Source organism: Hypanus sabinus (genome assembly GCF_030144855.1).
Source record: "Hypanus sabinus isolate sHypSab1 chromosome X2 unlocalized genomic scaffold, sHypSab1.hap1 SUPER_X2_unloc_22, whole genome shotgun sequence".
NCBI classification, from domain to species: Eukaryota; Metazoa; Chordata; class Chondrichthyes; order Myliobatiformes; family Dasyatidae; genus Hypanus; species Hypanus sabinus.
The window spans coordinates 261,802-333,743 of NW_026778993.1; the positions used below are offsets into that span (position 1 = coordinate 261,802).

At 46.4% G+C, this 71,942-nt stretch overlaps 3 protein-coding genes across 6 annotated transcripts in view; 2 read left to right on the forward strand and 1 right to left on the reverse strand.

Annotated features, from left to right (window-relative positions):
* Positions 1-373: 373 nt before the first annotated feature.
* LOC132385799 (zinc finger protein 850-like) lies at positions 374-52,231 on the forward strand. 3 transcript variants are annotated; one of them, XR_009509292.1, is made up of 3 exons: positions 374-4,361; positions 13,886-13,984; positions 14,762-19,829. XR_009509292.1 is itself a non-coding variant. In XM_059958021.1 (3 exons), the coding sequence occupies exons 2-3, from the start codon at positions 7,869-7,871 to the stop codon at positions 48,072-48,074; spliced, it is 2,574 nt and encodes an 857-aa protein (XP_059814004.1). In that variant the 5' UTR covers positions 390-4,361; positions 7,476-7,868; the 3' UTR covers positions 48,075-52,231. The 3 variants fall into 3 exon arrangements, 1 of the variants encoding a protein (XP_059814004.1); XM_059958021.1 differs by lacking the exons at positions 13,886-13,984; positions 14,762-19,829 and adding exons at positions 7,476-9,029; positions 46,662-52,231 and having other exon boundaries at positions 390-4,361; XR_009509293.1 differs by lacking the exon at positions 13,886-13,984.
* On the reverse strand, positions 27,052-29,854 carry LOC132385798 (gastrula zinc finger protein XlCGF8.2DB-like). Its single transcript, XM_059958020.1, has one exon. The coding sequence runs from the start codon at positions 29,843-29,845 to the stop codon at positions 28,784-28,786; it is 1,062 nt and encodes a 353-aa protein (XP_059814003.1). The 5' UTR covers positions 29,846-29,854; the 3' UTR covers positions 27,052-28,783.
* Positions 52,232-70,245: 18,014 nt separating the features above from the next.
* The window catches only part of LOC132385791 (zinc-binding protein A33-like), a 14,294-nt gene continuing 12,597 nt past the window's right edge, over positions 70,246-71,942 (forward strand). For both annotated transcript variants that reach the window (XR_009509284.1, XM_059958015.1), the window contains exons 1-2: positions 70,246-70,780; positions 71,471-71,566. Coding sequence is in view for 1 of the 2 variants with exons in the window: in XM_059958015.1 (XP_059813998.1) it covers positions 70,370-70,780; positions 71,471-71,566 (507 nt within the window). In the remaining variant the exon portion in view is untranslated. The remainder of the gene's footprint in view (positions 70,781-71,470; positions 71,567-71,942) is intronic.

The following is a 71,942-nucleotide window of genomic DNA, read 5'->3' on the forward strand; positions in this document are numbered from 1 at the left end:
CTTGGCTGACACTGTATTCCATCTCCCACTTCTTCGCCCATTCTCCTCATCTGTTGAAGACCTTCCATAGTCTCTCTATTTCCTCAAAACGACATAACCCTCAACCATCTTCATAGCACCTGTAAACTTTGCAGCAAGGTTATCAATTTCATCATGCACATCACCGACATTTAACAGAAAGAGTATCAGTCCCAACACAGATGACTGTGGAACCCACTCATCAAGAGGCTCCGTTTATACCCATTCTTTGCTTCCTCGGCCACGGCTTTGTCCATGCTGGAATCTTTCCGGTAATACCATGGGCTCGTGGGTTGTTAAAGCAGCCTCATGTGTGGCATCCGCTCAGAAGCCATCTGAAAATCCAGGTAAACACCATCAATCGATTCTCCTTTGTCTGTCCTGCTTGTTATTTCTTAAAATAATTTCTACAGGTTGGTCAGGCAAGGTTTTCCCTTCAGGAAACCATGCTGACTGTGGTCTATTTTATCTTGTGACACGGTACTCTCAGAGCTCATCATTAATAATCGACTCCAACATCTTCCCAATCACTGCGGACAGACTAACTGGCCTATAGTTTCCTTTCTTCTGCCTCTCTCCCTTCTTGAAAAGTGGTGTGACATTGGCAATATTACATTCTTGAGGAACCATTCCGGAACATTGTGATTCCTGAATGTTCATTACTAATGGGGCCACAATCTTTTTAGCCACCTCTTTCAGAAAGCCGGGGTGTACACCATCTGGGTCACGTGACTTATCTAACTTGGCCTTCCAGTTCCTCAAGAACCTTCACTCTGGTTCTGGTAACTTTGTACACTTCTGACTCCTGACACCCGGAAGTCCCACCATTATGCTGGTGTCTTCCTCTGTGAAGACAGACACAACATACTTATTCAGTCTGTCTACCATTTCTTTGTCTCCTGTCACTGCCTCTGCAGCATCGTTGTCCAGCCACCCTAGACTTTTTATTCGATAAAAAGTGGGGTGCAAGTGCTTTAATTGGGCAAGAATGTTGCACCAACACACCAGACAAAACTGAAAATGTAACTCACCTGATGGATTATATTTGAGAGGCAGCAGATAGAATGAGAGAAGTGGGAGAGCAGTTCCACAATGATAACCCCTCAGTAAGTCAGTGGCCATGTGGGACTCTGGGACGATGGTGGGATACTGGTTTACATTGTACATTTCCGCAATGATAACCCCTCAGGAAGCCGTTGGCCATTTGGGACTCTGGGACGATGGTGGGATACTGGTTTACATTGTACAGTTCCACAATGATAACCCGTCAGGAAGCCGGTGGCCATTTGGGACTCTGGGAGGATGGAGGGATACTGGTTTACATTGTAGAGTTTATCAATCATAACCCCTTAGGAAGCTGGTGGCCATTTGGGATTCTGGGAGGATGGAGGGATACTGGTTTGCATGATGGAATAACCATTGGAGCAATAATAATACAAACAATCTGATTATGATTCTCGTGCTCAGTCGGGAGTCTGAAAAGGAGGAGATATCAGGGTTCTGGCTCCTCATGGGGAATGGACGGGGAAAAGAAAGCCCTGAGATCTGAAGTATTTTCACTTTAAAGACATCATTCACTTCGTAAGTTCTGATGATATTGGATGTCTGTTGTCATGGGACAACAAAGAGGAGGGAATGGGGAAATATGTACTGAACTTTAGATTTTATTGTAAGTATCTGATGAGACAAAATGGAGCTGTACAAACCCCGGAGTGCTGAGCTAGTATATGCGATATATGTAGGTGGGAACAGTAACCTCGTCTCGTTCTTATGTACGGAAGGAATATTTTGTAAACGCTGTGTTTGAGGTCCCCTCCCATCCCTGGTGAGAATGGAGGTGAACTTACCCCCTGCAGGTAATAAAGAATAAAGCTGCTTGATGAAGAAACACTCAGTGTTGGGATTGTGTTCTGTGAGTCTCAGCAGAGAGATACTTGACAGGGGGTTAAGGGTGAAAGGTGGGGAGTTTATGGGGCACATGAGGGGATACCTCTTCACTCAGAGGGTCACACACCCACAAAACGTCTCCCCCCGAATGAGGCGGAGCCCAAATGTCGGGTCCCTCAAATGAGCTGCTGCCAACCGGAGACCGGGGTCTTCGGGCTGGTTTGTTGCCGCCAGAGAACATGATGTGTGCCCCTGGTGATGGACACACTGACGGTAGGTGTCGGCGATTGAAAGCCCGTGTTTCCCTGCACCCCACCCCCCCCCCCGGATCCAGCCAGTCTCGTTCCCCCGGGAGATGAAAGAGAAAGTAAATTCATCCGCTTACAACTGGACAATGATGTGTGTTAATTATTTGGACAATGCAGTTCAAACAATTAGTGAGGTTGTGGATGTCACCAAAACCGGTGTGTGGAGAAAGTGAGGGTTGTCTAAGGTTCCAGTGGGATCGAGACCAGTTGGGAAAGTGGGCCGAGGAATTGCAGGTGGATCTTAGCTGTCACTCAGAAACAGTTCTTCAGGGGGTCATAGACGACTGAGACACGAAAGAGAGCTTTTCTTGGGCTCTGGATTCAAACGGACAAGACTCATCTCGTTTGAAGGTACCACGGCAGAATAAAAGTTGTTGCTCCGCCACCCTGAGGGTGCAGTCATCAATTAGGAGCAACTTCGCACCATCCTCCACAAGTCTGACTTACCAGTCAGCACGCATTTTAATTCTTCATTCCCAGTCCTGTTCCGCCGTGTCGATCCATGGACTCCTCTTGTGCCAAGATGAGCTCCCATCCCCCCACCCCAGGGTGGTGGAGCAACACATTATATTCCGTCTGGGTACCCTCCAACCTGACGGCATGAACATCGATTTCCCCTCCTGTGAATAAATTACCGTCACCCTCCTCTATGCCCCACTCTGACCTTGTACTTCTCACCTTCCTACATTCCTCCCGGGACCCTCCTCCTGCCCTCTCTCTGGTCCACTCTCCCCTCCTATCAGATTCTTTATTCTCCAGCCCACCCTTTCTTGACCTTCCCCACCCACCCGGCATCAAATTCCAGCTCGCCTCTTCCCCTCCCCCACCATATTTCTATTCTGGCACCTTCCCCTGTGCTTCTCTGCCCTGCAGAAGGCTTTCTGCCAAAAAACGCCGTCTGTTCATAATTTTCTATAGATGCTGCCTGAGGTGCTGAGTTCCTGCAGCGTTTTGTGTGAGTCGCCTTGAATTTCCAGCATTTGCAGACTTTCTCCTGTTAGTTCCAGAAATCGCCGTCCGTGACCAGACGATCACATGCGCATGCGTAAGGTCGCGGTGAGTTTCGCGCGTGCGCACGGTGGACAAAAAGCTCGGAGACTCGCTGCAGGTAGGAGCGGGGATCCGGGCGGATTATCATCGGTACCGGCGTCCGAACCGCGACCGGCCACACCTTTCTTCCCCACCCCGGGTTAGTCCAAGTCCTTACCCCTCTCTCTACGGGGGCTCCGGGGAATTTGCTGCTGAGGAGCGGAGACGCTGGAGCCGTGGCGGATAGATGGGTCTCTTCTTCGTGTAGGTTTCTGGGTAATGAGGCAGCCATTGATGACAGGGCCAGCGTTTTCCCCGTTAGTCCGTAGGCCGTATTTGGAATCGCAGGGGGAGGGAAGGGGAGTAGATGGATCACTCGGGCACCACCGAGCACTGAGGAGCTGACCTTCCAGTCAATGAAAATGTCAATTTTTACTGTATGAAAAGAAGGAAACAAAATCCTTACATCAGCTTTAGTCCTTGTGGAAATCACCTTTGTTCCATCTTGATCTGGACCTTTCTACCTGTGAGAACTTGTTTAGTACCATTCGCTTTGGGTACATAATAATACCAATTACCTTTGGCCTGGTTAACAAGTGACCTGTAGCGTTCTCATCACAAATATGCCACTCTCCAATGAGAACAAGGACTGCCCTCCCCATCATGTTCATTGGCATTGCCGCTGACGGGCTCTCCACCGTCAATCACCTGTGCGGAGGGGCAGAGTAATTTGAAACTCTCCAGGGTTTGCTATGTAACATCACATGCTCTTTGTAGTGCTGCCGTACACGATCAGAACTTGAAATAATACCTATGTTTTCTCTAATTTATTTTTCTCAGAACGTATGGACCGACCATTTGTCTGAAAGTTAAATGTTTAAACAGCCTGAAAACAGCACGGCATCAACAAAACACCAGCTGTGCAGCAGCAAAGGCTGTCTGTGTGGGAACATTTCAGTTACTGCGCAGCTCGGAATAATATGGGACAGAGAATAATACTAATGGAAGGAATTAGACTGAGCTAAGTCACAGATTGAAATTCCCATTCTCACACAGACAGGAAATCTGTTGGGGAATTAGATGGACAGACCAGTTGCCGGCGTCATGAGCAGTTAGAAGGTGAGTTTTTCCCCCAACTTGGGTTGATCCTCGCTGTAACAGTGTGATGTCAGAGTTCAGAAAGGAGATTAAAATTATCTCACAATATATCGGCTGTGAAAATTAATCAGATACAGGAGCCGAATGAGGTTGTTTGGCCCATCGAGTCTGCTCATATAACCATATAACCATATAACAATATAACCATATAACCATATAACAATCACAGCATGGAAACAGGCCATCTTGGCCCTCCTAGTCCGTGCCGAACCCTTAATCTCACCTAGTCCCACCTACCCGCACTCAGCCCATAACCCTCCACTCCTTTCCTATCCATATGCCTATCCAATTTTACCTTAAATGACACAACTGAACTGGCCTCTACTACTTCTACAGGAAGCTCATTCCACACAGCTATCACTCTTTGAGTAAAGAAATACCCCCTCGTATTTTCCTTAAACTTCTGCCCCCTAACTCTCAAATCATGTCCTCTAGTTTGAATCTCCCCTACTCTCAATGGAAACAGCCTGTTCACGTCAACTCTATCTATCCCTCTCAAAATTTTAAATACCTCGATCAAATCCCCCCTCAACCTTCTACGCTCCAATGAATAGAGACCTAACTTGTTCAACCTATCTCTGTAACTTAATTGTTGAAACCCTGGTAACATCCTAGTAAATCGCCTCTGCACTCTCTCTAATTTATTGATATCTTTCCTATAATTCGATGACCAGAACTGCACACAATATTCCAAATTTGGCCTTACCAATGCCTTGTACAACTTTAGCATTACATCCCAACTTCTGTACTCAATGCTTTGATTTATAAAGGCCAGCGTTCCAAAAGCCCTCTTCACCACCCTATCTACATGAGACTCCACTTTCAGGGAACTATGCACAGATATTCCTAGATCTCTCTGTTCCTCTGCATTCCTCAATGCCCTACCATTTACTCTGTATGTTCTATTTGGATTATTCCTGCCAAAATGTAGAACCTCACACTTCTCAGCATTAAACTCCATCTGCCAACGTTCAGCCCATTCTTCTAACTGGCATAAATCTCCCTGCAAGCTTTGAAAATCCACCTCATTATCCAAAACACCTCCTACCTTAGTATCATCGGCATACTTACTAATCCAATTTACCTCCCCATCATCCAGATCATTTATGTATATTACAAACAACATTGGGCCCAAAACAGATCCCTGAGGTACCCCGCTAGTCACCGGCCTCCATCCCGATAAACAATTATCCACCACTACTCTCTGGCTTCTCCCATCTAGCCACTGTTGAATCCATTTTATTACTCCAGCATTAATTCCTAACGACTGAACCTTCTTAACTAATCTTCCATGTGGAACTTTGTCAAAGGCTTTGCTGAAGTCCATGTAGACTACAGCCACGTAGACTACATCCACTGCTTTACCCTCGTCAACATTCCTCGTTACTTCTTCAAAAAATTCAATAAGATTTGTCACACATGACCTTCCACGCACAAATCCATGCTGGCTACTTCTAATCAAATCCCGTCTATCCAGATAATTATAAATACTATCTCTAAGAATACTTTCCATTAATTTACCCACCACTGATGTCAAACTGACAGGTGTATAATTGCTAGGCTTCCTTCTAGAACCCTTTTTAAACAATGGAACCACATGAGCAATACGCCAATCCTCCGGCACAATCCCCGTTTCCAATGACATATTAAAGATCTCCGTCAGAGCTCCTGCTATTTCTACACAAACTTCCCTCAAGGTCCTGGGGAATATCCTGTCAGGTCCCAGAGATTTATCCACTTTTAAATTTCTCAAAAGCGCCAGTACCTCCACCTCTTTAATTGTCATTGGTTCCATAACTTCCTTACTTGTTTCCCACACCTTAGACAATTCAATATCCTTCTCCTTAGTGAATACCGAAGAGAAGAAATCATTCAAAATCTCTCCCATCTCCTTCGGTTCCACACATAGCTGACCACTCTGATTCTCTAAGGGACCAATTTTATCCCTCACTATCCTCTTGCTTTTAATATAACTGTAGAAACATTTCGGATTTACTTTCACCCTATTTGCCAAACCAACCTCGTATCTTCTTTTAGCTTTTCTAATCTCTTAAGATTCCTTTTACACTCTTTATATTCATCGAGCAATTCCTTTACTCCATGCTGCCTATATCTATTGTAGACATCCCTCTTTTTCTGAACCAAATTTCTAATATCCTTTGAAAACCATGGTGCTCTCAAACCTTTAACCTTTCCTTTCACCCTAACAGGAACATAAAGATTCTGTACCCTCATAATTTCACCCTTAAATGACCTCCATTTCTCTATTACATCCTTCCCATAAAACAACTTGACTCAATCCACTCTCTCTAAATCCCTTTGCATCCCCTCAAAGTTAGCCTTTCTCCAATCAAAAATCTCAACTCTAGGTCCAGTCCTGTCTTTCTCCATAATTATATTGAAGCTAATCCATTTCCATCTCAGCCGCACTCTCCTGCCTTCTCCCCATATCCCTTCCTGCCCTGACTAATCAAGAATCCATCACCCTCTTCCCGAAAATAGACCCAATTACTTGGACTCCAGAGCAACTCATAGCAGCAAATCCCCCAGAGTCACCACGCTCCGGTTAAAGAAATTCCTCCTCACCTCCATTCTGAAAGAACAAAGCTCGATTTTGATGCTGTGTCCTCTGGTTTTGGACTCCCCCACTCTTGTCAACATACTCTCCATATCCACTCTATCGAGATTTTTCAATGTTCGATAGATTTCAATGAGGGCCCCTTCATTTTTCTGAACTCCAGTGAGTAGAGGCCCTGAGCCATCAAATGTTCTTCATCTGACAAACCTTATAAGTCCTGAAATATTTTTGTAAATTTCCTTTGAACGCTCTGCAATGTAAGTACATCTGTTCTACTTAAGGGGCCTGAATCTGCTCTCAACAGTCCAAGTGAGGCCACATTTTATAAATACTCAACAATACATCCTTGCTTTTATATTCTCCTACTCTTCAACATTATTTCCTCTCTATTGAGAAAACAGTCTGCACTCTCATTGCCTCTAACAAAGTGGATGACCATACACTTCTCTGAATGATGATTTTCATTCATTGATGTCTTTTGTAAATCTTTTTTACAGGTTAGAAATGACAAAAATTGTGTACGGGAATTTTAAACAGAACAACATGTCAGTTTGCTGTCTCTGCCCAGATATTTAAGGAGTTACTAGATATTTAACAATGTATCACTGTTGATCCTTGGAGATGAAGAATTTTGTCATCACAGCTGGAAAAGTGCTTTGTGTCTGAAATTAAGTTTTCTGTTGTAACTCACTGAAATCCACTGGAACCGGGGAACTGAGAACACACCAGCATTTGTTCACTGGAGATCAGTTCTTCAACTACTTTGATTGTGCAAGGGGTTTACTACATCTGATATTTGACTTATGAATTGACAAAGAACTGTGGGAAGGGATTCACTCTTCACTCACTCATCTCACCTGCATGCACAACAGCGAGTTCACACTGATAAGATGTCTTTCACCTGCGCTGATTGTGGGAAGGGATTCACTCGGTCATCCTGCCTACTGACACACCAGCGAGTTCACACTGGTGAGAAGCCATTCACCTGCTCAGACTGTGGGAAGGGATTCACTCAGTCATCGCAACTGCGGAGACACCAGTCACTTCACACTGGGGAGAAGCCATTCGCCTGCTCAGACTGTGGGAAGGGATTCACTTGGTCATCTGAACTGAAGATACATCAGCGAACTCACACTGGAGAGAGGCCATTCACCTGTTCAGACTGTGGGAAAGGGTTTATTCGGTCATCTCAACTGAAGGTACATCAGCGAACTCACACTGGGGAGAGACCGTTCACCTGCTCAGTCTGTGGGAAAGGATTCACTCAGTCTTCTGTACTGAAGGAACATCAGCGAATTCACACCGCAGAGAGGCCATTCACCTGCTCAGACTGTGGGAAAGGATTCACTCATTCATCTGTACTGAAGGTGCATCAGAGAATTCACACTGGGGAGAGGCCGTTCACCTGCTCAGACTGTGGGAAGAAATTCACTGACTCATCCAGGCTACAGGCTCACCAGCGAGTTCATACTGGAGAGAGGCCGTTCACCTGTTCAGACTGTGGGAAGGCATTTACTCGGTCATCTCAAGTGATGGTACATCAGCGGATTCACACTGGGGAGAGGCCATTTTCCTGCTCTGAATGTGGGAAGAGATTTATTCATTTATCTGACCTGCAGGTGCACCAGCGAGTCCACACTGGAGAGAGGCCGTTCACCTGCTCAGACTGTGGGAAGGCATTTACTCGGTCAGTTGAACTGAAGACACATCAGCGAATTCACACTGGGGAGAGGCTGTTCATCTGCTCAGACTGTGGGAAAGGGTTTATTCGGTCATATCAACTGAAGGTGCATCAACGAGTCCACACTGGGGAGAGACCATTCACCTGCTCAGACTGTGGAAGGGGATTTATCCAGTCATCTCAACTGATGATACATCAGCGTATTCACACTGGGGAGAGACCGTACGCCTGTTCTGATTGTGGAAAGAGATTCAGTCAGTCATCCGACTTACAGACACACCGACGAGTCCACACTGGGGAGAGGCCATTCTCCTGCTCCCAATGTGGGAAGAGATTCTCTCAGTCATCCCACCTGGTAACGCACTACCGAGTTCACACTGGGGAAACTGTTTAAACAGGCGACAGGCTACAGGCTGGATATTTCACCATCACAGTTGCTGAATCAAGTTCAAAAGTGACTGTTGGTGCCGAACTCGGCAATTACTGCTGCTGTTTATCAAACCCAGTTCCGCACTCTGGTCACTGGGCGTGGGAGTTATTCCTCAGCGAATGTTCACGTTTAATGGGACTGGAATTTAATGGTTTGGATCTGTGACGCAGAAATCAGTTCTAATTTAAATCCTGTCCACACCTACAGAATCTCCTTTCTCTCCCCAGAATATCATCTCTTATAACTGCCACAAGGGCTAAATTTACACTTCCCTGTTAAGCTTCAGAGTGGACAGTGCTGCTGGCCTTTCTGTTGCTTCCATGCCCCAATGGAACAACTCCCCACCCACTGAGCAGTATCCAACAAGGTGTTCTGCTGTGGAGAATGCCCACAGGACAGCCCTGCACTGTCTTCCTAATGACCCTTACCTCTGCTGGTGGTCACGCTTCTCCTGTCCGAAGCTTGTACTCTGGGTGTGGCCACCTCTTCAGATGTTTCATTGACAGTATCTTCAGGCTCCCGAATGATCCTGAGTACATCCAACTCCCTGAACCAGTCAGTCCGGCGCTGTGATTGGGTGCACTTCCTGCAAATAGTCATCGGCAAACTGTCGGATGTCCAGAGTTCCCACATCTGACTGGAGGAGCATCCCATCCTGACTGCTCTGCACCAAAATACACCACTGTCTGAATGAATTAACATACGCAAGAAAACATCGAACGGGAATGGGGCAATGACAGTGGAAGTAGAGTGTTCAATTACCTGTGTTTTTGCCATGAGGTCGAAGGAATAGAGGCTGCCATTTTGTGAAGCTGTTCTGTCACCCCCATTTTGTGCACTGATTGCTGTGGGATAACCTGATCAGATCAACTGAACACAAGAAGTTACTGGTATTCCCATTGTAAGCCTGAAATCACTCTCACATAATCTGTGTATTACGTACACTGTCAGGTTTGCAGAAGTAATCTCGTTATCTCTGAACCTGAAGTCTCTCTGAGATAAGGTGTGTATTACGTACAGTGGCAGTTCTGCAGAAGGAATCTCGATATTTCTGCTGAGAGTCTGAGCGACACAGTTTGTCTGTTTGGAACCATAGTGGAGGAGAACAAAAGAAATTACCTTTGACATGATGTTGTGTAGCCCTTGGACTACATCCAATGGAAATCTGTTAGTCATCAGCCTGATGGACCTCAGCCAACAAGAATGAGATGCGTCCTCTGAACTGATAAGAGTTGTGTCAAATGTTTCAAATCATGCTTGTTTCAAAACAAGTAAAGAGTTTCAAATGCAAAGGTGTGATAACTCCGGAGACTAACTATCACAAGGAAGAACCCCCATGGAAGGGATAGGAGAAGAAATGATCGATCATTTGGATACAGTGGGATCCCCTGTTTCAGTGTTGTGAATTTGAGAAGTGGTCAGGGTGTTTATTAATACAGAGGCAGCAGTGGAATTCATGTTTCAGTTGTTAGCCTGGGGTTTTCATTGTTACTTTGTTGTTTGTGCAGGAAAATTAAAGAGAGAGCTGTAACAATTACGAGTTTCCTGATGAGGTTCCAAACTGATCTCAGTTGATGAACGGTGAACATATTTTCGCGCCCTGGGTGCACTCGAAAAGAAGGAAAAGTGGTCTGGGACCCTGGTGTCGAGTTGACCCACACAGTAGATTAGGATATTAAACTGTGAAAGGGAAAGGACAGGAGGAAGAAACCAGGGATTCAGAGGATTTCAGAGATTACTTTCATCGTTAATTATTAAGGAAATGGTCAAATTATGAGGCGTGGTTAGAAAAGTTTGACAGCCAAGGTTCCGGGACTGTGGAGGAAGAATTGTGGAAAATAGTTCGTGAAAATAAGTTAAAGAAATTACCAGGGATTAAAAATGTTGTAATGTGATGTTTGTTGGATGATCTAATTGAAGTGAAGAGAGAAAAAACTGAAATTGGCAGAGAAATTGTGTAAGTGTAGGGAAGAGTTAGAAATTGTGACGGAGCAGGATCAGGTGAATTTGATCCACATGAGTCAGTTTCAGGCTCAGTGTGAAAGCGTTAACAAGAGAAAATGAGAAAACAGAAGAGGAGGATAAACAGGCGGATACAGAATTAGAGAAAGGAAAAGTCAGGGTCGGGATTTACGGCTGTTACGAATGTCATGAAGAAATTGGCAGCTGAGAAGAAAGGCTGCGCTGATCACAAGTGTTTAAAACAGATGGAAAATCTGCAAAGTGAACTCTCAGCTCGGAGAGGAGTGATATGTGCGAGGACGGACGATGATGGTGATGCAGATTGGGGTGATTTAACGTATGAAGAGACGCTTGTATCACACACCGGTCACCAGTCACCTGATGAGGTAATCGTAGCCTTTGTCCGGGGTCAGATATGGTCAGGTCGTGTCCAAATTTCATAGAGTGTTTCAACCGTTAACCACTACTCTTTCCAGTTGGTGGATCAGGAGTGAGGGCCAAGTCACTGCCCAACTGTTCCTGACCTCGAGCTCAACCCCTCTCTCCAGCTCCATACCCAGTAAGGGGCTCTTTCTGCTCCCTCCCCCATCCTGCCAGCTGCTTGCTTCTTGCTCTTTTCATCAAGGCCCAGCACAGACAGCTACCTCCATGCTGGCCGTGCCGGGAACCCACTACAGTCGATCTCCATGAGGAACAGCCACGTCTGCCATCCTTTGTCCCTGCACTCCGGGACTAACAGTGTCAGAGCCAGGATTATTGGGGAAGTGGCCCGCCTCCCAGCAGGTTTTTCCGAGAGTGGGTGGAAGCTTCAACACCCAGTGCCCCAGTGGCGCCTGTAGTAATGGAGGGACTGCAGGACACACCAGAGTCGGGGGTGTAGGGCGTTTGTGACATGTTATTCTGTCCCCTTTGACGTGGCCCAATTGAGTGCTTGAGCTGTGAATGAGAGATGATTCTCGGAAATTTTCCCGGTGCATTCAGCAGATAGGATAACTCACGGTCTATATGAAACGGAGGAGGGGAAGCTAACCCTTCACTGTCTAACTTCAGCTTTCCCTTTAGCCCTGCCTGAGGAACAGGCACCCTCCCAGGGGACACGGGGTGATTTTCAGAAGGCACCATTAGAAGCTGCTGGACTAATAGAGGTGACAGTGGAGGTTTTGCATAACTGCAGACAGTGGAAAGGGAGGAACCTTCTTTATTTGTTACGAGGTTGTGGCCGGTTTTCTCGAGTATTTTGGGTCCTACTTTGGATACGCAGAATTTGACTCCGTGACAGAGTAGGAACTGGCCGAGGAACTTGGTATCGCACAGTACCGAGGAGAGCAGAAGGGTGTGTGAAATGATTGCTCCATTCAAACCCCACACATGCTGAAGCATGGGCTCTCAGAAGGATGATGCGAATGAGGGAAAGGGAGTGAGGGAGAAAGGTACTGAGGAGGATAAGGGGAAACAGGGTTCTAAAACGACCCTATCACAGAACAAAGTTTGCAGTGGCAGAATGAAGGGAGACGGGGGTGGGTGCGGCCGATCAGTACAAACTCCACAACGCCACCTAATGGCTGGGTAGTCAACGACGTGGTTGGAATATCTATGTTCCCCCTGTTATGAATACTGGATCCACAAAGTAATGATGCAATACTGGATACGAAGTTTATTTTGGCATTGATTGCCCACAACCCAGGTGGGTTGGGACTTGTCAGCATGTAACGATGGCCTATTGCCCCAAGAAGGTCAACTGTGTTACCTATAATATAATGCCCATGGTGCTGATGATAAGCCACGACTTGAATCCAGAGTTACCCAGGGGGTCTCCAAGATACATGTGCGTTCACCACATGGTCGGATGGTGCAGCTGGACCCCTTGTTGAAACTAAAGTAGGAATCCGCCCCATAAAATTTCTTGCAGATGATACTAAGGTAGATGGCGTTGTGGAAAGCTTGTTTCAAAGTTTACAGAAAGTTAGAAGAGTGGGCTGAGTTTAATGCTGATAAGTGTGAGGTCCTACATTCTGGTAGGAATAATCCAAATAGGACATAAATGATAAATGGCAGGACATTGAGGAATGCAGTAGAACCAAGGAATAATGGTGCAGAGTTCGCTGAAGGTGGAGTCTCAAGTGGATAGGGTGGTGAAGAAATCTTTTGGTATGCTAGCCTTTATAAATCAGAGCATTGAGTAATGTTAAAATTGTGCAATGCATTAGTAAGGCCGAATTTGGAGTATTGTGTACAGTTCTGCTCACCGAATTATAGGAAAGATATCAACAAAATAGGCAGAGAACAGAGAATATTTACTAGAATGTTACCTGGGTTTCGGCACCTAATTTACACGGAAAGGTTGAACAAATTACGTCTTTATTCTTTGGAGCATAAAGGTTTGAGTCGGGACTTGATAGAGGTATTTAAAATTATGAGGGGGATAGATAGAGTTGACGAGGATAGGCTTTTTCCACTTAGAGTAGGGGAGATTAAAACAAGAGAACATGATTTGAGAGTTAGGGGACAAAAGTTTAAGGGTAACACTAGGGGGTATTTCTTTACTCAGAGAGTGGTAACTGTGTGGAATGAGCTTCCAGTAGAAGTAGAAATAGTAGTGTATATATATATATATATATAAATATATATATATATATAAATATATATATGGTTCATAATGCGGGAGAGTCTCGAACCACCCTAAACATGGCTACATTCAATGCAACACATTGGGAAACAGAAGATGCAGTTATTATGAATGAATTTACGTGACACTCACGTGTGGGAGTACCGTTGATATACATTCGAAACTTGGAGATTTTTTAATGTATTTAATCTTGTAATGTGCTCAATAGACCCTACATTATCCCAGATTGCTTTGCTGTATGCTAACTAAGGACGTGGAAGGAGGCGTGTGACTTTGGCTTCGAAGGACAAAAAATAAGATGATCAAAGTAAATATGTTATTATGACCTGAATTCACTTTTGTGTTGAAAATGCATTTTTGTGTCAGTGTCCCACGCAGCTGTATCCACCCCCACCCCCACGTTTCTTTGTAATGTGTGAAAGTGCACTGTTTATTTTAAGTTTTGCAATTATTCTGTGGAACGAAACAGCTGTGGGATTGGGGACAATGTTTCTGTTGCGTTTTTATTTGTTTTTCTGCATTTCGTGCGGAAGAGGAGTTGGTGATGTTTTTTTCTTGGTTTCGAGGCTATATGGTGAAGAAGAATCACAGGATTGTGTACTGCATACATATTCTGATAATAAATATAATGAAATGAAGGAATGAAAGAATGATACAAACATTGATTTTTGTACTGTCTTGTGTGTGTGTGTGTGTGTGTGTGTGAGAGAGAGAGAGAGAGAGAGAGAGAGAGTGTGTGTGTGTGTGTGTGTGTGTGTGAGAGAGAGAGAGAGAGTGTGTGTGTGTGTGTGTGTGTGTGTGTGTGCGTGTGCGTGTGCGTGTTTCGTTGTGTTTCCTTATTTGTTTTCCATGTAATTGATATTAAGGTCACCCGAATTCCACACTGGCAATGTGAAATCCTGGTTGAGCAGATGGAAATCCGTGCATCTGTATTCGGATATAGCTGCCTACATTTCAGGAGAATATTACTCATTGGTGTACCGTTAAGTTTGGGAATTTGAAATTAACAATTTTGTTAAGACTGGAATAATTTGAGAGCAGTCCTAAAAATTGCTTAACTAACCAGATATTTTTTCTTTTATAGAACAGAAAAGATTTTCAAGACTTTTGACAACTTGGTTAGAGTCCCCCAAACACAAACTAATCCAAGAGTTCATACTCTCGAGGAGAATGATAACAGTAGGTGATGCAATACAATTTTACAGGCTACAATGACATAATTTACTTCAGTATTATGTTTCTCAAATGGCTCCATTGAAGTACATACTTAGAGTGGGAGAATATTGAATTGATAAGAAACCACTGAAGGTTCAGTCACCTTTGTTGGGACAAACTAATTCACATAAACAGTCCACACATTGCACTCGTTCATTATTTAATCGCAATCTGTCACCACGGGGATTGCATCTGCCTGACGTAATTGGTTTGTAAATAATTTTAAAACAGCTATTTTTAAATCTGTTAAAATGTGTCCCTCTGGAGTCGCTAAATGGTATTAAAAACCGTAGGCTTGGGCTGCCTTTACATTTCATTCCAAGAGATCGCCTGTAGCACAGTGGGGACAGATCACTGGACAGAGAAAATGCCTGCATTGTTCAATAGGTACAGAAGTGTGGAGAAAATACTGTACGTGTTCATCGCCGTCATTGGAGTTCCTGGTAAGTGAGCAGAGCAATTCTTGTTTGGTATTTCTGTGTGTTAACCATGTGAATCTGTTTATGATCATTTGACGAGCTTCTAACTTGATGATCATTGTAGAAATATCCGTCAGAGATATTGATCCTGTCAGTTCAACACTCTGAATTTTCATATTTAATGACAAGCGGAGCTAAACTCCTGTCTCTCATCAAACTCACGTGATCGACTCGAACGTTGTTCTTGCCTTCAATGACACCTTGTCCGGAGTTGTCCCAGTGTGGGGACAGGCAGCTCTCCCGCAAGGTGTGACTGGAATGGGTTTACATTGTAAAGTTCACTGTTTCTGAGTTATCGATCAGAGAGAACCCCTGGTCCTGTGTTTCATGTCTCCCTGTGGAGTCTGTCACAGTCGGATCCCACTGCCTGTCGGTCAATAATTGGGTCTGATCATCTGAACCAGTGTCAACGGATCTGCTGACGAGAGTTATCGAATTGAACTGCGCTGTGGAATTAATCCATTAACGGAGCCGCTCAGCCTCAGGTTGCTCAGTTGTTCCTGCTTTCCCTCTGAGACGCGTCGTAAATTTTCTCCAGGACAACTCTTCGTCCTGGAGAAAAGTCTCGGCCCAATACCAAAGTTTGTTCAATTCCATGTACAGAATGTTGCCTGACCTGCTGAGTCCCTCCAGTGTTTTGTGTGTGTTCCTCTCCTCTGCATGCCTTATCGGCCCCATCATTTACGAGTTTCCAGGGGCCAGGTCAGTCACGATTAAATCAGTGAAACCGGCCAGGTCAGGGACAGGAATCGTGATCAGCACCGACCTATGTTGTTCATGCAGATCGCTTTTATCGCCGACGATTGTCCACAATTGTCTTATCTCCACACTGAAGAAGGCAGGTCAGAGACAGTGTGACCAGTGTCCCATGTTAGGTTAGCAGCCGTGCACTGACTCCACAACTCCTGGTCTTCAGCTGAAACCCGATCCCTTGAGGAATGCGTTCAGTAATGGCCTCTGTCTGTTATCTCTCTCTCCCTCACTCTCTCTGCTCCCTCGCCCTCCCACCTCCCCTCTCCCTGTCTCCCTCCCCCTCTCCCTCCTCTTCTCCCCCTTTCCCACACGCAGTGAATGTAGTGGCGATTGTGATCCTGTCTCGGGAAAGTGCGGCCTCTCTACCTGCACCACTCGCTACCTGGTTGCCATGGCAGCGGCTGATCTACTGACCATTGTCACCGCGGTCATTTTGTGGCGAATCAAATCCTATTACTTCCCGTGGAGTTTTCTGGACATCACCCCTGTGTGCAGTGTTATCGATGTACTGAGATGCACAGCCACAAACTGTTCTGTCTGGTTCACCGTCGCTTTCACCTTTGACCGGTTTGTCGCCATTTGCTGCCAGAAGCTGAAAACAAAATATTGCACCGGGAAAACTGCAGCTGTGGTTCTAACAACAATCGGCGCACTATTCTGTCTGAAAAATGTTCCCCGATACACACGGCAACCCAGGGTGATCATCGACAATGTACCGTGGTTCTGTAAAGTGATGGACAGTTATTTCACTGACCCCGGGTGGGGAGGGTATGACTGGTTCGATACGGTTTTAACTCCGTTCCTCCCTTTCGCTGGGATCCTGCTGCTCAACGCTCTGACAGACACATTTTAGTGGCCAGTCGGGTCCGAAAGGGGCTGAAGGGACAGGGCAAGGGGGAGAACCGCAGTGACCCGGAGATGGAGAGCAGGAGGAGGTCTGTGATTTTACTTTTCACCCCCTCCGGCAGCTTCATCCTCCTGTGGATGACACTGGTTGTAAATTTCATATATTATCAGGTCTCAGGGAAAGGATTCAGTTTCAATGATTCTGAACTGATCTTTATCTACGTCGGGGTTTTGCTGAGTGATTTCAGCTGCTGCACCAACACGTTTATTTACGCGGTGACTCAGTCAAAATTCAGGGAACAGATAATTAGGTCGGTGAAATATTCTGTCCCCTCGGTGGTTCATTACATTAATAAAGCTGCGTCCTGAGCACAAGCCGGACGCAGCCACAATTTCTCCAGTCCGGAGGCCAACTCCTCACATTCACCGCCTGATCTCGCAGTTGTTATTCCGGGGCCGACTGTCCCATTGACCAGTAGGTCTGGGACATTAGGATAGTGTGTTTCTGGGGAGGGGCAAAGCACTGTCCTGGACTCGCCAGATGTCAGTCAACGAACTACTCTGAAATGCCAGCCATCCATTGGTCTGGGAATATGTCCATCTACTCCTATTCCCAGCCACCAACCTCACAGACCGACTTTCCCACAAGACAGCTGGTGTTCTAGTCTGATGCTGGTAGGATAATCAAATGTCAAGCACACCAGTTTCCGCCTTCCGCTTGAATGATTGGCTAACGTGCATATAAATAGGGCGGGTTTTGGATACATGGTGGTTGGTACTCCAAATTAATGCACGTTCCCGCCACTAACTGGACTGGAATATGGTGTAGAGGATTGGGAAATAAAACCCTTGCTGCTTCTTTGTTCTAATGAAAACTGAATTACACTCCAAAAATCCTACAGATTGTACCCACGTGAAGCCCAATAGAGAGAATCAAATTAAACTCATTCCCACGACTGAAATGAAAGATATCCGCCCCCAACGATTGTAATGAAATCTGTATTTCATTTCTGTCTACCTGATCACCTTCACCCTGAAATAGTGTGTGTTCAAGTGCTTCATAATGACAAGAACTACATGACCCAGTATGGAGTTTTCCAACACGACATAAGGAATAATTCGTTATAGTCGGGCTAATTCAGGTCGTATCAATATAATTCCTTCCCTTCTTGTTTTTACCCGGTTCTCCCATGAAGGTGAAGGTGCCTCCCCTTGTGCCCAGTATCCCACTAGATTTACCATAAGCCCCTAATTCTTAACCCTGCAAACTCTGAACCAGCTTCTGATTTGCAAAGTGGAAGGTCTTTATCTACAGTTGAATCTTCAACAGCTTTTGCAGCGAAATAGTCAACCCGTTCATTCACACCCAATTCTGAATGGACGCCCAATCCAAGTGAACCACAATATTCGACAAATGAACCACAATTGCTCACATCCGCAAATCGGTGTGTACCCCGTATATGGCAAATTACATCAGCAAATTACTGTGCATCCCATATTGGCCGACGCATTCCGTAATCCGTGTACACCCCAAATCCATGTTCAACCCCAAATCTGTGTGCCCCTCCAAATCCGCAAGCAACCCGCAAATCAGTGTGAACACCCAAATCCGTGTGCACCCACAAATCTGCGCACATTCTGAAACAGGAGCGCACTCCATAATCATTTTGCACACCAACCAGGTGAAAGCTCCACATGCAGTTCGTCTAATCCCAAAGCATCATTTTCAAACAGTACACAAAACGGCTGACTCGATATTAAGCACTCGCACGCAACCCACAATTCTTGTGTAAATCCAAATCCAAATCCGTTGGCATATTCGACAACACAGAAATAAGAGCACACCACAAAATCTATGTGCACCCGTTGAAAGGACAAAGTACAGGGGTTATAGAAGTATCGGAAATTAAAACCCGTCACAACTCCAAATCCGCAGTCTCCAAAAAATCTGTGAGAACACCGAACTCAGTAAACATCGCCAGAAAGCCCGAAAGCAATGAAAATCTGTGCCAGCTCCAAATCAGTGCGCACCCCAAACACCTCACATGCATAATAGCTTGTCTCAGAGCAAGAATCATTTCAAACAGTTTAGAAAATGGCTGTATCAACATAAAAAAAAGTCCCCAGCCAACCAGTTGTTTGTTTGGACCTCCCGATCGGCCGAAACCCCAAATCTGGATGCAACCTTAAATCTGTGTGCAGTCCTACCTCCGACAGCACAATCCTAAATCTGCGTGCACCCCCAAATCCAAATCACCCCACCCAAAGCCGTGTGCCCTCCATAGTTGCCGACAAACCGCCAAATCTGGTCCCCAGGTAAGTGCGCCCCCACATGTTCGGGAATACAGCCATGAATTCGTGCGCAACCCTAAACGCATGCACACCACCAAGGACCACGATTGTCGTTCCAAATCAGTCCCCACAACAGACCTGCTGACAACGCCATATGTGCATGAGATTATCTCAGAACAATAAATGAGTCGTATTGAAAATCTGCCTCGACGTAAAAACTCCGAACCCAGTCCAAAATCCGTGTGGAAATCTTGAAGTGCAAGACCATCACGTGCTGCCATGTATGCACCCCGATATTTGAAAGCGGACATCACTAAATCCGCGTGTGTTCCCATGTTCGACAACGCACACTAAATCTGCGAACATTTGGGTGCGCACCCTCAAATATGTGCACATCACCAAATAACAAACCCCCTAAAAATCTGACACGCACATTAGAATGGTTTCAAGCAGTTCTCAGAATAGCTTCCACCACCTTCAAAAAGCTGTGTACATTCATTATCAACGTACAGGAAACAACCTTTATATTTGTTACTCAACCAAATCTACCGACACCCCGAAATTCATTTACATGCACATCCTGAACTGGGGCTCTGTCAGCGAGATGTTTCCTGAGACGCCCGGGCAGAAAGGGGGCGCTTCACGCAAAAATTAGAGTTTCTAACATTGAGATAGTCTGTGAAGCCGATCTATTGACTTACATCCTGACCTTGGCAAAGTTGGATGCCAAAGTTCATCGTTGGTTCGTCGCGTTGTCTGCCTATGATTTCAGCCTGAAGTACCGGCCGGGCGGCCGGAACATTGATCCAGTTGTTTTCTCCCATGTGCGCATGAAGGTCTTGAAATGGACTGAGAGTTGAAGAGCGTTCCCGAGCCTGGATCTAAAGCAATGTGCCTGTTTTCCATCACGGGGCAGGTTTGAGCGGTGGATCATTTGGGAAGTTCAGGTTGCGCCATTACACAAGCCTGACCACTCTGGATGCAAAGCAGTTCTCTGAGCTGCTTCCAGAGGGAGTGACCTCCGCTCAGCGAGATGACCCTTGTGTAATCACCGTTTGGTCGGCTGCTGCGGAAGCGGATATGGCCCAAGCTGAAATGATGAAACACCCTGCCGTATCTCTACTGCGGAGAGACTGGCCGAAACGGCAGTTGAGGAACCAGATTCTGTGCCTGGTCACGTCTGCTCCAGAAAGATCTCCGCGTTCCCAGTTGATTCTGTCTGAGAAGTATCGGGGATTGTGTTGAAGTCATTTGATGATAATTCAGGTTATTTGGGGGTTGAAAAGATCTAGGGATTAGATCGTTTCTACTGACCCCGAATGAAAACTATGGTCGAAGAGAAATGTAAACCGTGACTGCGTAAAGACTGTGTAACCCGCGCATTCGATGTGTTCGGAGGAAGACGCTGCCTACAAGGCTCATTCCGTTATCTCATTTGCAGAGAGTGGGGCCACTTGTTCTGGTGTGTATGGATTTCCTAACAATAGAGTCTGGTTCCAGCAACACGGCGAGTTTGGTTATTACTGAACACCACACCGGGTGTGCTCAAACCTTCCATACAAAGGATCAGAGGGCATTGACCGTGGTCAGTGTTATGCTCATTCTGGCCGCCCCAGACGGATACATAGCGATCAGGCCCAATTAAGGAGGTAGTAGCAAGATGGGGAATTACCCGAAGGAACAATGACAGTACCCTTCCCCTCAACGGAAGCCTCCAGGCAAGATCCTCCATGATTGTCCTGATGGTCGCGGTGGAAGTGTTGGATGAGGGAAGTGTCCAGGATAAAGGAACTGGAAACCTAGGAACACTGGGCACAGTCGACCCCTGTCCCGACGTTTCACATCTAGTAGCCGCCGGATGGTTGGAAATGATCCGGGATCGTGTAGGGGTTTCAGTCGGAGGACACAAGGGGCTGACGGAAAGTGGATTTAACTGGGAAACGTGCATAGATCTTGGTAGTTTAAGTAGGACCGCTGTGAGGTTGATGATACTTTAGACTCCTAAAGGTTCCAGGAAGCGAGGGGCGAGTTTCTTAGCCTCGTTTTTGAGAGGGATGTCTTTGGATGAAAGCCACACCATCTGCCCAGGTCGATACTCAGGCGCAGGAGTCCGGTATCGATCGACACTCCTCCTCTTGCGATCGGCTGATCTGAGCAGGGTCGTGCGTGTGTCCTCCCAAAGTCGCGGCACCTATAGATATGGGCCTGAACAGACGGCACCACGATCTGCTCTTCTTGCTCGGGGAACAGCGGGGGTTGGTGCCCAAGGGAGCACGCGAAGGGAGATCTTCCGAAGGCAGCATTAACCAGAGAGTTGTGGGCGTACTCAACCCACGCGAGGTGGTCACTCCTGGTAGATGGGTTGTTCGTTTTTATACAACGTAGCGTCGCCTCCAAGTTTGACATGACCATGGTTCCTGCCTTGGACCAGCTTGTCTTTGCACTCTTTCCTCCCACTTTGCCCAGAAACGACCCAAGGCTTGAGCTTCAACACTCCGGCCTTCGGGATCTGCTCCACATTTGCCGTCATGGATTTTAGCTGGCCAAGGTTGTTGTGGGATGTGAGAATGTCATTGACATATCTGTCGTGTTGGAGCACCTGCCGCTCCTCTCTGAGGTGGGTGAAAGGAGGGAGGTTAGCAGTTTCGCGCATTGCTAGATGCGCAATGCCCCCTGCTGGTTTGTCTCAGATGTTCACTCTTGTGTTTGCATATTCTCCCAGCTCCTCGTCCTCGGAGTCTCGGCAGAGGGATCTATTCAGGTGCACTCCCCGGTCTTCCAACCAAACCGAATTGTACATCTTTTTAATTTCACCCAGAGCAGTGTATATTCCTACTCCTAAATCCGAGTCGGACAGATCGAATCTGGTTGAGGACATCTGGACCTTTCATTAGCAGGTCGTTCAAGCTCACGCCTCTGAACGTTTGGCTGCTGTTCCACACGAGTCTCACTGGGGTCGTGACAGAGGGCGGGATCGGAGCAATAAGGTGACTGGAACTGGTCCGTTCCAGTTGAACACTGTGTCCTCGGACAATTTCATTTCAACCCTTCGATCAACCATGTCGCGCACCTGAGCAGTGCACGCAGGTTTCCACTCGGTTCTTTGGCTCGTTGCTTTTCCGTCCGGAGAAACGTAGCTTCGACTGTTCTTTTATTGTTTGGCAAGGAAGCTGGATCTTCTAACCAAGGATACCTGGCGTGGCAATGTGGTTCCTAGCTGTGGCGGTCACTTGTGACGTAGGTGAGGCCTCTTCTTACAACTCCAGGTTCCCTCTCTTCATCCAGAGTCATTCTTTCCTTTGCCGCCCGGCTGGCGGTTTCCGCAGCGACAACACCGGCATTTTGGCTCGCATGCTGCGTCAATACTATCCCACTTCCTCCACTCCAGGAAGTCCCGGTTGGTGGTTGAAGTACCTGACTCCTGGAGCTTGATGCCATCCTGTCTGTTTGGTGGAAGTTGCTCTGAGACTCTGCTGGTGAGCTCCTCGTACTGGACAGCAGCCGCTCTCATTGACCTTGCAAACCGTGACTTGGACATGGGGACCGACACAGACAGCTCCTCAAAGAGGTCAGGACGTGCTCCTCTGGCCATTTTCCCCAGGGGTCCGTCCCACAGCACGAGGTCCCCAACAGCTCTGACTCTCTGAGACGCCAGCTGACCTTCTCTACGGCTTATGAGTAAATCTATTTCTCTGGGTCGCACAAGTTCATCAGGCGGTATGTCTGGGAAGAATTTCTGCAGTTGCTTCGGTGTCACAAGTTTGTGGAGATTTGTGGAGTCTAGACAATAACAAACCGATTGCTGTGATTTGAGAGTGACCTTGGGAGTGACGTTTAGAAGGTACCGCTTTGTCTCCACCTGAATCTTCATCCCCGCGACCCCATGGACGACGAGAGTGATTTCCTCACTCCTGAGGTTCAGTCTACTTGCAGCCTTCTGGGTTGTATAATTGCTGTCTGAAGCCGTCAATTAACGTCCCGATTTTTTGTCCAGCATTAGCTGTGACTTCGAGAAGCGTCATATTCACCGGCATCTCTTACAATCCACTTTCCACCGGAAGGCCCGGCTTATCTTTCACAGTGCTGAAGGCTCTGGATGCAGTGTTTGAAAATACATCGCAACACTGTTTGGCCAATTCCGGTGAAAGTTTACTGAAGAACTCCTCTTGATCCTCTCAATATTTCTTCCTGCCTTTATCTTCCTCTGGACCGAATCTGCTCTTTTTATGACCTGCGCTGCTTTTCTTTATTTCAGCATTGGGGCACAGATAGTAATGATGCTCGGGAGTACGCTCATCCTTGCAGTCTTAGTCTTTACACAGACAGGCGTTTGCAGTATGAACAGTCATCATGAACCTCGAAACACCTCTTGCATGCCGCCACCTTTCTTACTGCAGCCTTTTTCTCTCGTAGCTTTGGAGCTCGAAACCGTTTGCAAAAGTGGAGCTTCCTTTTGTGCTTTCCATCACCGCAGACGACACACCCTGCATGGTCGTCGCCTGACTTGGTAGACCTGGCTCTGGCATGTCTTGGCTCAGCCCTGGTTCCTCTTCTACTCGGCTCTTCAACCCTCAGTTGCTCCAGCTGCTCATATACGCTCTCTTGCTCTTTGAGGAATTCCAAGAGACTGTCAAACCGATTATCTGGTGCCAAAGCATTTCCCCTGACAGCGACATAGACCAGCCATTCCTTTTTGAGAGTTTCTGTAAGTTTACTTTCAATTGAACTTGTCACCAGTGGATTTTTGATAGCACCCGAGTCTCCAAGGCCACTCAAGTCTTGAAGTGCCTTCTCCACAGTTTGAATTAATTCCAATATTTTCCGTGGCTGACGATTTCTGGCATTTTCTGTAACTCTTCCACTATTTCAACAGCAATGCACGTTCGATTCCAATAGCGGTTTTCGAGAACACGGAAGATGACATCAGCAGTGTGATAAGTAGTGAGGCGAAGGTCTTTTCTGACTTTGTGGTCAAGACTGTCCGGTACTTAAATCTCTATCACCTCCTTTGAACAGGTCGGCTCTCCCTGCCTCTGGAGTGCTTCCCAGTCCATTCTCCATCTGTGAAAATCACGTTTTCTGCCAGTAAACTTGGGAAGGGCCGTCGGTTTCAGTCTGATGGCTGGCGTGGGAAAATTGGAGGAAAAGCCCAACGCCGTTGGGGTTAGTCTTTCCACATCCTCATTTCTCCTTTCTTTCTTGGAAACCAACTTGGGGATGTGGAGTTCGAGACCCTTTAGCCGACTCAGAAGGTGCTTCCGATCACCTGGCGGGATGTATCTTTTCCATCGACCATGCACCTCCTTCGCTGTCTGTACCAGTCCTTGTAGGACTGTCATGAAGTCAAACCCCACCTGGTGGCCATCGGGTTGTACAGCAGCGACGTTTTGACATTCATCCTCTGCTGCTTGTAGTGCTGTGAACAGTTCAACATTTCCAAAGTTATTCCAAAGAGACTCTTGGATTACGTTTCTGATCTCCTTCAGTTTCAACTCAGACTCATTTGCCGTCTTTGCCAGGTCGGCTTTTTGCTGTTCAGTTAACACGGCTACTTTCTCTGCGTTCAGCTCCGCCTCCCGTTCCACAATGAATCCGGCCTCCACATCATCATTGGCTTCCATGACTTTCTCGGCTTCTGTTGTGAGTTTATTGAAACTGACTCTGAGATCCTCTTCAGACATGTTTTGATGGGCCCTGGTAATACTGTTGGCCAGACGAGAAAATACTCATTTTGCTGTCGTTCGCATTACCTTGAGTTGCTCAACTGATTTCCCAATAGCCTGATCAGCCATGTTTGATTCCGCCTGCAGGCTGTTCACAGGTGAAAGGGCAAGTACAACTTTTTAATGGCGCTTTGATGTTGTTTTATCTCAACTTGATTTTCTTCCTTTTTAAGGATTCCAAGTTATTGCTCCTACTGCTCCAGCTTAAGGCTCCCAGATTTCTGTTTCCTGGTCCTCCAGCTTCCCGGTCAAAAAGTTTTATTTTCCCCCACTGACAAGCAGCATTCTCACTGTAAAGCAGTGTTTTCACTGTCAACACACACAAAACGCTGGTGGAACGCAGCAGGCCTGGCAGCAACTATAAGGAGAAGCGCTGTGTGTGTTGCTTGAATTTCCAGCATCTGCAGATTTCCTCGTGTTTGCCTTTTCACTGTCAACCAGTTTTTCACTGTCAAGTCGGAGTTCTTGTTCTGTTGTTTGAACATGTGCAGCCTCCCCACTTGAAAGAGATTGAATGCGCCTACCTAAAGGTTTTTAACTCGATTCCACTCAATGACCAAACAACGTTTCCTTGTATTTTTCGCAACTGCGGCAGTTTTAAAGTTCCGTTAGTTCTTAGTCATAAGTCATAAAAAATGTCATAAGTAATCAGTCATAAGTTTTCATTAGGTTAAGGTTAAGGTGAAGGTGAAAAACTGGCTGCCTCTCGGATTTTGTAGACGAATTCGGACCTGCACCTCCGTTTCTCTACTGAACCGTTATGGCCTCCGACCGGGCGAACTCTCTCGAAGGTTCGCGAGCTCTTAAGCCCCACGTCATCTCCAAGAAGCGCCTGCGCGCGATGGGCCCCGTGTCGGAGTTAACTCAAACGCAGTGACAGCGGTGCTCTTTTCCATGAAACGGTCTCCAGTTATTTAAAGTTCGGCATCTTACCGCAGATTCCAACGCTGCTCTCGGACTGCCGGCGTGATGATGCAGGGTCCGCCAAACTGTTTCAGGCAGTGGGTTCTGTCTGGTCTATCAGTAAATTCTTGTTCTTGCTTTTAACCATATAAATATTATTTTCTTTTGCCTCTAGGTCCCAATGCTTTCTAGAAACTCAAGTTTGACTTGACACTCACCTTACTCCCCACCGCTCCACCATCTCACCACAATACCACAAGTCATAGGAACTGAAATACTCATTCCGTCCATTGAGTCTTCTCCACCATTCGATCACGACTGTTGGATTATCCCTCTAAACCCCATTCTGCTGCCTTTGCCCCGTCACCTTTGACACTCTTATTAATTAACAACCCACCATTTATTTACTTAAAGCCTATTACTCCGCTGGGTTTAGGACAGCAATGAAGAGGTTCACCAGGATGTTGTCTGGATTAGAGACATGAGCTGCTGTGTAAGGAGAGTTCGGACAAACTTGGGCTGTTTTCTCTGGTGTGGAGGCGGCTCAGGGTGAGCTGAGAGAGCTTGATCAGATTACCAGAGGTATAGACAGAGTAGAGAGCTGCCACTTTTAACCTTCTGCGTCAAGATGTCCAATAGCAGAGATCAAGCATTTAGAGAGTTTGCAGAAGAGGTTCACCAGGATGTTGTCTGGATTAGAGGCATGAGCTACTGTGTAAGGAGAGTTCGGACAAACTTGGGCTGCTTCTCTGACGTGGAGGAGGCTTAGGGTGCCCTGACACGGCTTGATAAGATTAAAAGAGATATAGATAGAGTAGATAGCTGCCATTTTAAATCTTCGGGTCAAAATACCTAATACCAGACAGCATGCATTTAGGTAGATGAGGGGCCTGTGGAATTTATTGCCACTGACGGCACAGTTGCCAAGTGATTATTTAAAGCAGAGGTTGATCAGTGCTTGATCAGTAAAGGCATCAAAGGTCATGGGGAGAGGGCAGGGAATGGGGTTGAGAAGGGAAATAAAAGACACACGGGCAGACTCATTTAGGGGCTCTTGTCTGGCACGGAGCAGTGGGGCTGAACACCGGTTCGTTTTCCACTCTCGGTCCTTCACTGAGACCATTTCCCATCAGTACATGTTTTACCAACAGTACATTTCAATGTTCAAGTTCAATGTAAATTTATTATCAAAATGTGTTAAGCAGATGTTATCGAACAATTCCTTTTCTTGTTGGCAAGGTGACTCAATGCTCACCCCCAATCTTGGGGAGGGAATGGGACCAATTCCAGAGGGGAGGGTTGGGTGAGTGTGGGACTTTGTGAAGGAGTCCGAACTCCATCCTCCTCATTCCCCTTCCCCTTCTCACTCCCCTCCCTCCCCACTCCACTGATGTGTTTGTGAGAGAGACAGAGAGACCTGTGTGCCCAGTCACATTCCGTTAGTGATGTGCTGTCCCTACCTACACACTCTCACTCCTCTGTACACAGCAATCCTCACAAGCTCAAATGATCCAAAAATCTTATCCCCTCCCTCCTGCACCAACTCTTTAGCCACATGTTAAACTGTATAATCTTCTGATCCCTGCCACATCACACGGACAGCAGTCCTGAGATCACAGGCCTGGAGGAGCTGTCCTTTCAATTAGCACCTCACTCCCTGAACTCCCTTAACTTAACCTTGTTACTCTACCAGCCCATATCATTGTTACCCACATGGACCACGACCTTCACTGTTCACCCTCCTGAGGAATGCTCAACACTCACCTACAGAACATCCTGTCAGTTCCCTGAGCTAACAAGCCACGTATCAACACAGCTCGCCTCTTCTCCTCCCTTCCCTTCTCAGTCTCAGAGCCATGCTCAGTGCCAGAGACCCTATTGCTGTGACTTTTCTTTGCCAGGTCATCCCACCATCCCCGACTGTACCTAAAGTGATACCTGTGTTGTTCAAAGGGATGGGCACAGGGGGAAACAGAGAGTGCAGTTTCTTCCTCACTGTCACCCAGTTTCCTGTGCCGTGCACCTTGGGTGCAAATACCTCTCAAATGTCCTACCTATCACCCCTTCAGCCTCCTGAATGATCTGGAGTTCATCCAGTTCCAGCTGCAACTCCATAATGTGGATTGTTCGGAGCTGAAGCTGGATGCCTTTCTCACAGGTGTAGTTATCAGGGACACAGCAGGGTCCTCTGCCTTCCCACATCCCAGAAAGCAGCTTTCCACCACCCCGCCTGTCATCTCCACTGTTTCAACTGAGAAAATGTAAAGAAGGGGCAAAAAAAATTCTACATCCATCATGATTTTGCCTTCTCTGACTGACTGCTCTCCCCACTGAAACCTCAAAAAATTAAAGCCTCAAAGTCTCCGCTCCAACTCTGTCCACTCCAACAGTGACAGCTCCATTTGCTCCTGCTAATAAAGGTTTTCTTGATAATCCATCCTGACTGTGGAGTGGCCACCGCTGAAAGCTCAAAAATAACCTGCCCTGAACCACTGCCTTTAATACTCCATTGGTGAACCTGAGTGAATTACGTCCTCTGAAGCTTATGATCTCTCAGATTCACGTTGGGTCAAAGCTTGATACGGTGACACAAGGATGAATGACTGATTGAAACCCATCCCAGTCAGAACAGGTGACCACCCTCACCACAGTGTGAACCCACCACTGTCTCTGCAGTGTGGACCAGTGTGTGAATGCCTTCCCACGGTCTGAGCAGGTGATCACACTCACCCCAGTGTGAACCCACCACTGTCTCTGCAGTGTGGATCAGTGTGTGAATGCCTTCCCACAGTCTGAGCAGGTGACCACCCTCCCCACAGTGTGAACCCTCCACTGTCTCTGCAGTGTGGATCAGTGTGTGAATGCCTTCCCACAGTCTGAGCAGTTGATGTTCAGTCAGTTGAGATATCTGAGCGAATTCATTCCCACAATCAGAACAGGTGACTGGCATCGCCCAGTGTGAACTCGCTGATGGACTTTCAAGCCTGATGACCGAGTGAATCCCTTTCCACAATCTGAGCAGGTGAACGGTTTCTCCCCAGTGTGAATTCGGCTGTGCCTCACCAGGTTGGATGATGCAGTGAACCCCTTCCCACATTCACAGCACGTGAACGGCTTCTCCCCAGTGTGAATTCGGCAGTGCTTCACAAGGTGGGATGAGTCAGTGAATCCCTTCCCACATTCACAGCATGTGAATGGCTTCTCCCCAGTGTGAATTCGGCAGTGCTTCACAAGGTGGGATGAGTCAGTGAATCCCTTCCCACATTCACAGCATGTGAATGGCTTCTCCCCAGTGTGAATTCGGATGTGCTTCACAAGGGAGTATGAATCAGCGAATCCCTTCCTACATTCAGAGCAGCTGAACGGTTTCTCCCCAGTGTGAATTCGCTGATGTACATTCAGATGAGACGACTGAGTGAATCCCTTCCCACATTCAGAGCATGTGAATGGCTTCTCCCCAGTGTGAATTCGGCAGTGCTTCACAAGGTGGGATGAGTCAGTGAATCCCTTCCCACATTCAGAGCATGTGAATGGCTTCTCCCCAGTGTGAATTCGGCAGTGCTTCACAAGGTGGGATGAGTCAGTGAATCCCTTCCCACATTCACAGCATGTGAATGGCTTCTCCCCAGTGTGAATTCGCTGATGTACTTTCAGATGAGATGACTGGGTGAACCCCTTGCCACATTGAAAGCAGCTGAACGGTTTCTCCCCAGTGTGAACTCGCTGATGTTCAGTCAGTTGAGATGACCGAGCAAATCCTTTCCCACATTCAGAGCAAGTGACCGGCCTCTCCCCAGTGTGAACTCGGTAGTGTCTCACAAGTTTGGATGAGTCACTGAATCCCTTCCCACATTCAGAGCAAGTGAATGGCCTCTCCCCGGTGTGAACTCGCTGGTGTCTCTGTAGTGTGGATGAACGAGTGAATCCCTTCCCACAGTCTAAGCAGGTGAACGACATCTTTTCAGTGTGAACTCACTGGTGTTCATTCAGTTGAGATGATTCAGTGAATCCTTTCGCACACAGAGCAGGTGATTGGCCTCTCCCCGTTATGAACTTGCTGGTGTCACTGTGGCATGGTTGAGTGTGTGAATGCCTTCTCACCATGTAAACAGGTTACTGTCTTCTCACTGGGGAATTTTCAGATGTATATTTAGCACCGACGACAGAATGAATTGCTTCCTGCTGTCAGAACAGGTGGAGCATCTCACTGTGGTGTGAACTTGCTGATGTATCTTCAGGCTGGATGACTGAGTAGTTCCCCTCCCTCACACAGAGCAGGTGAATGGCCTCTCCCCACTGTGAACTCACTGGCGTGTGTGTGGGTAGGCTGTGAGTGAATCCCCTCCCTCACACAGAGCAGGTGAATGGCCTCTCCCCACTGTGAACTCACTGGCGTGTCTGTGGGTGGGCTGTGAGTGAATCCCCTCCCACACTGAGAGAAGGAGAATGATATCTCACTGCGATCAATCATCTGGCAATTCAGACAGTCAGATGTTTGAATCCCTTCTACAATCAATGCAGTTGAAGAACTGATCTCCAGTGAGCAAATGCTGGTGTGTTCTCAGCTCCCGGTTCCAGTGGATAACACTGAGTTACAACAGAAAACTTCATTTCAGACACAAAACACATTTCCAGCTGGGATGAGATAATTCTTCATCTCCAAGGATTGACAATAGATGTGTTGGTCTTGCAAAGAAAATATTTGGCCAATCCTTATATATCCGTAAATAGACAGCCCATGCACAAGTGTTCTGCCATTTCAAACCTGTAAAAATATTTGAAAGGACATCAATAGGTGAAGGACAGTTTTTCAGGTGAGATTTTAGTCTGTGGTGAGAACATAAGAAAAAGGAGCAGGAGAACATCATCTGGCCCGTCTCCACCAACCTGCCTTTTCCCCATCGCCCTTCATTCCCCTTCTTTGCAAACATCTATCCAACCTCGTCTCAAATGCATTTACTGAGGTAGCCTCCACTGCTTCATTGGGCAGAGAAATCTATAGATTCCCAACTCTTGGGGGAAATCTTCATCTCCATCCCAAATGCCCCGAAAGTTAAAGTGATGTCCTCTAGTTCTACTCTCAACTACCAGTGGAAACAACTTTTCTACCTCTACCTTAACTATCTGAATCATAATTTTGCATGTTTCTATAAGATCATCTCTCAATGTGAGCTCTGGCATCACAATATCACCCAGTTCATCTCATGTTGAGATATACCACAGGTGACTGTGGGAAGCAGATGGAGTTCAACCTGGTGGTTCATTTCGGTAGGTCCAATTTGAAGACAGAATACAATATTAATGATAGGACTCTTGGCAGTTTGGAGGAGCAGCGAGATCGTGGGATCTGTGTCAATAGTTCATGCAAAGCTGCTACGCAGCTGGACAATGTTTTTAAGAAGGCCTTCATCAGCCATGGGACTGAATTCAAAAGTGGTGAGGTACTACTACAGATATAAAAGGCCTTCGTTAGGCCCTACTTTTAGCACTGTGTTCAATTCTGATTACCTCACTACAGGAAAAAACACTCTAAATAGGGTGCAGAGGAGTTTGACAAGGATGTTGCTTGGATTGGACAGCATGCCTTACAGGAGTAGGCTGAGTAAACTTTGGAGTGATGGAAGATGAGAGGTGACCTGAGAGAGTTGTATAAGATGATGAGAGGCATTGATCGTGTGGATAGCCAGAGGTTTCCCCCCAGGGCTGAACGAGCCAACATGAGGGGGCATAGTTTTAAGGTGCTTGGAAGTAGGTACAAGGGGGATACCAGAGGTAAGCTTTTTTTTCACTCTCTTTTCACACAGAGAGTGGCAGGTACATGGAATGCACTGCCAGCGACGGTGGAAAAGGTGGATACAATAAGGGTCTTTTCAGACACTGTTCAGTAGGTACGTGGAGCTGGGAATAATAGAGGGATATTTGGTAGTGAAACTCTAGGCAGATTCTAGAGTTGGTTATATGGTCGGCATGAGGTTGTCATCCGAAGGGCCTGTAATGAATTGCAGACTTATGTTTCTGTGTTTATATGTGAACTCCCCATCTTCTAACAAGGCATGGATCAAGTATCCTGACTGACCAACAAAATCTCTGACTGTATTCCTGTCTGTATGAGAAAGGGCTCTACTTCTGCCTTCAATCAACCTATGACTTGGCTCAGTCTGTCTCTGTCCTTTGGTATTATTTCAAGTTCATGTTCCACAACACGACAAAGTGAACTTGTTACTACATGTCTGATCCTGGAGATTTTCTAATTACTGGGATCCCCTCCCCCCAGCTGAGTGACAGTGATGAACCCATCGATGGCAATGCCAATGACTATGAAGGTGTGGGCAGTAGTTACTCTCATTGGAGTGTGGCAATTTTGTGATGTGAAAGCGACAAGTCACCTGTCATCGAGGACAAAGGTGTTTCATATCGTTATTTACCCAGAGAGAACTAAAGCTGACCGGTGGATTTTTTATGCTATACAATAGTAATTGACATTCTCACTGACTGGGAGGTAGACTCTTTAGAGAGTAACTGGACACTAAATTTTTGTTCCGAGGTTCTGATCCTCGGATTTGCATGGCTGGAAGTCGCTGCGTTAGGGACAATCTCTATGGGGACAACGCTGGCCTGTCAACCATGGCTGCCTCCTTACCCAGAAGACACCACGGCGGAGAAACCTGTCCATCAGCCATCGAAGGACCCAGCGATGCGCATGCGCCGGAGAAATGGCGGCGCCGCCAGCTCTCAACCGCCGTAAACTCCCCGTGGCTGGGGTAAATCGTGGGGCTGAGAGAGACGGAAAGGACTGGGACTGTCCTGAGGTGCGGGACCAGTGTGGACGGAGCTCATGGTAATTTTTCTTCAATCGCGGTTCAGACGCCGGTGATTAAGTTCCCACCCGCGGCCCCGCTCCTACCTGCGTCCGATCCCCGAGAGCCTCTCGTCTGCTCAGCGCATGCGCAACGTTCATGACGGACTGTGCCGCCCACGCATGCGCATTTGTTTAAACCGGATAAAAAATCTGCAGACGCGGAAATCCAAAGCAACACCTGGAGGAACTCAGGGGGGCAGAAAGCAACTATGGAGAGGAGAGAACAGTCGGCGTTTCAGACCCACACCCTTCTTCAGGACTGGAAAGGAAGGGAGGGAGTCAGAATGTGGGGGGAGATGAAGTGATCGGGTAAACCGGGAGACGGGGAGAGTAAAGAGCTGAGAAGTTAATGAGTGAGAGAGATAAAGGGCTGGAAAATAATAATATTTTATTGACCCTGAGTGGGAAATTCATTCCGTTACAGCAGCAACATTTAGAAATACACTTAACAGTGAGCAGGCTTTACTAATAAGAAAGTAGAGAATAGTAATATATACAGTAATACTGTACCAATGTGCAATAATATTGCATAAAATAATAATGCAGGGATTATTGAACTAAGATGTGTGTTCACCTATCGCAGAAAGATGAACTCTTGCATTTGGTAAGAAACAATTTCTCTAACTATGCTTGAGAGGGCGGGAATGAGTGAGTCTGTTGGAAAGAGGGATGGGGACTCTGCTGCCTGTCGGGTAAGTCAAGGAGAGGATATGACCGATTGTCCATAATCGGTAAGTTTATCAAAGAATGGATCCAGGTCTCCTGATGAGTTTATTTTGTCTTTTTGCACCGATGCTGCTCCCCCAACATAAAGCAGCAAAGAAGACTGCACTCGCTACAACAGACTTGTAAACGATCTGCACCAACCTGCCTCACACATTCAAGCATCTCGGCTTCATAGAAGACAAAGTCTACTCATCCCCTTCTTGAAAACAACCTTTCTGTTGGTTTTTCAGTCATGTCTTTACCCGAGGTGAACACCCAACTAATTGTCCTCCACCACAGTGACCTCTTCTCCCAGAATGTGTACAGGACTCATCACTGTCCTCTTCCCCCTAAAATCAATCACCATTTCCCTGGTTTCGGCCACATTCAGGAGCAGATGATTCCTCCCTCACTATTCCACAATCCTGTCCACCAGTCCTCTGTATCCCGACTCCTGCCCATCTCTAATGAACCCAACTACCGCAGAGTCATCAAAGAACTTCTGCAACTGGCCAGACTCAGAGTTGGACTGAAAGTCTGAGGAGTACAGTGTGTACAGAAACGGAGACAGGACAGTCCCTTGTGGGGCTCCAGTGACACTCACCTCCACCTCAGGCACAGAACCACCCGGCGGTACAAACTGGTCTCTATCAGTCAGGAAGGCGGTGATCCAGGAGAGAGTGGATTTGTCTGCACCCATTCTTTGCAATTTCTTGCTCAGAAGACTGGATGGATTACACTGAAGGCACTAGAGCGATTTAAAATTATGATTCTCACAATGCCACCAGCATCATTCCGGTAGGGGTAAGCTCGCAGCAACAGGTGGATGATAGATCACAGAAGCAAAGAGAATCTGCAGCACAACACAGGCCCTCCGGCCCACAAAGCTGAGCCCAACATGTCCTAGGCTTGCCCATAGCTCCATGTACCGGTCCAGGAGTCTCTGAAAAGACCCTACCGTTTCCACCTCCACCACGGTCGCCGGCAGCCCATTCCACGCACTCACCACTCTCTGCGTAAAAACACACAGGTCCCTGACATCTCCTCTGTATCTACTTCCAAGCACCTTCAGAATACCTCCATTCGTGCTCGCCAGTTCAGCCCTGGGAAAAAGCCTCTGACTATCCACATGATCAATGCCTCTCATTATCTTGTACACCTCCATCAGGTCACCTCTCATCCTCCGTCGCTCCAAGGAGAAAAGCCAGGTTCACTCAACCGATTCTCATAAGGCATGCTCCCCAATCCAGGCAACATCCTTGTAAATCTCCTCTGCACCCTTTCTATGGTTTTCACATCCTTCCTGTAGTGAGGCGACCAGAAATGAGCAGAGTAATCAGAGTGAGGTCTGACCAGGGTCATATATAGGTGCAACATTACCTCTCAGCTCTTAAACCCATGCACCGCGTGCCTTCTTTACCACAAATACAACCTGTGTAGCAGCTTTGAGTGTCCTGTGAACCCGGACCCCAAGATCCCTCTGATCCTCCACACTACCTAGAGTCTTACCATTGATACTACGTTCTGCCATCATGTTTGACCTACCAGATGAACTACCTCACACTTCTCTGGGTTGAACTTCATCTGCCTCTTCTCAGCCCAGTTTTGCATCCGATCAATGTCCCATTGTAAGCTGTGACATTCCTGGGCGATCTCTACTCTCTTTCTTGGAAAAGGGAACAGCATCTGCATCCCTCCAATCGTCTGAAACGTCTCCCGTCCTCATTGATGATGTAAAGATCATCGCCAGAGGCTCAGCAATCTGCTCCCTCACTTCCCACAGTGTCCTGGGGTACATCCCATTGGGTGCCGGTGGCTTGTCCAACAGATGCTTTCCAAAAGCTCCAGCACATGGGATTGTCCACTCCTGACACACAGTAATCCAGAATGACACACAGAACACAGAAAAAAACGGCGAAACGTAGGAGCTGCAGCAACAAGCTGTCACAAGCGCAGCACCATCTTAGAGTGTGAGTAGCCTGGAGTGTCCCGTCTGACAGTGACTGGTCAGGGTAGGAGACAGCCGGAGAGACTACATCTGCTGACCCGTCTGACAGTGACTGGTCAGGGTAGGAGACAGCCGGAGAGACGACATCTGCTGACCCGTCTGACAGTGACTGGTCAGGGTAGGAGACAGCCGGAGAGACTACATCTGCTGACCCGTCTGACAGTGACTGGTCAGGGTAGGAGACAGCCGGAGAGACTACATCTGCTGACCCGTCTGACAGTGACTGGTCAGGGTAGGAGACAGCCGGAGAGACTACATCTGCTGACCCGTCTGACAGTGACTGGTCAGGGTAGGAGACAGCCGGAGAGACTACATCTGCTGACCCGTCTGACAGTGACTGGTCAGGGTAGGAGACAGCCGGAGAGAATACATCTGCTGACATGTCTGACAGTGACTGGTCAGGGTAGGAGACAGCCGGAGAGACCACATCTGCTGACCCGTCTGACAGTGACTGGTCAGGGTAGGAGACAGCCGGAGAGACCACATCTGCTGACCCGTCTGACAGTGACTGGTCAGGGTAGGAGACAGCCAGAGAGACTACATCTGCTGACCCGTCTGACAGTGACTGGTCAGGGTAGGAGACAGCCGGAGAGACCACATCTGCTGACCCGTCTGACAGTGACTGGTCAGGGTAGGAGACAGCCAGAGAGACTACATCTGCTGACCCGACTGACAGTGACTGGTCAGGGTAGGAGACAGCCGGAGAGACCACATCTGCTGACCCGTCTGACAGTGACTGGTCAGGGTAGGAGACAGCCGGAGAGTCTACTTCTGCTGACCCGACTGACAGTGACTGGTCAGGGTGGGAGACAGCCGGAGAGACTACATCTGCTGACCCGACTGACAGTGACTGGTCAGGGTAGGAGACAGCCGGAGAGACCACATCTGCTGACCCGTCTGACAGTGACCGCAGGTCAGGGTAGGAGACAGCCGGAGAGACTTCATCTGCTGACCCGTCTGACAGTGACCGCAGGTCAGGGTAGGAGATGTCGTGGTTTCTCCTGCCCCAGAAATGACCAAGAGACGCAGAAGATTCTTCAAGAAGGGTTAAACTTTAATTTGCAAATCAAAGCTGAGACAGTCATTGAGCTAGTCGCTGATTGCCCACCGATCCTTGTACATAACATTTTTATAGCAATCTCTTGGTTTAGTTGCATTAGCATATCCGATCGGTCTACAGTTGCGTATCACAAGTACGTCCACCACTATTGTTTCTACCCATTGATTTAATCATGTTCTAAGCTACATCTCTTCGCTCGCCTCTCATTAACACACCATTGTCTTCTACATTCTTAAGATTTCATTCTCCTACTAAATTGGGTACATGTACTCAGCTCCGATGTCACTATTGGAGTATAAAAGTATAAATTTTGCTGTGTAACCAAAACTATGAAGTCAGTTTTGAAACATGCTATTTGATATTCTCCTAGTAGAATGAAATCTTAAGAATGTAGAAGACAATGGTGTGTTAATGAGAAGTAGCTAAAGAGATGTAGATTCGAACATAATTAAGTCACATAATCCTAGGACGACTAATTGCTATGCATGTATCCTAAAAATGCAGAAGACAATGGTGTGTTAATGAGAGGTAGCTAAAGAGATGTAGATTAGAACATTGGTCCGTTCTGAGTTTGCTATTTGCTACACATGTACCCAATTTAGTAGGAGAATGAAATCTTAAGAATGTAGAAGACAATGGTGTGTTAACGAGAGGCAGCTAAGAGATGTAGATTAGAACACGATTGGGTCAATGGGACGTACGTTTAGTACGTGTGAAACTGGACCAGGGGATTGATATAAAAATGCTGTGTCCGGGGATCGGTGGGCAATCAGCGACTAGCTCAATGACTGTCTCAGCTTTGATTTGCAAATTAAAGTTTAACCCTTCTTGAAGAATCTTCTGCGTCTCCTGGTCACTTGTGAGGCACGAAAAACCACGACATCACAAGGATTGTTACAGAAACTCTTTCCCACCAAATGTAATCAGAATACAACCGTTCATTTACTGCAACAGGAGAACACACATCGTAGTTCAATAGTCTCTGCGTTATTATTTAATATATAATTATTGTGTATATTGTAAATCTTTATTTTTAGTAAAGTCTGCACAGTGCTAAGTATGTTTTTAAATGTTGCTGCTGTAACGAAAGAATTCCCCACTCTGGATTAATAGTATTTAATAATAATAATTCTCCACCCCTTTATCACTCTCACCAATCAACTTCTCAGCTCTTCACTCCTCCCCGTCTCCCTGTTTACCCTATCACCTCACCTTCCCCCAGATTCTTACTCCCTCCCTTCCTTTCCAGTCCTGAAGAAGGGTCTCGGTCTGAAACGCCGACTGTTCTCTCCTCTCCATAGTTGCTGCCGGCCCCTTTTAATTTCCTCCAGCATTTCCCCTCTTTTGCTTTGGATTTCCGCATCTGCAGATTTTCTCGTTTGCTCAAATGCGCATGCGCAGAGGTCTGAGGCGGTACTACCTATCGCGCATGCGCTCAGTCGGCGTGAGGCTCACAAGGACCGGCTGCAGGTAGGAGGGGTCTCCGGGAGGGAATTAATCTCCGGTGTCTGAGACGCGATTGAAGGGCTATTACTGCGAGCTCTTGCCGCACTGGTCCTGCACCCCAGGACAGCCCCGGTCCGGTGCCTCTTCCTCAGCCCCACGAACCGTCCCGGGCCTCGGGGAGCTGACGAGCGCTGGAGCCGCCGCCATCTCTGCGGCGCATGCGCATCGCGAGAACGTTCGGTGGCTGACAGACCGGTTTCTCGTTCGTGCGGCCTTCTGGGTAAAGCGGCAGCCATGCGTGACTCTGCCAGCGTTGTCCCTACAGTCGGAGGAAATGAGAGCGAATGTCTCTCTCAAACTCTGCCGAGGTCCAGCTGTATACATGTAAGGATTAGTAATTTGGAACAAAAATATATTTTCTAGTTAATCTTGGATGAAAAGCCTGCCTTCCAATCAATTAAATTGTCAATTAGTGCTGTATGGCAAAAAAAATCCTTCCGTCAGATTTATTTCCCGCTGGGTAAGTAACCCCTTTGTCCTCGAGGACAAGTGACTTGTGGCTTTCACATCACAAAAGTGCCACATTCCAATGAGAATAACTGCTGCCCTCCCATTCAGGATTGCTGGCATTGACATTAATGGATTCATCACTATCAATCAGCTGGGGTGGGGATCCGAGTAATTAGGTAATCTCTGGGATTCTATATGTTGTGACAAGTGATCTTGGTAGTGTTGTGGAGCATGGCCAGGACTTGAAATAATCCCAAAGGACAGAGACAAATTGAGCCAAGTCATAGGTTGATTGAACGCAGAAACATCCTCATACAGACAGGAATACAGAGAATTTAATGGTCAGCCAGGATAACTGATCCATGCCTTGTTAGAAGATGAGGAGTTCATATAGAGACAGAAATCCACAGTGTAATTACAATTTCCCTACCACATAGCCCATGTACCTATCTAAAAGTCTCTGAAAAGTTCCTATTGTACCCACCCTTTGTGTGAAAAACATACCTCTGACATCACCCTTGTACCTACTTCCAAGCACCATAAAACTATGCCCCCCACCCATCTCAGCCATTTCACTCTTGGGAAAAAGCTTCTTGCTATCCACACGATCAATGCCCCTCATCATCTTATTCACCTCTATCAGGTCACCTCTCATCTTCCTTCGCTCCGAAGTTCACTCAACCTATTCACATGAGGCATATTCTTCAATCCATGCAACATCCTTGTAAATCTCCTCTGCACTCTGTCTATAGTATCCACATCCTTCCTGTATTGAGGGGACCAGAACTGAACACAGTACCAAAGGTGAGGTCTAACTCAGTCCTTATATCTGTAAATCTCCTCTGCCCTCTGTCTATAGTATCCACATCCTTTCTGTATTGAGGGACCAGAACTGAACACGGTACCAAAAGTCAGGTCTAACTCAGTCCTTATATCTGTAAATCTCCTCTGCCCTCTGTCTCTAGTATCCACGTCCTTCCTGTATTGAGGGGACCAGAACTGAACACAGTACCAAAAGTGAGGTCTAACTAAGGCCTTATATCTGTAAAGTTACCTCTGGCATTTGAACTCGGTCCCATTGTTGATGAAGGCCTTCTTAACTACACTGTCAACCTGCCCAGCAGCTTTGTGTGCACGATTGAGACGGACCCCAAGATCTCACTGATCCTCCACCCTGCCAAGAGTCCTAACATTATTGTTGTATTCTGTCTTCAAATGTCACCTACTGAAAGGAACCACTGGGTTGAACTCCATCTGTCACTTCCCAGCCCAGTTCTGCATCCTATTGATGTCCGGCTGTAACCTCCAGACTATCCACAACAACCCCAACATTTGTGTAATCGACAAACTTACAAACCCACCCTTCTAGAAACATAGGAAACTACAACAAGATACAGGCCTTTCGGCCCACTTAGCCCTCTATTTTACTAAGCTCCATGTACCTATCCAAAAGTCTCTTAAAAGACACTATCATATCTGCCTCCACCACCGTTGCCAGCAGCCCATTCCACTCACTCACCACTCTCTGAGTAAAAGACTTACGACTGACAACTCCTCTGTACCTACTCCCCAGCACCTTAGACCTGTGTCCTCTTGTGGCAACCATTTCCGACCTGGGAAAAAGCCTCTGACTATCCACACTATCATGCCTCTCATCATCTTATACACTACTTCCTCATCAAGGTCATTTGTAAAAGTTACAAAGAGGAGGGGTCCCGGAAAAGATCCCTGCTGAACAGCACTGGTCACCGTCCTTCATACAGCATCTACATCCACCCTTTGCCTTCTGTGGGCAAGCCAATTCTGGATCCACAAAGCAAGGTCACCTTGGATCCTTGCCTCATTCATTTCTCAATGAGCTTTGCTTGAGGAACCCTATCAAAAGTCTTACTGAAAGCCACGTCCACTACATCCAATGCTCTACCTTCATCACTGTGCTTTGTTGCATCTTCAAAGAATTCAATCCGGTTCGGAAGGCATGACCTGCCCTTAACAAAGCCATGCTGACTATCCGTGATCGGATTATGTCTCTCCAAATGTTTGAAGTCCTGCCTCCCCGGATCTTCTCCAACCACTTGCCCACCACTGAAGCAAGACTTCATAAGACCATAAGATACAGGAGCAGAAGTAGGCCATTTGGCCCATCGAGACTGCACCACCATTCAATCATGGGCTGATCCAATTCTTCCAGTCATCCGCATTCCCCTGCTTTCACTCAATACCCTTCGATGCCCTGGCTAATCAAGAAACTATCTATCTCTGCCTTAAAAACACCCAATGACTAGGCCTCCACAGCCACTTGTGGCAACAAATTCCACAGATTTACAACCCTCAGACTAAAGTAATTTCTCCGCATCTCAGTTCCGAAAGGTCGTCCTTCAATCCTGAAGTCGTGCCCTCTTGTCCTAGACTCCCCTACCATGGGAAATAACTTTTCCATATCTCATCTGTTCAGGCCTTTTAATGTTCGGAGTGTTTCTATGAGAACTCCGTCATTCTCCTGAACTCCAGGGAATACAGCTCAAGAGCTGCCGGACGTTCCTCATGCGGTAACTGTTACGAACACAAAAGTCTCAGCAGCAGTGGAATGCCTGGAGTCTGGTTTTGCTGTTAACAAAACGCTATTTTATTAGTAACTACGTCATTTAGTAACTTAAACCAGGTAAATCAAGAGGTAATGCTGTTATGCATATATAGGTATAAATGCATAAATCCCCGAACTTCTTCAAGCTTAGGTGGTAAATGATACAGTCTTACGATGGTGTGGTAAGGAAATTCAATTTGGTCCACGGGATTGAAGTGAGAGAGAGAGAGAGAGATGTGTAATCCAAGTAAACAGATGTTGTCAATCCTCCTCGATGTCCTCCAAATCTTCCAAGTTAGCCAAACGTGACCAGCTTAAGAGCGCCATCTTCAAGTGATAATCTACCAACCCAGGCAAGGGTTAGACACACCGGTAGATTCCACAGGGTTGTCCTCAAACGCACTAATAATCATGGGTCGATTCTTCTAATCGATCCTCAGCCCCATCCTTGTGGGCACTTAAAAATTCAGTGGCAATTACGCCACCAACCTTTGTGCATCTGCGTGTACCACGAAAGAGACAGTTACACTTGTTTAAATGCTGGTGTACTGAACAACAGCTGTGTATCATGTAGTGTTCTCGTTCTTTCCCTCTCTCTCTCTCTCTCCCCTTTCCCCCTCTCTCTCCCCCCTCACTCCCTCTACTTGCACTGAACTTCTCTCTCTCTCTTACAGTCATGATTCTTAAAGGCACAGTCCATAATGAATAAAACTTAAGATTTCATCGCAATAACCATTTCATACCTGGGATCATTCTCGTGAATCTTCGCTGAGCATTCACCCAAAGTGAGGAGCCCAATCCTGTACACAATACTCCAAGTGTGGTCTCCCGAGTGCCTTATAAAGCCACAACATCACATCACTGCTCTTATATCCTATACCTCTAGAATTTTGCCTTATTCACAACCGGCTCAACCTGGAGGTTCACCTTTAGTGCATCTAGCACAAGGATTCCCAAGTCTCTTTGCATTTCTGCATTTTGAATTCTCTCCCCATTGAAATCATAGTCTGTCCATTTATTTCTTCCACCAAAGTGCATGACCACACACTTTCCAACATCGTATTACATTTACCACTTCTTTGCTATTCCCCTAAACTATCTATGTCTCTTTGCAGGCTCTCTGTTTCCTCAACACTACCCGCTCCTCCACCTATCTTTTTATCATCGGCAAATTTAGCCATAAATCCTTTCATATCATAGTCAAAATCATTGACATGTATCGTAAAAAGCAGTGGTCCCAACTCTGACCCCTGTGGAACTCCACTGGTAACAGAAGCCAGCCAGAATAGGATCCCTTTATTCCCACTCTCTGTTTTCTGCCGACCAGCCAATGCTCCACCCACTTTAATAACTTCCCTGTCATACCATGGGCTTTTATCTTGCTAAACAGCCTCATGTGCAGCACATTGTCAAAGGCCTTCTGAACATCCAAGTACACCACGTCTACTGCATCTCCTTTGTCTACCCTGCTTGTAATTTCCTCAAAGAATTGCAGTAGTTTTGTCAGGCAGGATTTTCCTTTCAAGAAACCATGCTGGCTTTGGCCTATCTTGTCATGTGCCTCCAGGTACTCCATAATCTCATCCCTAACAATCGATTCCATCAACTGCCAACCATTGATGTCATGCTAACAGGTCTATAGTTCCCTTTCTGTTGCCTCTGACCCTTCTTAAATAGCGGAGTAACATTTGCTATTTTCCAGTCATCTGGTACAATGCCAGAATTTATTGATTCTTCAAAGATCATTGTTAATGCCTCCACAATCTTTCCAGCTATTTTCTTCAGAACCGGAGGGTGCATTGCATCAGGTCCTGGAGATTTACCCACCCTCAGACCATTAAACTTCCAGAGCACCTTCTGAGTCGTAATTGTCACTGCACAAACTTCACTTCCCTGATACCCTTGAATGTCTGCTACGCATTCAGTTCCTCTTACTTCTCAGCAACTCTCATTACAATAAGTCCAGCGATATATTGTATTGGTCCTAAATCTACCCTCGACTCTTTTTACCCTTTATATATATATGTATATTTAAAAAAGCTTTCAGTATCTTCTTTGATATTAGTCACCAGCTTACTCTCATAATTCATCTTTTCCTTCCGAATGACCTTCTGAGTTTTCTTTTGCAAGTTTTAAAAAGCTGGTGAAGCTGTCTTCCCACTAGCTCGAACTTCCTTGTTTGCCCTCTCTTTTGCTTTTACTTTGGCTCTGACTTCACTTGTCAGCCACAGTAGTGTCCTTCTTCCCTTTGAAAATTTCTTCTTATTTGGAATATATCTGTCTTGTATTTCCCTCATTATTTGCAGAAAATCCACCCATTCTGCTCTGCTGTCCTTCCTGCAAATGTCCCTTTTCAGTCGACTTCAGCCAGTTCCCCTCTCATCCATTGCAATTTCCTTTATTCCACTGAAATACTGACACATTGGTTTTATTTTTTCCCTCTCAAATTTCAATGTGAATTTGATCATATTGGGATCACCCAGTCCAGCATAGCCGATCCCCTCGTGGGCTCAACAACCAGCTGTTCTAAAAAGCAATCCCTTAGATATTCTACAAATTCTTTCTCTCGAGGTCCTCCCAATTCACTTTCATGTTAAAATTGCCAATGATTATCAATGTTATCATTGCCTTTCTGACAGGCCTTTTCTATCTCCTGCTGTAATTTGTAATCCACATCCCGACTGCTGTATGGAGATCTGTATACAACTGCCACTCCCCTCCCCATTTCGTAACTCAACCCGTAGAGACTCATGACCCCATCATGTGGATAGGGTGGTGAAGAAAGCTTTTGTTATGCTGGCCTTTATAAATCAGAGCATTGAGTATAGGAGTTGGGATGTAATGGTAAAACTGTACATGGCATTCGTAAGGCTGAATTTGGAGTATTGTGTACAGTTCCGGTCACTGATTTATAGGAACGATATCAACAAAATAGAGAGCGTACAGAGAAGATTTACTAGAATGTTACCTGGGTTTCAGCACCTAAGTCATAGGGAAAGGCTGAACAAGTTAGGTCTTTATTCTTTGGAGCATTGAAGGTTGAGGGGGGATTTGATAGAGGTATTTAAAATAATGAGGGGGATATATTGAGTTGACGTGGATAGGCTTTTTCCATTGTGAATAGGGGAGATTCAAACAAGTGGACATGATTTGAGAGTTGGGGGCAAAAGCTTAAGGAGGGAAATTCTTTACTCAGAGAGTGGTAGCTGTATGGAATGAGCTTCCAGTAGAAGTGGTAGAGGTAGGTTCGGTATTGTCATTTAAGGTAAAATTGGATAGGTATATGGACAGGAAAGGAATGGAGGGTTATGGGCTGAGTGCGGGCCAGTCGGACTAGGTGAGTGTAAGCGTTCGCATGGACTAGAAGGGCCAAGATGGCCTGTTTCCATGCTGTAATTGTTATATGGTTAGACGGTCACACCTTACAATCCTATGTCATCTCTTTCCAATGATTTAATATTTTTTTATCCAGACAGCCACACCAACATCTCTGCCCAGTCACCTATCATTCTGATACACCGTGTATTCTTGGACATTCAACTCCCATCGGCAGCCACCTTTTATCCAAGTTTCAGAGATTGACCAATTTGCCAATTTGCAGCTGAATTTCAAGATCGTCCATTTTAATCCTCATGCTCTGAACATTCAAATAACTCTCTCAGCCCAGGATTTGTTGCTTTCTATTTTCACTGCCCCACATCTCTGTTGCCCTGTTGCACACTATCTTCGATTTATTTCTGTTTCCCGTTTCCTCAGCCCCATCACTCTGATTCCCATCCCCACGCCAAATCAGTTTAAACCCTCCCTAACAGCTCTATTAAATGTGCTGGCTAGGATATTGGACCCCTTTGGGTTCAGGTGTAACCCGTCCTTTTTGTACAGGTCATACCTCCCCCAGAGGAGATCCCAATGATCCAGGAATCTAAAGCCCTGCCCCCTACACCAGTCCCTCAGCCACACATTAATATACCTAATCATGCTAGTATTGCTCTCACCAGCACGTGGCACAGGCAGCAATCCCGAGGTTACTACCCTAGATGTCCTGCCTTTCAGCTTCCTACCGAACTCCCTGAATTCTCTCCTCACGCCCTCCTCTCTTTGTCTACCTGTGTCATATATACCAACGTGTACCAAGACTTCTGGCTGGTCACCCGCTCCCTTCAGAATACCTTGCACCCGATCTGAGAGATCCCGTACCCTGGCACCTGGGAGGCAACACACCACACACGTATCTCTATCAGGCGTGCAGAACCTCCTGTCCATTTCCCTCACTATTGAATCCTATGACTACTGCATTCCTCAACTTCCTCTTTCCCTTCTGCCCCACGGAACCAGGCTCAGTGCCAGAGACCCGATCGTCGTGGTCGTCCTCTGTCAGGTCATCCCCTCAACCGCATCCAAAGTGAGGTAACAATTACTGAGGGAGATGGCCACTGGGGCACTCTCCACTCACTGGTCTATAATTCCTGGGTTCCCTCTACTCCATTCCCTAACAAGGGGACAAGGTCTTCCAATCCTCTGGCACATCTCCCTTCCTGAGTGGTAATACAAAGGTCATCGCCAGAGGCTCAACAATCTCCTCCCTCGCTTCCCACTGTATATCTCAGGTTGTGTTGCTCCAGCTTGAGTTGAATTGGGTAAAATTGTGATTCCAGCGCTCACATTCAGAGGAGATCTTACAGAAACATGTAAAGTTATGAAAGGGGTAGATAAGCCAGAGGCAGGAAAGTTGCTTCCACTGGTAGGTGAGGCTTAGTACGAGAGGACATTGCCTCAAGATTGGGGGATGTGGGACGGAGATGAGGAGGAACTGCTTTTCCCTGAGGGTGGTGAACCTGTGGATTTCTCTGCCTAATGAAGCAGTGAAGGCGACCTCAGTAAATGTGTTTGAGATAAGGTCGGATGGATATTGTCCTTCTCCCATTGATGTATTTTGCATTGTTGTTGATCCAGTTGGAGTTGTATCTGTGTCTGAAGGGAAATTTTCTTTTGTAACTCCGTGTTATCCACAGGAACCGGGGTGCTGAGAACACACCAGCATTTGTTCACTGGAGATCAGTTCTTCAACTCATTGATTGTACAAGGGATTCAAACATTTGACTGTCTGAATTGCCAGATGATTGATCGCAGTGAGATATCATTCTCCTTCTCTCAGTGTGGGAAGGGATTCACTCACAGCCTACCCGCAGACACGCCAGTGAGTTCACAGTGGGGAGAGGCCATTCACCTGCTCTGTGTGAGGGAGGGGAACTACTCAGTCAACCAGCCTGAAGATACATCAGCAAGTTCACACCACAGTGAGATGCTCCACCTGTTCTGACAGCGGGAAGCAATTCATTCTGTCATTGATGCTGAAGATATATCCAAAAATTCACCAGTGAGGAGACGTTTCTCAGAGTGCAGGAAGGCACTGACACCATCAACCACACTACAGAGACACCAGCAAATTCACATGGTGCCATGGCCTTTCCCCACCTCTGAATGTCGAAACAGATTCATTTAGTCATCTCAAATGAACGAACGTCACCAGTTCACACTGAGAAGATGCCGCTCACCTGCTCAGACTGTGGGAAGGAGTTCACTTCATCATCTCAACTGAAGGTACATCGGCGAGTTCACACTGGGGAGAGGCCGTTCACCTGCTCAGAATGTGGAGAGGCATTCACTCGGTCATCTCACCTACTGAGACACCAGCTGGTTCACACTGGGGAGAAACCGTTCAGCTGCTCAGAATGTGGGAAGGCATTCACTCGGTCATCTCAACTACAGGAACATCAGCAAACTCACACTGGGGAGAAACCGTTCAGCTGCTCAGAATGTGGGAAGGGATTCACTCGGTCATCTGACCTGAAGGTACATCAGCAAGTTCATTCTGGGGTGAGTCCGTTCACCTGCTCTGAATGTGGGAAAGGTTTCATGCACTCATCCAAACTACGGAGACACTTGCTGGTTCACACTGGGGAGAGGCCATTCACCTGCTCTGAGTGTGGGAAGGGATTCACTCAGTCATCCAAACTACAGACACACTGGCTGGTTCACACTGGGGAGAAACCGTTTGCCTGCTCAGTATGTGAGAAAGGATTCACACGGTCATCTCAACTGAAGGAACATCAGCGAGTTCACACTGGGGAGAAACCGTTCACCTGCTCAGACTGTGGGAAGGAGTTCGCTCGTGCAGCTCAGCTGAGCGTCCATCAACGATTTCACACCGGGGAGAAACCGTTCAGCTGCTCTGAATGTGGGAAGAGATTCACTCTGTCATCTGACTTGAAAGTACATCAGCGAGTTCACACTGGGGAGAGGCCATTCACCTGCTCGGACTGTAGGAAGCGATTCATTCGGTCATCTCAACTGAACACACATCAGTGCTTTCACACTGGGGAGAAACCGTTCATTTGCTCAGACTGTGGGAAAAGATTCACTCTGTCATTTCGTCTACTGAGGCACCAGTTAGTTCACACTGGGGAGAAACCGTTCATCTGCTCAGACTGTGGAAAGGAGTTCGCTCGATCATCTGGCTTGAAAATACATCAGCGAGTTCACACTGGGGAGAGGCCATTCACCTGCTCAGACTGTGGAAAGGAGTTTGCTGGGTCATCGGATTTGAAAATACATCTGCGAGTTCACATTGGGGAGAGGCCGTTCACCTGCTCTGTGTGTGGGAAGGGATTCACTCACTCATCCACCCTACAGAGACACCAGCTGGTTCACACTGGGGAGAGGCCATTCACTTGTTCTGAATGTGGGAAGGGATTCACTCAGTCATCCAACCTTTTGTCACACCAGCGAATCCACACTGGGGAGAGGCCGTTCACCTGCTCAGATTGTGGGAAGGCATTCGCTCACTCATCCACCCTTTTGTCACACCAGCGAATCCACACTGGGGAGAGGCCATTCACCTGCCCTGAATGTGGGAAGGGATTCACTCGGTCATCCAAGCTACAGAGACACCAGTTAGTTCATACTGGGGAGAAACCATTCACTTTCTCAGATTGTGGGAAGGGATTCACTTAGTCATCTGACTTGAAGCTACATCAGCGAGTTCACACTGGGGACAGACCGTCAGACTATAAGACTTAAGACCAGAAGGGGGCTGTTTACCCCATTGAGTCTGTTCTGTCATTTAATCATGGCTGATCCAAATTTGCTCTCTGCTCCAATCTCCTGTCTTGTCCCTGTATCCCTTCATGCCCGGATCAATCAAGGTTCTGTCCACCTCTGCCCTAAATGTACATAAAGAATTGGCCTCCACAGCTGCCTGTGGCACGGAATTCCCCAGATTCACCACTCTCAGTCCGTTCTCTGTCATCTCCGTTCTAAAAGGACACCCCTCTATTCTGAAGCTCTGTTCCCTGGTCGTAGACTTTTCCACCACAGGAAACATCCTTTCCACATCCACTCATATCAAGCCCTTCCACAGTTTGATAAGTTTCCATGAGATCAGCCCTAATTCCTCTGCTGATACAGGCTCAGGCCCATTGAACGCTCTTCATATGACAATCCATTCAATCCTGGAATCTGTTTTTGTGAACATACTTTGAACCGTTTCGGCACATCCTTTCCAAGATCAGGGGCCCAGACCTGTCCTCCAAGTGAGGCCTCACCAGTGATGACCAACTTCCCAAATTACATCCTCGCTGATATATTGTAGATCTCTCGAAATGAATGCTGACGTTGCGTTTGCCTTCCACACCACAGACTCGACCTGCAAATTAACCTTCAGGGAATCCTGAACATGGACTCCCCGTGTCCCTTTGCACCTCAGTTGTTTGGTATTTTCTGTCCATTTCAAAGAAGTTAACACTTTCATTTCTTCTACCAAAATGCATGAACATACACTTCCCAGCACTGTATTCCATCTGCTGTTTTTTTTCCCATTCTCTAAATCTATCTCAGTCCTTCTGTACCCTCTCTCCCTAAAACTACCTGCCCCTCCTCATGTCTTTATATCGTCTGCAAACCTTGTAACAAAGCCAACAATTCTGTCTTCCAAACTATTGGAATATAACAAAAATCACCAGTCCGAACACAGAGCCCTGAGGAACACCACTAGTAACTGGCAGCCAACCAGAGTTGGCTCCCTTTATTCCCAGTCTTTGCCTCCTACCATTTAGCTTGTCATGGTCCGGTCCGTGACGTCTGCGTTCCGGTTCACGGTCCGGTCCGTGGACTCTGGACTCCGGGCTGTCCATTGTTTCATTTGGGCTTAATCACAGGCACCTGATTCTCAAATTGGGGCTGGAATATCAGTGGCCCTGGGTTCGAGAGTAGGTTCGGGTTGGTCTTGTCAGTATCCTGTCCTCGCCACTGTGGGGTAGGTCAGGCCGTCTTTCCCATTGCCCTGCGGTTGATTCTGTCCCTCCCTGTCCTCGCCTCCGTTGGGTAAGACAGGCCGGCTTTGCCGTTACCCTTCCCTGGACTGTTCCCTTCCCTTCCCTTCCATCCCTTCCCCTTCTTTCAGCAACCCACGCCTGAAGCCTTGCCTGCGTCATCACCTGCATCATCGCCTGAATCACCATCAAGTTTAACCGCTGGAGTGAGACTGGAGCCTTGTCATGCCAACAGAAGGAACTGTCTATCGGTGAGATTAGAATTGTCTCTTTGTGTCCCCGTGTTTAGTGTCTGTGTATGAGTCCCGGCCCTACGTCCTGTCCCCAAGGGGGGGGGGGGGTCCTGACTCTGTGTAAAGCCCCGGCCCTACGTCCTGTCCCCAAGGAGGGGTCCTGACTCTATGTAAAGCCCCGGCTCTACTTCCTGTCCCCAAGGAGGGGTCCTGGCTCTATGTAAAGCCCTGGCCCTACGTCCTGTCCCCAAGGAGGGGTCCTGACTCTATGTCAAGCCCCGGCCCAACGTCCTGTCCCCAAGGAGGGGCCCTGGCTCTGTGTTCTGTGTTCCTGTGCTCGAGTCCAAGGCTCAGTAGGAAGACTGTTTGTCGCTACTCGAGTGGACTGCCGTTGTTTGTCGTTCCGTGTCCAAGTCCTGTCCAAGTCTCAGGCTCCGAGTCAAGTCCAGTCCGGGTCAAAGTCTCCGCGGAAGTTTCCAGTACATGTTCGAGGCTCTGAGGACGTTCCCAGTCCTGTTACCTTGCCACGTCCAGTCCTCGTCTGGATCCGGAGTCCGAGCCCGAGTCAAGACCCAGGTTCCGGGTCCCTGTCCAGTCTCTGTCTTGGAATCCTTGTCCAGACTCCTAGTTCCCAGATCTTAGTTCCTCGTCCAGGCCTCACCTTCCTACTCTTGTCCTAGCCCATGCCCTTTCACCTAGTGTTGTCCAGGGCCTGTGTCATGTGCAGTGTCGTTTCTTCCCCACTTCTTTCCTGATACACCTAGTCCTCTCCCTAGCACTTCAGTGTCTGTGTCTTGCATTTGGGTCCGTTCCCAACGCCCACCTTATGGCACAGCCACTGTTTAATCCATGCTGGAATCTCCACTGTGATACCATGGGTTTATTCAACAGCCTAGTGTGGTGCACCTTGTCAAAGGCCTTCTGAAAATCCATTCGGGTTCTTCATTCGGGTTGCTTTTCCAGCAGGAGTTTCACTTGAGGAAACCAATTCTCCTTTGTTGATCCTGCTTGTTGCTTCTTCCAAGAATGCCAACAGATTTGTCAGGCAAGACTTTCCCTTCATGAAACTTTGCTGACTTTAGAGAAATTGAAGGCTCGAAGAAAAATAGAGGGCTATGGGTAACCCTAGGTAATTTCTGAGGTAAGGGTATGTTTGGCGCAGCTTTGTGGCCCGAACAGTCTATTGTCCTGTAGGTTTTCTATGTTTCTATGGCCTATGGTCTTCAGTCGAAGATTAAAGGCAGAGCCTTGCAGCAGTTTGTTTCCGTTGGACCTTTGAGCAGCGGCCAGTCAGCATTCAGGTTTGCTCAGCAAGAACTGAAAGTTGGGCAGGAGCGAGTGGAGCGGTCAGTGTCAGAGTGAATGGAGTCGGAGTGGAGATTTTGAGGCTTTAGCTGAAGGTAGAGATTTTTTTGCCCCCTTCTTTTCAGTTGCTTAGTGAGAACAGCAGAGATTACAGACGGGGTAGCAGATAGCTCCTCTTGTGGGGTGTGGGAAGCAGGGACACCTCCATCTTCTAACAAGGCACGGAACAGACACTCTGACTGACCATCAAATTCTCGGACTGTATTCCTGTCTGTGTGAGATTGGGCTGTTTCTGACTTCAATCAATCTATGACTTGGCTCAATTTGTCCTTTGACATTATTTCAAGTTCTGGTCATGTTGCACAAGACTACAAAGATAACATTTTACTGCATGTACGATCCTGGAGATTTACTAATTACTTGGATCGCCCCCCCCCCCCCCCACCTGCTGATTGACAGTGATGAACCCATCGATGGCAATGCCAATGAATATATAGTGGAGGGCAGTGGTTATTCTCATTGGAGTGCGGCACCTTTGTGATCTGAAAGCCAGAAGTCACTTGTCGTCGAGGCAAAGGTGTTTCATATCTTTATCAACCCAGAGTGAACTGAATCTGACGGAAGGTTTTATTTCCATACAGCACGAATTGACACTTTCACTAGTTCAACGGACTCGGAGTCCGCAGCGGTTGGAGCATTTTCATTGTGTGCTGCATCTGCGAGGCTGAGTCGGGCGGCGCTGTGGAAGTATAGCGGAGGTATTCCCTTCTGCCGCCTGCGTGGGATGGCGAGGCTGTCGGGACCCTGAGGGCTTGTGGAAACTGTGTGCTGGTTTCTTTTAGAACTTATAGTCTTTTAACATCTTTGGACTATTTTAACTGTTCCCATGGTCTGTTTTTTTTAATCAATTATGCTATTGTTTGCTCTGTTGTAACTATATGTTGTAATTATGTGGTTTTGTGCAGGTCTTGTATCTTTAGTTTTTGGTCTTGTTTTGTCTGGTGATTTGGAGCTACTTTCCAGAGAACGCGCTAAGATCGTAGCGCGATATTAATAAGCAGCATCCTCTCCGGACTCTGGATTGGGGATTGCCAAACGTTACGTGGATTTTCTGGTGTAGTCTGTTCTGTAATGTGCTTTTGTGATATCTCACAAAACGTTGTCTCATTTTTAACTGCATTGCATTTGTGGTTTCTAAATGACAATAAACTGAATCTGAATCTAAATGGAAGGTAAACTCTTTAACTGAGATAAACTGGTAACTATATTTTTGTTCAGAGTTCATAATCCTCGAATTTACATAGCTGGAGCTCGGTAGTGTTTGGGAGATACATTCGCTCACACTTCCTTCGACTGTACGAGGCAACACTGGTACCATCGGCCATGGCTGCCTCTTTACCCAGAAGCCCTCACGTAGAGAAACCTCCCTGTCCGCCATCGAAAGATCCAGGAATGCGCATGCGCCGCGAAACTGGCGGCGGCGTCGCCCACGAGTCGAAAGCTCTCTGGGGCCGGGTACGGATCATGGGGCTCAGGGAGAGGGAGAGGACCGGGACTGTCGTGGGGTGCAGCACCAGTGTGGCTGGAAATCTCAGTAATTGTACTTTGGTCGCGTTTCAGACGCCGGTGAATAAGTTCACCCGGAGTTCGCTCTTAACTGCGTCCGTAAGTTGAGCGCCTCTCGTCTACTTAGCGCATGCGCGATATTCGGGAATCGGCCGCTCCGACCACGCATGCGCATTGGTTTAACCAGGTGAGAATCTGCAGATACGGAAACCCAAAGCAACACAGACAACATGCTGGAGGAACCCGGGGTCAGGCAGCGACTATGGAGAGGAGTGAACAGTCGGCGTTTCAGACAGAGAGCCTTCTTCAGGACTGGACAGGAAGAGAGGGATTCAGAATGTGGGGGGAGACGAGGTGATATGAGAAAACGGGAGAGGGGGAGGAGTAAAGTCAAAGTTGTGAAGCTGATTGGTGAAAGAGATATAGGGCTGGGGAATAATAATAATAATAATAACAACAGTAACCATTGATCCTGTGGGAAATTTTTCGTTACAGTAGCATTATTTTAAATCACACTTAGCAGTGTGCAGACTCTGCTAAAAATAAAGCAGAGAATAATATTATACACAATGATACTGTATCAATGAGCAATGATAATGTATAAAGCAATATTGCAGAATCTATTGAACTATGATCTGTCGCAGAAAGGTGTATTGAAATTACTTTATTCCTCACATCATTCACAAAATGTTTACGTTATGCCTCCGTCGAAATGTGCCATGTGCAATCATAGTAATTTATAATAAACAGAGCAGTCAGCGTAACGTAGAATTACACTCAAATCAGTGTGAGTTAAGCAGTCTGATGGCCTAGTGGAAGAAGCTGTCCCGGAGCCTGTTGGTCCTGGCTTTTATGCTGCGGTAGCGTTGCCCGGATGGTAGCAGCTGGAATAGATCTTGATTGTAGTGACTCGGGTGCCCCATGATCCTGCGGACCCTTTTTATCCGTCTGTCTTTGTAAATTTCCTGAATCATGAGAAGTTCACACCTACAGATGCGCTGGGCTGTCCACACCACTCTCTGCAGAATCCTTCGATTAAGGGAGGTAAAGTTCCCATACCAGGCAGTGATGCAGCCGGTCAGGATGCTCTCAATTATGCCCCTGTAGAAAGTTCTTGGGATTTGGGGGGCCCATACTAAACTTCCTCAACCGTCTGAGGTGGAAGAGACGCTGTTGTGCCTTTTTCACCGCACAGCTTGTGTGTACAGACCACGTGAGATCCTCAGTGATGAGGGTCCCGAGGAGCTTAAAGCTGTTTGCCCTCTCAACCCCAGATCCATTGTTGTCACTAGGGGTTAGCCCATCTCCCTTCCTCCTGTAATCCACAACCAGCTCCCTTGATTTTTCGACATTGAAGGAGAGGTTGTTTTCTCGACACCAGTGTGTCAGAGAGATGACTTCTTCCTTGCAGGCCACCTCATTATTGTTTGAGATTAGGCCAATCAATGTGGTGCTGTCGGCAAATTTAATGAACAGATTGGAGCTGTGGGTGGCCGGTTAGCAGATGAACTGTTGTATGTGGTTATTACATCTGATAGGAAAGAGCTTCTGTAACGGTCCTTGTGACAGCGGTGCTGAGTGAGTCTGTTCGAAAGGGTGCTCCGCTGCCTGTGCAGTCGGTCATGGAGAGGATGCGCCCGATTGTCCGTAATGGATGGCCATTTGTTTAGTGACACCACTCCTCTCCACCACTCACTCGTAAGAGCCCCGGTTGTGGCCAAGGATGGTTCCAACCTTTCTGATGAGTTTATTTTGCACCGATGCTGCTCCCCCTACGTAAAGCGGCAAAGAAAACTGCAGTTACATCAACAGACTGGTAAAACATCTCCAGCATCCTGCCTGACACATTCAAGGATCTCGGCTTCTTTAGAAAACGGAGACCGCTCATCCCCTTCTTGTAAACAGCCTTACTTCTGTTACTTGTGTTCTCAGCGCCCGGTTCCAGTGGATTTCACTGAGTTACATCGAAAATATTTCAGTCACGTCTCCGGCTGAGGTGAGACACTACTTCAAGGATCAACAACTGATATATCGGTGTTTCAATGGAAATATCTGGTCACTCCTTAAATATCCGGACATAGATGTGTCCGGAATTTGAGAATTCCCGGACACAAATTGCTGTTCCTTTCCTGTAGAAAGATTTACAGAGGACACCAATGGATGAAGGACTGAATTTCGGGGACGGCATGGTCGTGTACTTTGGTAGAAGAAATAAAAGGGCAGACAGTTTTGTAACTGGAAAAAATATTAAAAAACATAAAAAATTAAAGGGACTTCTGAATCCTCGTGTAGGATTCCCTGAAGGATAATTTGCAGGTTGAGTCGATGTTGAGGAAGTTCTCTGTGATGTTGACATTCACTTCGAGAGGAAAAGCAAGGATGCATTGGTGAGGCCTCACGTGGAGCATTGTGAGCAGTTTCCGGCCCCATGTCTAAGAAAAGATGTGCTGACATCGGAAGGGGCATAAAGAAGCCACAGGAATTTGAACAGGGCCCCACTAAGTCTGTTGACGGGACATTAACCGTCTGGACTTCAACGTCCTCTCTCCAATTCCAGCCTCACTCCGTCTGAACGTTGGACTCTCCACCCCCACTTCACTGATCCTAAACTCACCATCAAACCTGCAGATAGCGGAGATGCTGTAGTAGTCTGTCGGACTGACCCCTACCTTGCAGAGGCCCATCGCCAACTCTCAGACACCTCCACTTACTTACCCCTCGAACAGGACCCCAGTAAGGAACACCAGGATATTGTCTCCCACACCATCACCAACCATCTTGACTCTGGGGATCTCCCAGCACCCACCACCAACCTCATACAGTAGTTGAGCCTGCTGGGCCTGAACACCTCCCTCTACAACTGGATCCTAGATTTCCTGACTGGGAGACCTGTCAGTCCGAATCGGGAGGCAGCATCACCAACACCATCACTCTGAGCACGGGGGCCTCCCCAGGGCTGTGTGCTCAGTCCACTGCTGTTCAGTCTGCTGACCCACAACTGTGCTGCAACACACAGATCGAACCACGTCATCAAGTTCGCCGATGACACAACCGTGGTGGGTCTCAACAGCAAGAACAACGAGTCAGCTTACAGAGAGGAGGTGCAGCGGCTAACGGACTGGTGCAGAGCCAACAACCTGCCTCTGAATGTGAGCAAAGCGAAAGAGATGGTTGTTGTCTTCAGGAGGGCACGGAGCGACCACTCCCCACTGAGTATCGATCTCAGAGGAGGTCGTTAAGAGCACCAAATTTCTTGGTGTTCACCTGACGGAGAATCTCACCTGGACCCTCAACAGCAGTTCCATAGCAAAGAAAGCCAGCAGCGTCTCTACTTTCTCTGGATGCTGAGGAAAGTCCATCTCACACCCCTCTCCCCCCAATCCTCATCATATTCTACAGAGGTTGTATTGAGAGCATCCCGAGCAGCTGCCTCACTGCCTGGTTCGGCAATTGCACCATCTTGGATCGCAAGACCCGGCAGCGGATAGTGAGGTCAGCTGAGATGATCATCGGGGTCTCTCTTCCTGTCATTACAGACATTTATACTACACGCTGCATCCGCAAAGCAAACAGCATTATGAAGGACCCCATGCACCCCTCATACAAACTCTTCTCCTTCCTGCCGTCTGGGAAAAGGCTCCGAAGCATTTGGGCTCTCACGACCAGATGATGTAACAGTTTCTTCCCTCAAGCTATCAGACTCCTCAATAGCCAGAGCCTGGACTGACTCCTTGCCCTACTGTCCTGTTTATTATTTATTGTAATGCCTGCACTGTAAACAGTCCTGGGTAGGTAATGGTAAGGAGTGAAAGTGAGCTTTGTAGGCAAGAGAGTGGGGAGGGCGGAGGGACAGAAATGGATGGGTATGTAGTGGGAGGTGCCTCATCTCATCTTGCCTTGATGACGGATGCTGCTTTTCCTTTTGCTAAGGCAGACGTTGATGGACTTTCGATCGGTCAGGGCATGAAAGGATACGTGGCGAAGGCGGGAAATTGGGGCTGGGAGGAATAATGGATTTACCATGACGAAGCGGCAGAGCAGTTTTGATGGGCCAAATGGCGTAATTCTGCTTCTTATGGTCCAAGAGCAGCCTCTCATTCAATGAGAGCAAGAGCAATGAACTGGTTCTGGACTTTGGAGGAGGAAACAGGAACCCATGAGGCAATCCTCATCGGGGCTCAAAGGTGGAGACGTTCAGCAACTTTAAATTCCACAGTGTTAACATTTCAGAGGATCTGTCCCGAGCCCGGGACACAAGTGCAATTACAAGAAAGCAGGAACTCTCTGTCCTCAGTAGTACGGCCCAGCACATCATAGTGGATGTGGCCCAGCACATCACAGGTAAAACTCTGCTCACGACTGAGCACATCTCTGTGGAGTGCTGTCGCAGGAAATCAGCATCCATCGTCAAGGACCCCCACCACCCGGGCCATGCTCTCTTCTCAATGCTGCCATCAGGAAAAAGGTGCATGAGTCTCAGGAGCATCAACCCCAGGTTCAGGAACAGTTATTACACTCAACCAACAGGTCCTGCTTTCTTTTTACAATATTTTTATTCAGAAGAAAAAAAAAGATTTACAGAGTGCAACACATAGATACATCTCATCATAACTTGTGTACATTCATATATTGAAATAATATTGATCAAGATGTTATAGCATAACACATAAAGGTATAGCACTCGGTAATCAAAAATTTAAAGACAGATCAAATCATAAAATAAATGTTATATATATATATATATATATATATAAAAAGTCACTCCCCTACCAAATACCAAAGAAAAAAGCTGATGGATGACAATGGATTAGAAAAAAAAAACATATTCACTTAAGAAGAGAAGATAAAAATATACATCAAAGTCTGTGCACTGTTAAACTTTATAAATTGGAAACGTTATTTAGGAAAGGTCCCAAAATATCATAAAAAGATTGTTTCGAATTTAAGACTGAGCAGCGGATCTTTTCTAAATTTAAATACGACATAATATTATGTAGCCTTTGAAGATGTGTAGGACGGGTTGACTCCTTCCATTTAAGCAAGATTGCTCTTCTTGCTAAAAGAGAGGTAAAAACTAAAACCTGTAGGTTAGGAGTATTTAAAGTTATGCCTTCATTTGCAATAATACCAAACAAGGAAGTAAGGGGATTTGGATCAAATTGGATCCTAAAAAGTTGGGAGAAGGTATGAAATACTTCCCGCCAAATCTTTTCAATTGTAAGGCAAAACCAAAACATATGAATTCAAGAGGCATCAGCAGAGTTGCATTTATTAGAAAGTGGGGAAACATTCGGGTAAAAACTGGACAGCTTCTGTTTAGAAATGTAAGCTCTATGAAACACTTTAAATTGTAGAAGAGAATGACGAGCACAGAAAGATGATTTATTAACCTGTTTAAAAATTTTATTCCATCTATCATCAGAAATCTGACAACTTAGGTCATCCTCCCAAGCGTTTTTTTTATTTTATCTAAAAAGTCTTGTCTAGAATCAATCAACAAGTTATAGATACTGGTAATAGAACCATTAACAAAAGGTGTTAAATTTAAAAGATCTTCCAGTAAATTTTTATCAGGACCTATAGGATAAGTAGCTAATTGGAAATGTAGAAAATCTCTAATTTGAAGGTATCTGGAAAAATGTGATTTTGGGAGTGCAAATTGATTTGACAATTGGTCAAATGATGCAAGAGATCCTGAGATAAACAAGTCCCAAAAACACTTAATACCTAGTTCATCCCAATCCTTAAAGACTTTGTCAGTCATGGAAGGGATTAAAAAAAATAATTAAGGAGATTGGGAGATGATAATGAAAAATTCTCTAAACCAAAAAAATTTCTAAATTGAGACCAGATCCCTAAACTTTGCTATTCCCACAACGAATGGACACAATCAACAGCTCTTCATCTCATGTCTTTGATGTTTATTTCTGGGTTATTTTTTGGTTTTATTTCTTTTGTATTTGAATTTTGTTGTCTTCTGCACATGGTTATTTTGTTTGTCCTGTTGGAGGCGATCTTTCATTCATTTTATAATGGTTCCTGAGTTCACTGAATTTACAACATAATCAAATCACAGGATTATACATGGTGATGTGCCTATACTTTGATAATAAATTTACTTTGCACATTTTAAATTGTACATTTCAATTTGTAAATAACTCTGAAACACAAGAGCGGGTTGTGAGCTCAGTCTGCTGGGTAAATGATTTTGTTCTGATCTGAATAGTCGGCCCAACACTGTGACCCGTCTTTCAAGGCACACCAATTACTGGAAATATTCCTGCATCGAACTGGAAAGCCTCAAGTACTCTGTCTCTCTGCTCAAGCATGCAAACACACGTAGACATACACACACACACACACGGGCGCGTTTCAGAACGTCAACAATTATACCAGTGCCCAAAAATACCTGGGTGACCTGCCTCAACAACCATCGCCCAGTGACGCTCACTACTGTGATGAAGTGCTTTGAGGGGTTGGTCATGGTCAATCAACTCCTGTCTGTGTGCAGGGATCCACTGCAATTTGCCAATCACTACAATCGGTCAACAATTCTCACTGGCTCACAATCAGCATCAGATCACCCGGACAATAGCAATACACAAGATAGGCTGATGATTACAGCTCAGCATTCAACACAGTCAGACCCTCAATTGTAATCAACAAGCTCCAAAACTTGGGCCTCTGTACCTCCTTCTGCCACTGGATCCTCACCAGGAGGACTTTGTGGAGTTTGTGGAGTGTCTAAGGGATGTATTTTTGGAACAGCTTGTGCTTGAGCCAACCAGGAACGAGGCTATTTTGGACTTGGTGATGAGAAATGAACAGGAATTGATAAGTGATCTTGAAGTAAAGGAGCCATTAGGAAGTAGTGATCATAACATGATAAGTTTTTATCTACAATTTGAGAGGGATAAGGGCAGATCAGAGGTGTCAGTGTTGCAAATAAATAAAGGAGACTATGGAGCCATGAGGGAAGAGCTGGCCAAAGTTAAATGGGCGGATGCCCTGGCAGGAAAGACAGTGGATCAGCAGTGGCAGATATTCTTGGGGATAATACAAAAGATGCAAAAGCAGTTCATTCCAATGAGAAGGAAGGATTCAAAGAGGTGGAAGTCAGAGATTGTATAGCATTAAAGAAAAAGAAGTATGACAGGGCGAAATGAGTGGGAATACAGATGATTGGGAAAGTTTTAAGGAACAGCAGATCTTAACTAAAAAAGCAATATGGAGAGAAAAAAATAAGGTATGAGCTCAGTCTAGCCAGGAATATAAAAGGGGATAGCAAAAGCTTTTTTAGCTATGTGAAGAGAAAGAAGATAGTTAAGAACAATGTTGGCCCCTTGAAGAATGAATTGGGAGAAATTGTTATGGGAAACAGGGAAATGGCAACAGAATTTAATGCGTACTTTAGATCTGTCTTCACCAGGGAGGACACAAGCAATCTCCCAGTTGTATGGATGGGCCAGGGTCATAAGTTATCAGAGGAATTGAGATAGATTGACATTAGGAAAGGAACTGTGATGAGTAGACTGGTAGGACTGAAGGCTAATAAATCCCCTGGTCCAGTTGGTCTGCATCCGAGGGCTCTAAAAGAGGTGGCTCAGGAAAATGCGGATGCATTGGTAATCATTTTCCAATGTTCCTTAGATTCAGGATCAGTTCCTGAAGATTGGAGAGTGTTAATGTTACCCCACTTTTCAAGAAGGGAGGGAAGGAGAAAACGGAGAACTATCGCCCTGTTAGCCTAACGTCAGTCGTGGGGAAGATGCTTGAGTCCAGTATTAAGGACAAAATAGTGGCACATCTTGATGGCAGTAATAGGATTAGGCCGAGCCAGCATGGATTTACCAAGGGCAAATCATGCTTGACTAATCTGTTGGAGTTTTTTGAGGGTGTAACAGGGATGTTAGACGAGGGTAAGCCAGTGGATGTTGTGTACCTAGATTTTCAGAAGGCATTCGATAAGGTGCCACATCGGAGATTGGTGAGTAAAATCAGAGCTCATGGCATTGGGGGCAGGGTTTCAACATGGATAGAAAACTGGTTGGCAGATAGAAAGCAAAGGGTAGCAGTGAACGGGTGTTTCTCGGTCTGGCTGGAGGTGACTAGTGGGGTACCACAGGGCTCTGTATTGGGACCACAGCCCTTTACGATTTATGTCAACGATTTAGATGAGGGCGTTGAAAACTATATCAGCAAGTTTGCTGACGATACTAAACTGCGTGGCAGTGTGACATGAGAAGAGGACGTTAGGAGAATACAGGGAGACTTGGATAGGCTCGGTGAGTGGGCAGATACTTGGCAGATGTCATTCAATGTGAATAAATGTGAAGTTATCCACTTTGGAAGCAGGAACAAGAGGGCAGAGCATTGTCTGAACGGTGTAGAGTTAGGTAAGGGAGAAATGCAAAGAGACCTAGGAGTCCTAGTTCATCAGTCAATGAAGGTGAATGAGCAAGTGCAACAGGCAGTGAAGAGGGCAAATGGAATGTTGGCCTTTATTACAAGGGGAATTTAGTACAAGAGCAAAGATGTCCTTTTGCATTTGTACAGGGCCCTGGTGAGATCACACCTGGAATATTGTGTACAGTTTTGGTCTCCAGGTTTAAGGAAGGACATTTTGGCAATTCAGGAAGTGCAGCCTTGATTCACTAGGTTGATTCCTGGGATGGCAGGGCTGTCTTACGCAGAGAGATTGGAGAGATCGGGCTTGTACACGCTGGAATTGAGGAGAATGAGAGGGGATCTGATTGAAACGTATAAGATAATTAAAGGATTTGATAGGATTGAGGCAGGAAATATGTTCCAGATGTTGGGAGAGTACAGTACCAGAGGGCATGGATTGAGAATAAGAGGTCAGTTATTTAAAACAGAGTTGAGGAAGAGCTTCTTCTCCCAGAGAGTTGTGGAGGTGTGGAATGCACTGCCTCGGAAGACAGTGGAGGCCAATTCTCTGGATGCTTTCAAGAAGGAGCTAGATAGATATCTGATGGATAGGGGAATCAAGGGATATGGGGACAAGGCAGGGACTGGGTATTGATAGTGAATGATCAGCCATGATCTCAGAATGGCGGTGCAGACTCGAGGGGCCGAATGGTCTACTTCTGCACCTATTGTCTATTGTCTATTGAGACCCCAGACTGTGTGAATCAGAAATAACATCTCCTCCTTGCTGACAATCAACACTGGCACACCTCACCGATGCATGCTCAGCCCACTGCTCTACTCTCTCTGCACTCACGTCTGTGTGTCTAGGCTCATCTACAAACTTGCTGATGACACAACTATAGTTGGTGGAATTTCAGACGGTGACGAGGAGGAGTACAGGAGTGAGATAGATCAGCAAGTTGAGTGGTGTCACAGCAACAACCTTGCACTCAGCATCATGAAGACAAAGGAATTGATTGTGGATTCAGGAAGGGGAAGTCGAGGGAACACACACCAGTCCTCATCGAGGGATCAGAAGTGAAAAGGGTGAGCAGTTTCCATTTCCTGCCTGTCATCATCTCTGAGGAACTATCCTGGGCCCAACATATTGATGCAGTTACAATGAAGGCACAACATCGGCTATATTTCATTCGGAGATTGAGGGGAATCAGTCTGTCACTAAAGACACTTGCAAATTTCTACAGATGTACTGTGGAGAGCATTCTAACTGGTTGCATCACTGCCTGGTGTGGAGAGGCCACTGCACAGGATCGGAAAATGCTGCAGAAAGTTGTAAACTCAGCCAGCTCCTTCATGGGCACCACAGCATCCAGGACACATTCAAAAGATGATGCCACAAAAAGGTGACATCCATCATTAAGGACCCCAATCACCCAGGACATGACCTCTTCTCATTTCTACTATCAAGGAGTATGTACAGGACCCTGAAGACACACTCCCCGGTTGAGGAACAGCTTCTTCCCCACTGTCAGATTTCTGAATGGACAATGAGCTGATAAACACTTCCTCAGGATTTTCCCTCGCTTTTTGCACTACACTTTAAATATAATTTTATACATACTTATTGTAATCTGTAGGTTTTATTAATAAATAATGCAATCTGCTGCTGTCAAATTTCACCACATACGCCGCTGATATTAAACCTGATTCTGATACACAAACACACACAGCTGGTCTCAGACATACAACATTCCCACATTCCTCCCTTTGTGACACCCTGTTTGCTCCGTGGCCCCCGGTATGAAGCTCAAACTGTTGCAACACCTGCCCTTTAAATTCATGGCTGAGGCTGTGTTGTGTCTGTTCACTGTTTGAGTTCGATATTAAATGAAGAGCATTGAATGGGAAGGAAGGTTTGAATACAAGAATAAAGATCTCCTCTGAAGGTATATGTTGTCCTGGTGAGAGCGTACATGGAACACTGTGCACAGGTCTGGTCTCCCTCCCCGAGTCAGCCTGTGGGATGAAGGGAATGAAGAGATTTCCCAGATTGATTTAGGAGGTGAGGTAGTGTCCTCGGAGAGATTATACTGACCGGGTCTCTCTCAATATTGGAGAAATAAAAGGCCGTCTGACTGAGACAGACACAGTCTCACAGTGTATTGACTCTCTCACCAGGACCCCGTATACCTTCAGAGGAGATCTTTATTCTTGTCTTCAAACCTTCCTTCCCATTCAATGTTCTTCATTTAATATCGAACTCAAACAGTGAGCAGACACAACACAGCCTCAGCCATGAATTTAAAGGGCAGGTGTTGCAACAGTTTGAGCTTCATACCGGGGGCCACGGAGCAAACAGGGTGTCACAAATGCAGGAATGATGTTTCCTTTGGCTGTGTTGAGGAACCGGGGTCACAGAATCTGAGCGCTGGTTCCACACCTTATGGGAAACTTCATTCCAGCTCTTCTGCTGTAAATATCCTGTGAGATTCTATTTCTCTAATTCTGAGACAGGAATGTGATCTGTCTCAGTCAAACCACCTCCAATTTCACTCATTTTGATACAGTCTCAGTATGATGATTTGTTGTGGGAGCCTCTCTATGGACCAGTGAGTGCAGTTGTCCTGTGTTGTTCCACAGCCCGATGGTTGAGGGGTAGTAACTGTCCCTGACCCTGGTGGGGCAAGTCCTGAGGCTCTTGTACCTTCTACCTGATTGCAGCAGTGAGAAAAGAGCCTGCCTGTGTGGTGAGCCTGATCACAACCGCCTGTATCACCGTCCCCTCTGGCCTGTCCTATCCGGGACCAAAGGGATTGTGGAGAGTAAATGTGGTACTCTGTCGAGTATCACTGTGATCCATCCACTCCGATCTGCCCCATCCGGGAACAAAGGGATTGTGGAGAGTAAATGTGGTACTCTGTCGAGTATCACTGTGATCCGTCCCCTCTGGCCTGCCCTATCAGGGACCAAAGGGATTGTGGAGAGTAAATGTGGTACTATGTCGAGTATCACTGTGATCCGTCCCCTCTGGCCTGCCCTAACCGGGACCTAAGGGATTGTGGAGAGTAAATGTGGTACTATGTCGAGTATCACTGTGAACCGTCCCCTCTGGCCTGTCCTATCCGGGACCAAAGGGATTGTGAAGAGTAAATGTGGTACTCTGTCGAGTATCACTGTCATCCAGGCTCTCTTCCTGCCGCTTATTATTCTTGTCTGTGAATGCAGTGCGACAATCTCTGGCCCAATGTCCCCTCTTTCTACAAACCCCTTTTCTGTCCTTAGCCAAGTGTCCTCTTCATCTGCACCGTCCGCACGATCCTGACACCCGTTCTGGGTTCTTCGCCGGTACCCGAACTCCATCTCCTCACTACCGGTTCTCTGTGCACACTCTCGCTTTTCCCCAGTCCCTTTAAAGAGTCAAATGCACTCCCTATTCATCAGAATTTATGTCACCCGGTGCCAGGTCTGACACAGGGAATTGAGATTAGTTAATTTAAAGGAGTGGGCAGGCTTGGGCCTGAGACAGTGTAGAAAAGTCTGCACTGCCAGCTGGACACATTGATCTGTCCAGGGGTTTGCCGGCATTGGACTCTCACATATCCTTAAAACGAGCTATAAAGTACGCAAGGGATTCTCTTTTTTTCTGTAGCTATCGGATAAATTCTCAAAATCTGCATGCAGTCGGGCTGTCATTCAAATGGGTTCCCTTACCTCAGCGACCCACCATGACATGGCTTGTATTACATCAGCCCCTCTGGTGGCTCCCGGTCACCTTCAGGCATCTGCCTGGGAAAGGGGAACCCACTCCCTGTCTCTGCCCAAGAGCTTCCTTATATAACCCTGAGGAGAGGCACGAGTCCCTGGGTAGGGTCTAGAAAGGGGAACCCACTCCCTGTCCCTGCCCGAGAGGTTCCATATATAACCCTGAGGAGTGGCACAAGTCCCCGGGCAGGGTCTGGAAAAGGGAACCCACTCCCTTTTTCAATGAATTCAGTTAAAGCCACTGGTCCGGACTGTTATACTGCTGAATTTTTTAAATCCTTTTCTTCTACACTCACTCCTTGGCTTTGTAAAATTGTTAAAGATGCGTTAACTGTAAGTAAATAACCACAATCTTTTTATGATGCCTCCATTTCTCCAATTCTTAAAAAAAGTTGAAGACCCCACTGAATGTGCATCCTATCGGCCAATATCCTTGCTGAATACGGATTCTACGATTTTTTCCAAAATTTTGGCCACTGCATGAGAAAATGTATTCCCTCAAATTATCTCTGAAGATCAGACCGGATTTATTAAAACCTGTTATTCATCTTTTAACATTAGAAAATAAATTAATATAATCTATACTTCATCTAAAATACCAGAATGTCATTTCCGTAGATGCTGAAAAAGCGTTCGATAGAGTTGAATCATTATATTTATTTAATACGTTGCAGAATTTTAATTTCAGCTTGAAATTTATATCATTGATTATATTAATGTATTATAAACCTTTGGCTTCGGTTCTTACCAGTAATCAAAGATCTTTTTATCAGTTGTCCCCTGGTAAGAGGCAAGGCTGCCCTTTAAGTCCTCTATTATTTGACATTGCTTTGGAAACTTTAGCCGTTGCCATTTATGAATCACCTAATATTTTTGGTATTACCCGTGGGTAAGGGACTTATAAGTTATCATTATATGCTGATGATTTGCTACTATACATATCTGACCCCGAGAGATCTATTCCTGCTGTTTCATCCTTGCTTGCTCAGTTTAGTAGCTTTTCTGGCTACAAAATGAATTTTAATAAGAGTGAATTATTTCCATTAAATATGCTAGTTCCAATTTATAAACACTTACCATTTAAAGTTGTGACAGATCATTTTACTTATTTGGGTATTAAAATTACCAAGAAACATAAGGGTTTATTTAATTTTTTACCTTTAATTGAACAAATCAAGCAAATTGTTACCAGGTGGTCCCCATTATCTCTGTCATTGGTTGGTCGAATTAATACTAACAAGATGATAGTATTACCCAATTTTTTATATTTAATCGAAGCATTACCAATTTTTATTCCTAAAGCTTTTTTTGATATTATTGATTGCAAAATATCTTAGTACATGTGGCAGAATAAAAATCCTACATTAAGTAAGAAATATTTACAGAAGCCTAAGTAGGAAGGTGGTTTTGCTTTGCCAAACCTAAGATTTTACTACTGGGCAGTTACCATCTGATAGTTAATATTTTGGACACGAGAATTGGTCGTAGTACCTTACCCACAATGGGTAAATTTGGAGTGTAAATCTGTACAAGGCTTCTCATTGTTTTCTATTTTAGGATCTTTGCCTCCTTTTGCTTTATCTAAACAAAATAAACAAATAACTAATCCTATAGTTAAACATACATTAAGAATATGGTTTCAATTTTGTAAATTCTTCGGCTTGAATAAGTTTATCTTATCAAGCTCTCTGATATCTAACTTTTTTTTCCAGCCCTCTTTTATGGACTAAGCCTTTGTGTTATGGAAAACAAAAGGTATAACATGTTTTCGTGATCTATTTTTAGATAACAGTTTTATGTCCTTTGAACAGCTATCCAGCCTAAAACTCTTTTTTTTTTTAGATACTTGCAAGTTAGAAATTTCTTGAATGTTAGTCTTTTCTGAAATTATGTCCAATGGACATTACAGAAAAAAATCTGGCTCTGAATCCTTGCCAGAAGGGTTTAGTAGCCATCATTTATAATACGATCATGAAAATACAGCCAGGACTATGAGAAAAAATTAAGAAGGAATGGGAAAAAGAACTTCATTTTCTTATACTCACAGGGCAGTGGGAGAACATTTTACAATTAATCAATTTTTCTTCTATTTGTGCTAAACATGCCTAATACCATTTAAGGATGTTCATAGGGCTCACATGTCCAAGGATAAACTCGCTCGATTTTATTCTTATGTTAATCCAGCCTGTCACAGATGTCATTCTGAAGTTGCTTCATTGACCCACATGTTCTGGTCTTGCCCCTGTTTGGAAAATTATTGGAAAGATGTTTTTGGTATTATTTCAACAGTTCTGAATATCAAATTGCAACCGCATCCTATTTCTGCAACTTTCAGTTTACCAATGGTGGATAATAGTCATTTATTCCCCCCTCAGCCCAGCGGATGATTGCATTTTTTTACATTAATGGCTAGATGATCTATCCTATTTAACTGGAAAGAAATTAATCCTCCAACTATATTTCAGTGGTTTTCTCAAACTATTTCTTGTTTGAGTTTAGAAAAAAATTCGAAGTGTTGTCTTTGACCCTTCAGTTAATTTTCAAGAAATTTGGAGACCATTTATTCAACATTTTCATATGAGCTAAATTTACTTTTCCAAAACTTTACTTTTAATATCCTTAATTATTTGGTTGGAGGTGCGGAGTTATTGACGTTACTGTGTATAATTGATATAATGCAATGGCCCATGTCGGTTAGGATTTGTTTCATTTATTTTCTCCATTTTTTGTAACACCTATGAGTTTGGGAGGTTATTATCATCTATTTGTATTTATACCTTAACCTATTAATTATGTACTCTCAAGCTCTTTGTATTCGTGTTTCATTTATGTTTGTTTAAACTCAATAAAAAGATTTTAAAAGGACTACTCTGAGGAAAGGGTGGAATAGGCGCAACGGGCCGAATGGCCGGACATGCTCCTGTTGGTTATTTTCTGAAGCACGAGTTTACCTTTGCGCCTTGTTCTCCCTTGGTTTTCAGCCGTTCGGATTGCACAGGGGAGCGGTGAGAGCTCCGGAGATCCACCGGCAGCCGCTGCGGGGCAGCTCCCGTCTCCCAGCAGGAAGGGACGGGTCTGGGAGACAACTCCAGACAACAGGCCCCGATCCTCGGCGGGGAAAGGCCGGGCGCCCTCCGTGTAGCTGAAACATCTCACGGAAACTCCGCCGGTCGCTTCAGCTCTGCCTTCGAAAGGATTCACGACCCGCCGGTGGTGCAGCCGAAACCCGAGGCGCAGCTCCCGGTCTCCGGCCCACTCGGTCCCGGTCCAAACAGCGTCCCGCCCACTGACACCCCTCAGCCAATGGGAGCATCCCTCTACCAGCGGTGATCGCTGATTGGCTCTGTGTGTGAGAATGGGCTGCTACTGGGAGCTGGAGATGCCAGTCACAGTTTGTTCACAGAATTAAAGGAAAATCCCCGAAACTCAAATTTCAAAATAAATTTTATTATCAGAGTCCAGATAAGTCACCACATACAACCCCGAGAAACATTTTCCTGCGGACATACTTGGAAAAAATATAGAATAGTAACCATAACAGAAGCAGGCAGTAAAAGATCAGCCAGAGTGCTGAAGGGAACCAAATACAGAGAAACAGCGATAAATAACAAGAGTATGAAATAACCGCAGCGGCTGCTGATGGATCTCCGTAGCTCTCACCGTCCCCCTGTGCAATCCGACAGACTGAAGACCAAGGGGAAAGGTAAACTCGTGATTTAGAAAATAAGAAACAGGAGAAGGCGTGGCCATTCGGCCCATTGCACTATTCTTCCCCTCACTCAGAACATGGCTGATCTTTGACCCCAGCGCCACTTTCCTGCAACGTTCCCAACATCGCCGAGCCCCTAAATATGTCCGTTTAATTTAGAAGTCTTGTGGAGAAAATTCCAAACATTCACACACTGTGTTGGGGAAATTTCTCCTCATCTCAGTCCTGCTGAGGTGACCTCAGATTTTGAGTCTGTGATCCCTGGTTCCGCTGCCCAACCAGGGGAAACATCATTCCTGCCCCTACCCTGTAAATACACTGTGACACTGTGTCTGTCTCAATCAGGAAGCTTCTCCATGTGAACCTTGTGTTCATGAAACTGGTGACAGTTCTTTCAGACCAGCAGCTTTGACCACAAGAACACCAGACAGTGGTCAGCACGGAATGTACTGCAGTTACTGCAGGAGAAGGACTGGATGGACACAGTGGAGTGGTTCCCGGAGCAGACAGTCCAGACCATATGGCAGAATGCCTCATCACCAGGTCTTACCAACTGCCGGCGAGAGGGCCCCTCCCAGTCTGGTCCTCACTGCATGCCCGGAGATCACTCCCACAGCACGCTGCCCCGAGATTACTGCAGTGGAGACGAGACGGTCACTCACCTCTTTGCGGACTGTGGGCTGGCGAAAGATTCATGGGCCTTTGTCACAGCAGCTGCGTGACAGAAGGCTCACTGATCCTCGGGCTGTTCCCAGGACGCGCAAGAAAACGGACAGCGAGTGCTGCTGGAAGATCATCAACTCGGGGAAAGACCCTCGAAACTTGTTGGCCTGCCATCACATCGAGATGTCCGGAGAGCAGGTGTTACCAACCTGGGGTCCAGGGTTTCTGGTATTGGTCTTTGGCATAAAAATGTTTGGGAACCTCTGTCGTACAGGAATGCTGCAGACCGGCACATTCCAGACTACAGGGACACCAGTGGAACTATCGTGTCCCTCTACTGCTCGACTGGGAGAGGCCGTGTTGGCTGAGGAAGCCTCTCAATTATTGTACACCACCCCAGGGGGCACATGAGCGACAACAGACAACAGAATACCCCATAGACAACGAAGGTAAATTCATTGGGTAAAGGTATTGGCACGTTTTATCATTCTGAATATTTTATTTAAATCTTATTTTGATGCAAAAAAAAGTATCAACATCTGATCTGTATTCAGAGTGAAGGAGACCAGGCCTTCTATTGGAAACGGGACAGACATGGGTCAAGTCATTAAGGTTTTCTCACGAAGGGCTGTTGAAATCAGGACCTTGCCGAAAAATTAACATTTTCCACCCTGTGACGTAAAATGTCCAGTCCTGTGCTTTTTCCTGCAACCACAGGTCGGTCATCACCACTGAATCTCTCTCCTCACAGCACAATATTTTCTCCACATCCCCAGTTTAATGGCATGTTTTCACTGTTTACTTATCCACCGTTTTACACTCCACTCTGACTCTCTTAGACCTGGAGAAAGATACAAAAAAACGAGCTGCTGGAGGAGCTCAGCGGGTCGGGCAGCATCTGTGGAGGGAAATGGACAATCGACATTTCGGGTTGAGACAGTTCAGATGAAGGATCTCGATCCGGAAAGGTCCTTCCGATCGGAGCGATGGGGCCTTTGGACAGTCAGCTAACGTTTTTTGTTGCTCTACGTGTTTACGAGATGGGGTTGCTGGGCATATGGCCAACTCACCTACGCTTGTCGCCGGGCTTAGACAGTCCATTAGACGTTTCCTTACCTTTTCTCTGTTTAATTTATTTTTGATCCCACACTAACATTCAAATAGCCATGAACATATACAGCAGCAGAATGTTCATTCCCTGAGACTGCAGCGCGCGTAGTGGACAATCCCGGTACTGCAGGGGTCATTCCCCGGGTCTACAGCGCGCGTAGTGGACAATCGCGGTACTGCAGGGGATCTGCAGCTCCCGGAAGTGAAAGTATTCTGAATCAGGAAGTGCTGGGAGTTAACATGGCTTCGAAAGGACCGGTCGAGAGTTTAACAGAGGAGGCGATTTGTCCCATCTGCCTGGATTTCTTCACCGATCCGGTTATACTGGAGTGTGGACACAACTTCTGTCGCTCTTGTATCACACGGTATTGGGAAAGGGAGCAGAGAAACTCCTGCCCGGAATGTAGAGAGGTGTTTGCTGACCGTACCCTCAGGGTGAATCGGGCCTTAGCAAATCTGGCTGAAAAAGCTCGAAATCTAAACCTGAATCGGAAAGGGAAGGAAAGTGAACGTCACTGCGAGGAACATGAGGAAGAATTGAAGCTGTTTTGTGAAACGGACAAGACACTGATCTGTCTGATCTGTAGAGACGCGCGGGAACACAGAGAGCACCGCTTCAAGCCGATTAAAGAAGCTGTTAAAATCTACAAGGTAGAAACTAACGTCAGTTTAATACTTAGCATATTTCCTTTCTCCTACATACCATCACACGATGCTCCATAACCAGAACATCATTCTCTGCAACTTCCGCCATCTCCAACGGGATTCTAGCATCTCTCCGTCCCACAGCCCATCTCCGCACCCCGCAACTCTCCGCTCTTTATACGGATCGCTCCCCGTACTGTATCGCCCTGATCCACTCGCTCCTCCCCACTGATCTCCCTCCTGGCACCGACACCTGCAAGCGGGACAAGTGCTACACCCGACCTCTAACCTCCTCCCTCGTCACCATTCAGGGCCGCAAACAGCCCAGTCCCTCCCGTTTCTTCCATGGTCGATTGTCCTCTCGGATTAGATTCCTTCTTCTCCAGTCCTTTACCTCTTCCACCTGTCCCCTCCCAGCTTCTCACTTCATCACCCTCCCCCACGTTCCCCCTCACGTTGTCTCACCCGTCACCTGTCAGCTGGTTCTCGTCCCCAATCTTTTCATTCTGGCTTCTGTCCCATTCCTTCCCAGTCCTAATGAAGGTTCTCATCCCGAAACACCGACTGTTTATTTCCCCTGAATAGATGCTGCATGACTCACTGAGTTCCTCCGGCATTTTGTGCGATAATCGGGTTTGATCACCTGTTTCTTTTGATGCATCTTTGTTTCTATTTCCTTCACTCTCTGACCTCCAGGATCAGCTAAAATCTTCCTTAGACTCTCTCACAAAAAAGAAATCAGACTTCCAGGAAAAGGAGCAGCAACAGAAAGAGAAGATTTCCGGAGTTCGGGTGAGGCTTCCTGAGCGGAATTTCTGATATTACTGTCGAGTTTTGCTCCATTTAATGCAGAATAGCCGGGTATCGCAGGTCCAGTGACCTGGGTTCGATCCTGACCTCTGCTGCTGTCTGTGTGGAGTTTGCATGCTCCCCCTGTAACCATGACCGTTTCAGACACATTCCAAGGACATGCTGGATGAATGGTTAATTACAATTAACCCTGTGAAGGTGGGGAGGGTGTATGTGAATCTGCTGGGAGTTAATGGGTCACTGAGGGAGAATAATTTCAGGAAAATGTCAGGGAAAGGATTTGACGGGAATGTCTCAGAAGTAGTATGGACCCCAATGGACCGAATGGTCAATTTTATGTCATAAGGAAATACAACAC

Excerpts from the sequence above, each read along its gene's own strand:
- LOC132385798 (XM_059958020.1), bottom strand. The coding sequence starts at position 29,845 with ATGTCGTTCACCTGCTTAGACTGTGGGAAGGGATTCACTCGTTCATCC.
- LOC132385799 (XM_059958021.1), top strand. The coding sequence starts at position 7,869 with ATGTCTTTCACCTGCGCTGATTGTGGGAAGGGATTCACTCGGTCATCC. Across the intron at positions 9,030-46,661 it reads ACCTGGTAACGCACTACCGA|GTACATCGGCGAGTTCACAC; the intron begins GTTCACACTGGG and ends TCTCAACTGAAG.